We start from the raw sequence: 61383 nt of genomic DNA on the forward strand, positions 1-61383 counted from the left end.
TAGGTAAATTGGACCACACAATTCCTATTTATTGACTACATGATAAGCAACTAGTGGGAGGAAACTAGAATGTATAATAATAGTCTTGTAGAAATGCAAATGTAGGAAACCAGAATTAACTAAATATCTGCCTTTTTTCATAAATACCTTGAACCTTAACACTAATATTATGTCCACTTGCCCAATTAAGCAAGTAAATATAAATATTTTTTTAAAATCATGAATAAATAAAAGCACACTTCAGAATGGAATTTTGAGAGGTCCAGATACTCTCTTAGTCTGGTAGAAAGGCACTCATTTGTAATATTACTGTCTTATTTTAGTCACTAGTTAGAATTTTGGGAACCTTATGTATAAGCAATCAGATTTTCTAATTTATGGGAACCAAATAAATATGTAATAGCTATTAATCTTTATAGGATTCAGAAAGAGAATATTTGTTGAACTTTATCATGAGGGAATCATAAATTCTCCTGTATTTCCAGATACAATTAAGAAAATAATTATCTTAATAGTCTTTTTGATAAACTTTCTATCTAGCAGTTTGTTTTAGTCATTTTTGAAAAAATTGTTACTGCTCCAGAAAGTGTTGTGATTCTCAGTTAAGCCTAGATAAGTACATTTACTTAAGAACACCATAACTTGTTCTAAGCATCCATTTGGAGGTTAACTTTTCTGTTTTGGGATGACGACAGACTGCTTTTTAAAAGTAGTCTAGATTTTTAATGATGACTCCTTTAGATAACACCATGATCAAAAACCAAGTGTAATATAATTTCTTATAGAAAAAGTAAAATCTTATTTATGGAAGAAATAATTCTCTTAGACAAAATCCAGGGTCAAGCTGAGTCATTAGATCCCTCTATACTGCATATCTATTGTGCATTATAAGAGTCACTGTTCCAGAAACTTTCCTATACTAACAAACAATTGAAGACCCTATTTTGGATATAAAACTTTGATATACAATGTTTTTTGGATCTCTTGCTAATTATTGACAATTATTCATTGATGACTTATTAAAATATCTTGACATCCTTCTCTGTAGAATCAGATTAGCTTCCTTCCTAATGCTGAAGCTGTCAAATTTATGATTGATACTAGACTAACAAACATCATGGTTTATTTTCTTTACCCAAAAGAGATAGTAACAGTATGTTATATTAAAGTGACAAAAAATTAAAAACAAAAAATTTGAGAAAAGCCAACCTACAACTAATTCCAATTTTGCCACAATCATGTACTTATATTTATTTATTGCATTTGAAAAAATAAATATGTAAAAATTCATCATTATCTTCCAGTTTTTTCCAAAGATAATACTGCCATTCTACATTCCCAATGAAAAATTATTCACTTTAACCAGCACCAATATATCAGCGCAATCTCAAGGTATAATTAAAGGAAAATACTGAAGACTTTAATGTTTGTTAATACCACAGCTTTATATATAGTATTTCCAGGTCTTTTTTTACATTCCTGAAGTTCAGTTTGATGTATTAGGGGTAATAATGATTAATGCTGTTTTTAATTACAATAGAAAGTAAAGGAAAAAAATAATGTCCTGTGCCATTAAAAGACAAAACCCAAAAAAAAACTCTTTTCAGATATTTTTATTTCCCTTCAATGAAGAGGTTACCAAGAATTTCACAGCAACCCTATCTTAATTTTCATATTTCATATTTTTTTCCACAGATTATTAGTATTCAGACATTGAGTTACTGGTTTGGGGGGTCTTTAGATTTGATAGCTGTATATAGTAGTATTTCCCTGACAGCCTGAACTTGTAGTGACTAAAATTCAGCATCCTCTGAGGGTTGCATCTTAAGAGAAATTAAAAGAATCTGATCACTTTAGTTTGTGACGTATGAAGAATCTATTCTGCATAAAAGAAATTCTTATCATTTGCTGGCAAAAGAGGCAGGGCAGAATGGATACAGGGACTCCCCCAAGTTACTAATGAGTTATTGCTGGTGATAGCACTTGGCTCCTCCCACCTTGTGGTGCAGGTCAGACAGATAGCAGAGCTCTCCTAGGCTTCCTGATATGGTGTTACAAGGATTCTCAATTCACTTTATGGTTTTACCTCTACAGATCCCTTCTGTGTGTGTGTGTGTGTGTGTGTGTGTGTGTGTCTGCTTGTGCATACACACACACCCATACACCTCCTAATCCATCCCCCGTCCCCACCCCCAGAAGTGCTGAAGTCCAAACCGTGCAAAGGTGACCCTTCACCCCCTGCTGCCCTTCCCTGGGGGAGATGAGTGTCCTAAGAGTAAGTCTTCAGTTTACAGCAAGGATTTGGAACATGCCTTGTTTTTCCTATTGCACATTCTGTATCCTTGGCTGTCCGTCCTATATTATGGACAGAATCCTTCCCTTTTAATCTCCATCTGTTCAAATTTTTTAGTATTAAATTAGCTGACAGTAGTTTGGACTTAAAAGCCATAACATGATTTATGCGAATTGTTTGTTTTGGTTCTGAGCATTATGTTTGTGAGTCATGGATCAGAGCTCTGTTCTACCTTGAGTCAGAGGGCCTTGTCATGTAGGCAAGTTTAAGAAGATCTGTACAGAAAGTTGAATATAGACTAGGAAAAGAAAGATAGTTGATCTCATTCAAAAATTACACAAAGCTGTTGTAAAACTGCAGAAGAAAGATTCATGATAAGAGAATTTCCAGAGCAATGCCTACACAGTCGTACTATTAGTAAAATAAATTTCATATTGCCTTTCAAGTGCTTTAACATTTTCCTGTTCCACGTGCCACGTGATTCCAAGGCCACAAAAAGGAAAGTTTATATGCTTTTAATCAGAGTTCTCTGCTAGCCACACAATAATATAATTGCAAATCTGATGTTAAAACTTGTTAGTATCTGATATAATTTAATGAGCCACCTAAGGTATTTGTACAGTTTTTTAGTAGAGAAAAAGTAGTTTAGTCTTTAACAGAGCTAAAAATCTAGAGTCCTGAGATGTGTTTTGGTTCTAAAAGGTAGCCTTTCTACCTTTCTTTGGTCAAACAGATAAACTTCCTGTGCCTCAGTTTTAATCTGTAAATGGAAACAATCTTTGTTTGTCTTTTGGACCTACAAGAAAATGGCACAGTATAAGCACAAGGTATTATTTATAGTAGTTATATGTATTGTACACTTTTAACTGAAGTGCTTTTTAAAAACTGTTTTCCATTCAACCATGTCATTGTGGAGTAAAATTGCTTGCTGAAAGATTTGTTTCCAAATCAGCTTTTTTTTTTGGGGGGGGGGTAGTCATATATGTTGTATTATCTTCTCTTGTTAAAATCTGGCATTTCCCTAAAGTATTTTTCAGAATGTTTTTATACTGTGAAGGGTGCAATGAAAGATTGGGCCTATCAAAATCAGGGGCATTTGGTGGGAATCATTTAGCAACCTATTTTTTATTCAAATCTCTTTCATAGATTTTTTTAAAAAAAATTTAAATTATGTATGCCTACTGTCCAATGGAATAGTCATCAAAATGCAAGTATGTGTATACTAATTTTTGTATAAATGGAAAGACAACCATCTCTCTCCATTTAGAGTCCCTTGGGGATTTGTCTGTATTCTTCAAGTGTTCTCATCATTCATATTTCTGATGATTGGTGTAAAATGTTATTTAATAAAGTATGGTTAAATTCGTGGATGTTTTTTTAAGAGACTGCAGATAGTAAAACAACTTAATGGAATCTGATATTTCTTGCTGAATCTTTTAGTTAATTGGACCAGATAAGTCCTCATTCAATGAATTTCTAAGCAAAAATCCTAGACTAAGCTAAAATTTCATTTTCTTTAGCCCTAATACAGAATCAGAATCATAATTTGATATCCTAATGTGACTCCTGATATTGAAGCTTTTTTAATGTTGAGCATATCTAGAAATACTGGGAAAAAACAAAACTATAAGAAGGAATAGATGTTTAAAATACATTTCTATATCTATAGAGTTAACATATAATGTTTCTTAGCCACAGTAAGAAATACAATAATACTGTTTGTTTAGATAGGAGTTAACAGATTATGTGTTCTTTACCAAAGAAGTAAGTTACTTTCTGTAAGGAGCACAAATAAAAGACATCCTACATCTTTTTTTTTTTTTAATTAGACTATCTGATCAAAACAAAAAACTTCCAAACATTATAGTGACTGCATGATCCAAGATTTTAAAAAAAAGCCACTGGACCACATCCTAGGACAATAGCATTTTTTGTTTAAATCAGAGTATTGATATTCAAACTAATGCATCTTTTAGTTAATATTGATATTACCTTTGATAGGAATTTGAGTTTAACTACATTTTCTCTCAACCTCTTATTTCTAAGTACTCTATGTCCCTTTTCATTATAAGTTAGACTCAGAAACAAAGAAGGTAATAGTACAACATTGTAAATATAGTCAGCTCAGATCTCCTTCCTTTTATCCTGAGATTATCTCATTCTTGACTTATGTAGATGTACAAGGGCTTCATACTCTGCTGCTGTAGGTAAGGAATTAACACACCAGAACAGGAGTAAAAAGTCTGAGTTTTTAAACACTTCATGTATGAAAATACAGTGTCATTTGCAAAAATAATTCAGGAGCATAATTAATATTGAATGTTCTTGTTGAATCTTAATACTGTTTCAATAAATATCTTAGAATTGTTTTAGTTAACAGTAAACTTTATAGTCAATTTTACTTTTAAAATTACTTCCTTTTTGATTAGGGCTGACTTTATCTTAAAATTTGTGGAAAATGTAGTAAATTTTTTGGGGGAATTTGATACTAGTTCATTAGACTTGAGAGGCTATTTCCCCCCTCTTTTAGGTTTAAAAATAAAGCAGAAAATGTATACTTTTTGTTTTTAATACATTTTAAACTACAGAGTTCAAAAAGGCAGTCAGTCTTGGGTCATGGATGGTAAGTAGAGCATTTCTGTCTAAGTAATTCTAATTAATGGAATATATTTTAAGATTGACTGCCATTGAAGTGTGAAGGACACTCCACAATCTAAGTCATAGTTTGGTAGATAAAGTATTGTTCTATGAAGTAACCACTTTGTTATCACGTGTATGACCCAATTTCACAGATTCTAAGGTAGATAATGCAATTGAGGATTCATTCTGCATTTTGTAATTGATGATTCAGCAAGACACTAATATTGACTCTAGAGATCAGACTTACTCTCAAAGGTCTGTCCCCCAAATCTTTGAAATTCAAAAAGAAAAACCGATTTGTTTCAAGTTTTTCTTTCTGCAGAACACTGTAAATATACTGTGGCACACTCTAAGAAGTATAAGATGGAATAGAGTGAAGAATTAGTGAGAGCAAAACAGTGATCATCTTAGGGGAATGGAATGAAAAGGGGACTGGAGTGTGGGTGCTTTTCTTTCTTATCCTAAGCTTGGCTCTTTTAGATCAATGGTTCCCAAACTTTTTTGCCCTACCGCCCCCTTTCCAGAAAAAATATTACTTAGCCCCCTGGAAAATAATTTTTAAAAAAATTTTAATAGCAATGAATAGGAAAGATAAATGCACCTGTGGCCATCACCGCTTCCCTAAGATCGCTGCAGCACCCACCAGGGGGCAGTGGTGCCCATTTTGGGAATCACTGGTTTAGATCAAGAAACTTCCATGATATACCAAGGAGAGAGCGGGACTTTCTGGTACACAAACTGCCACACATTTCTCAAAGATGTTAGAACTTGGAATGTTCTGGCTGAAAAAGCCATTTGTTCATTTCCCAGCTCCCCTCTTAATTTCTCAAGAACTCTGACCCCTAACTTCTAAAACTTATACTTGGAATTTCCATGTACTAGCTGTAATTGCAGTGATTTTTTTTTAAATAGCAGCCCCAAAGATAACCCATAGGAAAGAGCTTTTTCTTAAATTGTCAGACTATCTCTCAAAGTTGAACTTAAGTTCTGACTGTTCTAAATAGTAATTGTGCTAAAAACTGCATCAGACTAAAATGAATTATAGTAAATGTTTTGAGTTTTGCCTTTTGAAGCATATTCCTTTTTTAAAAAGTCATATTGGACATAGATCGGAAAGTATAAAATCATAACTCCTGTGATTGCAAGGATTATTCAGTATTGGAATCTAATTTCATGTTTACTGTTGTAACAAAAATAATGTCATTGTTAGATAAAATGTTGGATTTTTGTAAATATAACTTAAAATTGTAACCAGTGAATAATATCCTTAGTATTTTTTATTATAGATTATATTTTATTTCAATAAACTTTGATATTCAGACCAAACAGCCTTTGTGCTATGTACATAACTTCCTGTTAAGTCCAGGTTAGACTTCTTTGCATTCTGGGTTTTCTCTGGTTTCATGTTGACTGTCATATAAGAACTTGATTCACATTATAGTCATTTGGGAGTAGGCAAAGTCAGGGCATATACACAAGAGGATCACAAGTAAAGGTTGCCTACTTGTGGAAAAGATCATGTGGATCAGGCCAGCCTTTATTTTTTTATCTTAAATTTTAAATTTAATTAATTTGGAATATTTTTTCTTTTTTAAAATTTTTATTTTGAATATTTTCTCCTAGTTACATATTTCATGTTCTTTCCCTCTCCCCCAAACCCTCCTAACCCTCCTTAGCTGATGCACAATTCCACTGGATTGGAATATTTTTCAATAGTTACATGATTCATGTTCTTTCCCTCCCTGTTCCTGAGCTAACAAGAGATTCCCCTGGGTTTTATATGTTATCATTGTTCAAAACCCATTTCCATGTTATTCATATTTGCAATAGAGTGATCAATTAAAGTCAACATCCCCAGTCATATCCCTATAAAACCATGTGATCAATCACATGTTTTTCTTCTGTGTTTCATCTCCCACAGTTCTTCCTCTGGATGTGGATAGCATTCTTTCTCATAAGTCCCTCAGAATTGTCCTGGATCATTGCATTGCTGCTAGTAAAGAAGTCCATTACATTCAATTGTGCCATAATGTATCAGCCTCAGTATACAGTGTTCTCCTGGTTCTGCTCCTTTCACTCTGCATCAATTCCTGGAGGTCTTTCCAGCTCACATCCAGCCCTTTATTTTCCAGAGGCCTTGGCATCAGGATATTCTAGCACCACAGACTTCAGTCATCCTTTTATCAGCCCAGCATCTCTGAAGAATATCAAATCCATTCTCTGCGAAAATTCAACTCTCTACTTCTATTTACAATACTCCTTTTGACTCTCCCCATTTTTAAGCATTTAATTTCAAAGGAAATTATGAAAGTTCTTATTGCAAATCATCCAATTCACTGTGATTCTTTTTTTGGACAGGTTATATTGGTTTATAGAATTTGTTGTACCCAAAGCAATGCATTAACACATCAGTGAATAACCAAATCTGTAATTGTGGTGGATTTGTGATAGGACACACATATATTTGTTTAAGGAGCAGAGAACCCAACAGATTGACCTTGTAATGGGTTTAAGAAGAAATTAGTTTTTCATTAGAATGAATCCTGAAGTAAATTTTAGTACAGAAAGTTAATGCTATAGTCAGCAACTAAAATAACATGAATTTTAATTTATTTAGGAAATCTGGATAATTGATCATTAGTATCATTTTAATTCAAAAATGTCTTCCTGACATTGAACCAGGAGTTAAGATTTTCCTCTTGGTGTTTAAGTTATGTATAGGATGCAAAAACCATATAAGTTAATTATGCACATTTTTTACTTCACCCTAAGCTGTAGCTAATTTGAGCAAAGAGTGTCTTTGGTACTTCCAGCCTCCCCTTCTATGCCCTCATTCCATTTCCCAGCCAGGAGGGCCAAATATCCACTTCCCCCTGTTTTACCTCTCCTTCAACCTTCCTACCCTCATCAAAATTGCCTTCTTAAGTTTTATACTATTTTCCCTTGTCTCCTGTGGAGACAAGCTCCAGGAGGGACATCACGCAGTAGTACAACATCAAAAGTGGAATTTGAACTTACATCAACTCCAGGTCCATACAGCACAACACTCCCTCTTAGCAATTAAATGATATTAGCTGGTTGTTAACGTCACCAAAAATTATGAAGTAAATTTGCTTGTTAACTTTTTGAATAAAAATGCTCTGAACCATGAGTACAACCTGGAGACCCACTAGCTTACAGTGGTCTTAACAGGTGCAAATAAGTAAACTCCATTGATTGATTGAAATGAATCTACCCTAAATATCAGATTCCAGGCTTCTGATATTACACTGCCCCCTAACACAGTTTCACCTCCCTCCTACTACATGTTGACCCTTCATCCCTCTCCTAACATTTTTTTAGTGCTTAATCTTGTGGTATCTGAAATTGATGAACACCAACAAGCTTGAACATTGCCATATGAAAAAAAGAAGAAAAATTGGATTATATATGAAATTTAAAATTTCTATGTACAGCTTTTTTTTCATAGATTATAATCAATTTATCACATTAACAAGCTATGTTGCTTGTCTCCACTACCCTTAGAATTTCCTGATCTTTTTTTTTTTTCACTTTACCTTCTGTCTTAGAATCAATATCAAAAAGAATTTAATTTGGAGTCACTGGACCAATGTACAAATTCCATCATAATTACTTCCTGGAAGACCTCAAGGAAAAGACTTCTATTGACCTTAGTCATATCTAGAGGGTCCTTTTCAGCTTCAATTATATGATAGTAACTTTGAACTTGCCTACTCCTACCTTGTGACTCGGGGACTCATCACAAAATGTGGTTCCTAGGAATTTGTTCTCTTTTGAAAATGGAAATATTTGTTTTGTTTGGTGTTTGTTAAGGTCAAAATGAAGATAAGTAAATAAATTTGCCTACTCATAAAAATAAAAAGAATCAGTGCTAAGCATTGATTCCAAGGCAGAAGAGCAATAAGGATTAGACAATGAGGGTAGTGATTACCCTAAGGTCACACAGATAGAAAATATCTAAGGCAAAATTTGAACCCAGGACTTTCTGTCTCCAAGTGTGGCTTTCAATCCACTGAGCCATTTAGCTGCCTTCCGCCCCACTGCCTTTGTGTTTTTAAAAACTGCTTCATTGATGCTCTTTTTTTCTAACTTAGACTATCACTAACCATTCTTGCCCCTAATTTTCCACCTCCCACCCCTGAAAAATAAACCCTAACTCAGTGATGGGCAGTCTTTTGAGCATGGTGTGTTAAAATTCACCAAAAAACCGTGCATAACTCGGGTGGTGTGTCACTTCGATAAAAAAAATAATTTTACAATATTTATAGTTTAAGTAATAAAAATGTATGGTTGTAATATATAACTAATAAACCAAAATAGGTAAATTAATATAGGTAGAATTGTCATCTATAATGCACAGCAGAGTGTCTATACTATACTACAACAAATGTTTCATCCTCGGCATATGGCCCCATACTTCTCTGTATACAGCCACATGCGACTGAGTGTCATTGAAAATGGCTATGCATGTCAGTGCTGACACATGTGTCATAGGTTTGCCATCACTGCCCTAACTTGTAACAAGTTAACATAGTCAAGGAAAACATTCATACATTAGTCATATCTGAAAATGTGTGTCTCTACCTTGAGATAATCACTTTTTTTGTCAAAAGAATGCTTCATTTCAATACTCGGGAGTCATGGTTGGCCACTTTATTGATCAAGATTTGCCAGGTTCAGGAGCAACTAGGTAGCGCAGTGGATAGAGTGCCAGATCTGGAGTCACGAGGACCTGGGTTCAAACATGACCTCAGACACTTCGATGGTGTGCAACTCTGGGCAGGTCACTTAACCCTCAATTGCCTAACCCTTGTCCATCTTGTTTTAGAATTTATATTGACTTTAAGACTAAGACTAAGAATTTATACTAAGGTAAACGTTAAAAAAAAGTCACTGGGTCCAAAAATTCTAGGTTTTTGCTAGTTGAAATCCAGAAGAAAACTTCTCATCATATTAATATTATCAGTTTCTTTCAACACAAATGCCAAAATACATGTTGGAATTTGGAAGTTCATAGAATCATAGCCATGGGAAACTTTTATTGAATTGTATGGACCCAGCCACGTAGCAACAGAAGCCATCCCTGATTAGATTTGTTTAATGCTTAACTCGGGAACTTGGATATGATGAATAGAAATCCGATTAGACCCAAAGACTGATATAAGGAATTCGAGGAGATATTTTCTCCTGTTACACACCTTGAGCAACTTAGCTGTCTTATCTAGAAATTGCTTCTGAATGTGGATCCTATATAATGGATAACTTGGAGACATTCTGTGCTGAGTGGGAAGTGGGTCTTTTTTTCAGCTCTCCTCTCTGCTGGATGACTTAATAAACTTGTTTCTAAATTATTTATGTTTGAGGTTTTGTTCTCAGCTAATAATAGATTTAGAGTTGGAAAGGGCTTTAAGAGGCCGTCAAATCCAACATTTTATTTTGTAAATAGGGAAACTGAGACCCAGGGAAGTTAAGTGACTTGCCAAAGATAAACAACTAGAGTTTAAGGGAGCATTTGAATTCAGGTCTTCCTGATTCCAAACCCAATACCCTGTCTATTCCAACACCTAGTGGCTACTTCTCACTAACCAGCTCACAAACCACCTTCTAAACCTGTATGTCTTGTGGTGCTCATCTATGTTCAAAAAAGACTTCATCAAATATAGTAGGGAAACTTCCTTGCTACCTGTCAACATCTCAAAGGTACCAGTGAAGGGTACCATTCCACCTCTCCACACTGTTGCCAGGTGACAAATCTATCTCTTCTTGTCATACAATTCTTTGATAATGTTTTTTACTCTTAGCATGATTCAGACTTCTTTGCTGGCTAATGTGTTAAAGCCTATAAATAGCCACTCTGGCTTCTCCATTCCTCTCTGGATGATGCCGATCTTGAGAATGTATCAATAGTGTTCTAGATCTCACTGCCATACAGTAACAGTAATATACTAGTATTGAAAATATGGACTAGTATTGAAAAAATAGACACCTCTCAAGGAAATAAATCCAAGCTACCAAAGCCATATGAAAAACAATTCCAAATCACTAATAAGAGTGCAGATTAAAACAACTGAGGATAGGGGCAGCTGGGTAGCTCAGTGGATTGAGAGCCAGGCCTAGAGACAGGAGGTCTTAGGTTCAAATCCGGCCTCAGACACTTCCCAGCTGTGTGACCCTGGGGGCAAGTCACTTGATCCCCATTGCCTACCCTTACCACTCTTCCACCTATGAGTCAATACACAGAAGTTAAGGGTTTAAAATAAAAAAAAAATTAAAATTAAAAAAAAAAACAACTGAGGATAACCCTTTTATCTACCAGATTGGCAAAGTTGACAAAAAAAGTAAAATGCCTTATGTACAAGAGGCTGTGGTAAAATAACACATTAATGTACTGTTGGTGGAGCTTTGAATCAGTACAGCTTTCTGGAAAGCAATTTGGAATTATGCCCCCAAAATCCCTAAACTGAGCACATCCTTTGACCCAGCAATAACACTGCTAACTCTATATCCTCCACCTAAATAAGTCAAAGCAAAAGGGAAAGGGCAGTAAATATTCAAAGATGTATAGGAGCTCTTTTTGAGATAGCCAAGAAATGGAGATTAAGAACATCAATTTGGGAATGTCTAAATAAATTACAGTAAGTGAACATACTAGAATATAGTCATATCATAAGAAATATTAAAAGAGATATTTTCAAAGAAACCAGGGAAGATTTGTATGAACTGATGGAGTGAACTGAGCCAAAATGGTCTTTACAGCAACAATACTGCAGATGAAAAAACTTTGAAAGATTTAAGAACTTTGACCAATCATAATTTTAGAAGTTCAATAAGGAAGCATGCAACTCATCTCCTGACAAACAGGTAATGGATTTGACACAAAATAAGTTTTTGGACTTGTCCAATTCAGGAATTTGTTTTGTTTGATGTATATTTGTTTCAAGGGGTTTTTAGTTTTTTTCTGTTCTTGTCCAATGGGAGCTTGAGGTGGGAGAGAGAGAAAAGAGATTCTTTAAAAGGAAAAATTTAATTTAATTAAAAAACTAAAGAGTTTGGACAAGGCGTTCTAAAAAAAAAAAAAAAAAAAAAAGGAATGTGGTGGGCCTTTCCTTTCATAGAAAAAGTACTTTAAAATTTCCTAAAAGTAATCCAGTCTGTTCTCCTCCCTTTTTAAAACTCTGGTTCCAGTTTATATTGTCTACTGGTGTATGACCAATGCATACTATTGAACAATCTCAACAGGGGATCCATTCAATGCATGTTGAAATCTGGGCAATAGACATTATTCTACCATTTGGCTTTTCCTTTGTCAATGGAGTGGTTGCAGATCTCTTCCAAAGGACTTTGAAGTTAGATGGGTTGGATATAATTAGCACAGTCATTGACAAACAACATCTGGAGGATATTAGCCATCCTCAATCTGGACACTGTGCACTAACATAGTAAATATTTTTAGCTACCATTCATTTCCCTATTTTGTGTCTTGCATAATGTTTATTAGTAGAAGGTCATTGAAAAGGGCCTTTTCTATTGTTACATCTCCCAACAATTCCCAAATGATCTTAATGTATGAATGAAAGACAATTTTCTGTAAAAGCATTTAAGTGGCTTATCTTTTTGTTTGCAGTGCATCCAGTTTTATCCTTGAATGCTCTCAGAATGACTTTGCCTAGTTGAATATCTTCACACGCTTTCTTTAAATTGTTTTTGTTCACTTCTTCTCTCTGGTTTAAGAAGTTTAAATAACATCTTTCTTCCTAAGATTTTACAAACATTGGAATTCTGGCCTGATATTGCCTTTGACAACTATCTCCATGTCTGACTAGTAAGTTTACTAGATATTTTCTCACTAAGGTAGTTTTACTTTCTTTGTGGCATTTAAATCTCTTTTAACTTCTGAATCAAATTATTATGTCCAGTGTCAGTATCAGTTCTATTGCCAATTACCCACATTTTATTTTCAATAGCTTGTTATTTAAATAATTCAAGGATAAATATTTTTAATTATGCTATATATTTTTCATTATCATTTCTTCTATATAGGTATGGGACTTCTAGGCAATCTTTTTAAAAAATATTTATTTTTCATTCATTTCTTAAAACTTAATTCCAAATTCCCTCTCTACAGTCACTCCCGGACTCATTGAGAAGACAAGCAAAATATTAATTATACATGTAAAATTATGTAAAACATGTTTCTCTATCAGTAATGCAGCAAAAAAGCAACAAAGTAAACATTTTAAAAATTAATTTTGAAATATTTTTCATGGTTACATGATTCACTTTCTCTCCCTCTTTTCCCTCCCCCGTCCCAGAACTGACAAGCAATTCCACCAAGTTATACATGCATTATAAAGTGAAAAAATTGTCAGTCTGCACTCAAAGTTCATCAGTTCTATCTTTGGAAGTCAATAGTATTTTTCATCACAAGTCCTTTGGAATTATCTTTGATAATTGTACTGAGCAGAGGAGCCAAGCCTTTCACAGTTGATCATTGTCACAATATTGCCGTTATTACATACAGTGTTCTCTTGATTCTGCTCACTTCACTTTGCATCAGTTCATATATAGTTATAATTTTACATAATCTTTAAGTCTTTGGCCTTTTGTTTCTCTCTCCTGAATCACATTTTTCCATATATTACTTACCATGCACCCTTTTTCATTTTTATTACATTGGCTTGGCCTACTCATAAGGAAGCAATGTTTTTCCATTTTTCTTTCTACCTCCAGAGATTGAACTGATGTAGTCTGAATGGAGATTGAAGCCAAACAGTCTTCACTTTATTTTCTTGATGAGTTTTCTTTTTATGTGTCTTCTTCTACAACATGACAAATATGGAAATATGCCTTGTATAACTGCACATGAATAACCAATACCAAATTTGTTTACCATCTCGGGAATGAGGGAAGGGAGAGAGGGAGAGAATGTGGAACTCAAAATGTTAGAAAACAAACACCAAAAACTGTTTCTACATGTAAGTGGGGAGACATAAAGCATTATAAAAGGGAAAAATGGGAAGAAAAGAAAAATTATAGATTATCAAGGGAAATAAGAGATAGAGACAAAGAGTTAATAGCGCTTCTAGACCTCAAACTATATTGTAAAGTAAGTCATCAAAACATTCTAGTAATGATTTAAAAAACAAGAAAGATAAATCAGTGGAACAGACTTGTTTTCTCATGTCTAACTCTTTGTGACTTCATCTGGAATTTTCTTGACAGAGATACTAGAGCCGTGTTGGCAAAGCCACCCAATGCGAATGCTTCCTTCCTCCCATCATGGTTAATGCAGGGGACTCACAGGCAGCTTCAAGTTGCTGTTTGGGCACACAATCTCTAAAAGGTTCACCAATGCTGTCATTTCCTTCTCCAGCTTTTATAGATAAAGACATTTGAGGCAAAAAGGGTTGAGTAACTTGTCCAAGGTGTCTGAGGCCAGATTTAATGATTAGTTTTCCTGTTTCTGGGCCAGGCACTCTGGCCACTGCACCACCAAGCAGACTAGACCAAGGTATAATCAGAAAAAATAGAACTCAGTAGCTCAGGGTTTGATAAACTGGAAAGCAGAAATTACTTAGGAAAGAATTTGTTGTTCAATAAAAATGGTTCAAAAACTAGAAATTGGGCTGATTAACACTTTACACTACACACCATGATACATTCCAAATGGAAATGTGACCTTATGCATAATGGTAAAATTAATATTTTACATATAATGCAAATTAACAATTTATATTACATACACACAAATATATAACCAAAAGTCATTTCCCCAATGCAAAGGTGAGGAAATATGAACAGTTCTCAAAATAAAAACTATAAACTATTAATGACTATATTAATGACTATATTAATGACTATATTAAGGAATGAATGCTTCAAATCAATAATAAAAGAAATTCAAATCACAGCTCCAAGGTTTTACCTTAGACCATGTAAACTGGCAAAGATGACAAACATTAAGAATAGTCAAGCTGGGGGGCAGCTGGGTAGCTCAGTGGAATGAGTCAGGCCTAGAGACTGGAGGTCCTGGGTTCAAATCTGGCTTCAGCCACTTCTCAGCTGTGTGACCCTGGGCAAGTCACTTGACCCCCATTACCTACCCTTACCACTCTTCTGCCTTGGAGCCAATACAAAGTATTGACTCCAAGATGGAAGGTAAGGGTTAAAAAAAATAAATAGTCAAGCTGGAGAAACTGTGGGTAGACAAACTAGCACATTATTAGTGTACTTGTAAATCAGGACGACCATTTTATAAAACAATTTGGAATACTGAAATTAAAGTGATTAAAATGTCCATCCTCTGGGGGTAGATTGATGGCTCAGTGAGTAGAGAAAAAGTCTTGGTCTTAAATCTGGCACTTCCTAACTACGTGATCCTGGGCAAGTCACTTAACCCCCATTGCCTAACCTTTACCTCTCTCTTCTGCCTTGGAACTAGTACTCAGTATTGATTCCAAGACAGAAGGTGAGGGTTAAAAAAAAAAAAAAAAAAGAGCTCAGAGATTTAATAGAAGTGGCTCAACATTTCAAGTCAATTTAGGCACTGGTCCCTATATTCAAAGACAATCTTCCCTCAAGAAGTTTGCATTCTCCTAGAACCAGCATGCCCAAAGAAAAATAGACAAACTAGAAGCCCAGTATATAAAAATAAGTTCTCAAAGAGCAGCAATTGTAGAGGGGAAAGTTCCTATAAAAGACAGGACAAGCTGTTTTTTCAAGAAAGCTGGGGATCCTACAAGAAGGTAATGAGGGTTTAAAAGGTGGATCTGTTATGGACATTGGTAATGCTGTAGGCAGTCAGGAAGCAAGTGTGGCTTAATCACAAGCTGCTTACTGATGGTGCTGGGTGTAGGAATGACAAGCACCCAGTGCCTAAACCAGCCAAGGGTTTGATGTAATTTCCCTTGGCAAGGATTGAATCCCCTTTCAGATTATGTTTCAGCCTCTAACCCGGCTGAGGAAGTAACTCCTATTGGATCACAATGAGATTAGACAGGAAGGGAAGTGTGGTGCTTCCTGGCTAACAATATGGAGATACTCTGCTACCCTTCTAGAATCTTGAACACCAGTCTACTTAGATCTGAGTTGAAGGTAGGAGCCACTAGTTCATAAGTTAAACTAAAGTTTATTTGAAAAGTTGATTAGGGAAAAGGGATTGGAGAGTGGGTTAGGAAACCTATTTAGTCTAGTACTGCCTTCTTAAACTAAGTTCAGGTTGTTGAACTCCTTGCTACAATCTTCAGCTGTCCCAAAGGACCAGCCCCGGGACAGAAATAAATGATCTCTTCTTGGTAATATAGAGCAACCTCTTAATAGGTTCTAACTAATTGATTTAAAAATAAAATTCCTATTGGGTCAGCAAAGTTCTCCTAAACCTACCTAGCCTAGGAAACTAAGATCCCATGTTCCTCCTCCCGGCCACCCTGGATCCCCAAAGGGTAGAAGTAAAGGTGAGAAGAGAAGTTGGGAAAGAACAGAACAGAACCCAGCCCTGGGTTTCCAAGGCTTTATATACCTGGGTCCAACTGGCAGTTGGTACTTGCCCTGTGGCTCATGCCACAGTCAACATTCCAACCAGGGCAACTGACAGGTTGCTCCCAAGCAAACATGGCAATATTAATCCTATGTTACAGGAGAAAGGGTGTTCCAGGCATCAGGACAGTAGAGGGAAGTGGAAAGGTACTAAGAGATGGAGTGTTGGCCAAAAAAACCATTTCAGATAGAGCAGAGGACATGAAAGGCAGTAATAAAAAATATGCCCGAAAATGTCTGCTGGAGCCAGTTTCTGAAAGGTTTAAAATATCCAACCAGAAATATTTTAGCTTACAGGCAAAATAGGAAGCTTCTTGAGCTGGAGACATCCAAGCAGACAAGTCCAAAAGGTATTTGGTGATTAAAGGACATGGTTAAAAATGTGTATTTGTGTCATCAGGCTAGGAATGATAAAGCTAAATGAACTTGAGAAATGAGTAAGAGTCAGAAAAGGATCAGAACAGAGACTAAGGTACATTTATGCAAGGGGATAGAGACATGGATAGTAAATAAGTAAAGAACAAAGGAATGATTAAACCATTAACAAAAAGAAAAGTCTCATAAAAACTCAGGAGAAAACATTTGGAAGTGGTCGATAATGTTGAGACTGATAATAAAATTGTATGCTTTAAATTAATATTTAATGAAGTTTTTGATAAATTTGCAATAAAAAAGGCAACAAATCACTGGGATTTGTGAAATACTTTTTCAAAACCACTAACAATGAAATAAACAATATATGCACAAAGTTGATGCTTTATTTTCATATTAGAAATTAATAAAGTAGAAAAGTTTGGGAAGACTTGTATGAAATGATGCAAAGTGAAGTGAGTGAAACCAAAACAATTTATACAATAACAATACTGTAAAGATAATCAACTATGAAAGACTAGGTAACTCGGATCCCACAATAATCAACCAAGCTTCAAAAGGACTCATGTTTGAACATGCTGTTGATCTTCAGATAGAGAATGATGGATTGAGCATAAAACGGAAGCCTATTTTCTTTTTTTTTTTTTTGACACAGCTAATGCAAGTGTTTTGCATCATATATTTGTAATAGCTTTTGAAGAGAGGAATTCAGAAGCAAAAATAAAAATTAAATTTAAAAATTTTATAAAAAGAATTACTAAATAAACATAAAAGGAATGACTAAAATACAACCTTGAAATACATAGGATTTTGCACATCATTTTTTGCTGAGACCAAACCCAAAGCAGCAGTTCCAAATACCACATTAGAGTACTTTACACATATAGTTTCCTTACTAATCATGGGATTTCAGCATGTGAATGTAGTCATTTTGGCCAAGGCCTGAGCAGGAGACAGTGCTCAGCTCTTGACATATCCACAAACCCCGAGGTTGGCACGAGAATGATCAAAAAATCCAATGAAAAATTACTCTTGAAACCCTCAGGCAATAGGAAAAGGGACTTCTCAGCAAAGCCAGTGCCAGGGTTGTCCTCTACACACTACCAATGTGGGAGATCTTTATAGGGAGCAAACTGAGACAGGAAGAGAAGGAAGCCTGGAGCCCAACTCTTCAGCTGAGTGTCATAGGAAACTTGAAAAGGAGGTGGGGGCAGCCAAGTGGCTTGGTGGATTGAGTCAGGTCTAGATAGGTGGTCCTGGGTTCAACTTTGGCCTCAGACAAGTCCTGGCCACTCTTCTGCCTTAGGACTAACACAGTCAGAAGGTGAGGGATTTAAAAAAAAGGGGGGGTGAGGGGGGAAGAAAAAGTTTGGAATACTTTAAGAGTTCATATTTTTAAACACAGCAGCAGGACCCGAGATGAAGGCAAAGAGGAGTGGGACTGGACTAATCTGAAAGATCTTGCTGAGGTCTGGGTTTTATCCGCCAAAATGTACTTTCACTGAGACTGAGAGGCGATCTTGGTCAAGGGAAGAAATGGACATAGATCCAAGAGTCAAGATTTGATACTTTTTCAGCTCTGTCACAGGTTCTGCATGATTTTGTCATTTATTAAGTAAAATACAGGAAATTCTGAATCTAAAAGAAGGTGTTATTATCAATTACATGGTGTTTTTTTCAAACTCTTACCCTCCCTTCCATCTTAGAATCAGTATTATGTATTGGGTTCCAAGGCACAAGATAGCTATGGGTGAGGCAATGGGGGTTAAGTGACTTGCCCAGGGTCACACAGTTAGGAAGTGTCTGAGGTCACATTTGAACCCAGGACCTCCCATCTCTACACCTGGCTCTCAATCCACTGAACCACCCAGCTGCCCCTTTCTTAGTGTTTAAATAAATATCACCTTCTACACTAATGGTGTACACATCTTTTTTAGATATAGAACTTCTCTTCCTTTATCATTGTTTGTATCGCTTTCTGTTGGAAATTAAAGAGGCAGAACTGACAGGACTCTAAATGAATGACTCCTTCCTCTACATCAAAATACAATTCTAAGCATGAGTGAGAATAGTGGTGCTGGAGGAGCAAAATTGTGAAGCTGCTTCACATTCTATTTTGGATGAACTGAATTCTACTACTACCAGAAGCATATATATGTTACTTTCCTGTGACTAAGATTGCTTTCCTCTTGGTAGCTCTTATTCCTAAGAAGATAAACCAGTCTTTTAAGTAATTCTCAGTAATCTACCATAATCTGGGGTTTGACTATCTTAGTGTAGTAGGACATTGTGATGCTGACCTAAAAGTGGAAACACAAAGACTCGTAGAATTCTAAGTGTGAATTTTTATTTTTTTACCAAAGGCAGCAAATTCTTCCTACATATAAAACTCAAGTGGATTCACTGATTTCAAGCATGGATTTCTTCTACATCAACAAAGTTGGGAACATGGGAAACAATTCTGAGAGATGGAATTTACCCATTAGATAACAGTTTCCTGGTTGATTATCCAGACACAAACTTATTGGTACAATTCAGCAAAAATTCCATTCATAGCTCAAGGCCTCATTATACTTACTACTATATATTCCCACACAAACTCAAACAAATACATTCATTGTGTATTTAAAAATGTTCAACACTTAAGCAACTATACAGAATATGAAGGTTTATTTCAAAAAGGAATATTTTTACCGGGATACACAGATGCACTTAATGTAACAGTACCTTCTGCAAAAATAGGTTACATAATACTCAGAAATGCAAGGAACAATTTTATTTTCTACAAATTAGACAGCAGATGTTTTTCTTAGCTTGTATAACCTTCAAAACGGAGGTCATAAATATGTATCTTGTGACAAAGTAGCTAACTCTAAAGCCTGACACCACAGAGCTAATGCTGGTAACTTAAACGACTATTACACAGTTGCAAACTACTCTTCATATTCACACAGTGTTAAAACAAAATGGTTTCCATTCCAATTTTTCTTTGCTTCTTGAATGGGACACTCTAGTGCTGCAAGGAAAAAAATGTTCAAAAGATACACAAAACTATTTAAATTTACAACATAACTATGAAAATACCTTCTCAAATTGAGGAAAGCAATCATGTTTTTAAAAAAGAAAAGGGGGGAAAAAAGGAGTTTGACTAAACTCCTAGGTAAGTCATATGTCCTCTGACTTGTCTGTTAAAAGTTTACAAGAGGTTTTAATAAATTATCTTGAAACAATGTCAAGCAGCTGAATTCAGAATCTTCTCGGAGGTCCACCCTTAAATGGCTTAAATCCGGAGCCACTTCCTCTTTGCATAGAATTGCCTGTTATCTGCACAATTCTATTAATTGGTGATGAGTTACTGGAAACAAATTTTTAAAAGAAGTGTTAAAGATCAGATAGGAGAAAACAACAATAAAAACATGTTTATTTAAGAATGTACTCATGATGCATATATTTAGAAATTAAGCACCTAATACAGGAACCAAAGAATATACAAAACAAATGTGACGTGGACCTTCACTTGGTTTGTAACTTAAAGTACTATTTAAGTAATTGCTAAAATGAATGGTATGGGCAAATGTTAAAACATTTGAAAAAGCTAAAGTGTGAAATATTTGGTTTTTGAGTTAAGATCCCTTATGGAAGAGATTGTCATGAAAGCTAGACCCTAAAAAGATGGGAAAGATTTAGACAGAAGAGAAGAGGTGCAAGCTAAAACCAAGTAAAGTAATTAAGTAATATGAGGCTAGACAGAATGGAGAGTTCCATTGCTTAAGGGGAAACAAGCCTAACAGCTGGATGAATGAAGCAAGTTTATAAAAATACCTTAAAATTTGAAATGCCAGGTTCGAGAGTTTCAATTTGATTTATTGTTAGAGAGGTGTGTGGGGAGGGGGTTGGGGTGGGGGGGGGTAAGACCCCTATAATTTCATTAGTAGGGCACTTCCTTTGAGGAATTCCCTGTACCAAAATCTATCACAGCATCTTATAGCCTTAAAGGCAGCTTATAGCCCTTAAAGAGTTGTCAAAACTATGAGGCTTATTGATTTGCCCAAGGACACAATCAATATGCTTCAAAAGGAGGATTTAACCTCGAGTGCTCCTGATTTGTGCTTAGTTCTCTGTGTCATTATGTTGGCACTTACTAAACTGAGAAATAATTTAAAACAGAGATTATGGTGGGGAAGAAAATGCTAAATTTGGTTTTAAAGACACTGTGACAGTGAGATATTCACAGTTTGGTCTAAGTGAAGTATAACAGTATAAAAACAACACAACTGGAAAATATTTCAACAAGTCATTGTTATCAATAATACTGAGCTAAATCTAATAAGATGAAATTTATTAGAAACATACAAAATTTTAGTTTTGAAAAGACAACTTCACAAATACAAGGTAATTTTTTTAAAATGAGGAGATTAAAGTGTATTAAGTTTCATAAGTCACCAATGTCACAATGACAGTCAAGAAAAAGAAAGCTAATGCAATGTTAGGCTGCCCTGAGAAGTACTGTATCTAGGACTAGGAAGATGGGAGTTCTGCTCACTAAAGAGTGATTTAAAAAAAAAAAAGGGGGGGGATGGGGGGATGTATCTGACAAAGGTGAGATAGCTTTGAGATGTTATAAGGAAGAGTGATTAGACTTTTGGACTGGCCCCAGAAGATAGAACTAGGAACATTAGATAAAAGTTGCAAAGGCACAAATTCAAGTTTGATTTAAGGAAAAACTTCCTAATGGTCAAGATTTGCAAATGGTGTGAAGGCCAACTTGATTCTTCCTATCAGTCTATAAGCTAAGGCTGGATTAGATAATAACTTACTGAATATCAGGGGTTTCTTATCTGAACAAACTTTTGAAGTCCTTTCTGTTTCTAAGATTGTACGAATACAGACAGATGAGACAGTATCGGAGATCAGGACTAGACTTGTACTTTAATTGGTATAGGAGCTCCCAAATGAAGTAACTCCCTCTACCAATGCGGAATGGCATATTTTCAGCAATTTATAATCTTGAAGAACTGCCAAGAGCACTGAAAGCTTCTGTGACTTACATAAGATCATACAGTCACTATCAGTTTTCCTAGATCTGAACTGAGGCCAGTTCTTGATCATCCTGCTGACTTACATACATAGGCTGTAATGATAATCTAGTCAGTAAGTTGTTTTTTTGATGTGCTCTAGGAATTTCCAAAATGGTAAAGCTCCTACTTTTATTTTATTATTTTATTTTTATTTTTGAAACCCTTACCTTCCATCTCAGAATCAGTACTGTGTCTGGGCTATCAATCCACTAAGCCACTCAGCTGCTCCCAAGCTCCTACTTTTAAAAGTAAAGGACTTCTACTTTTTCTCCCCTTTTAAGAAGTGGTAGAAGAATCCTCTTCTATGGATAAACATTTACTCTTTAAAAAAAAACAACTGGGGAGAGCTGGGTAGCTCAATGGATTGAGAGCCAGGCCTAGAGATGGGAGGTCCTAGGTTCAAATCTGGCCTCAGACACTTCCCAGCTGTGTGATCCTAGGCAAGTCAATTGACCCCCATTGCCTAGCCCTTACCATTCTTCTGCCTTGGAACCAATACACAGTATTGACTCCAAGATGGAAGGTAAGAGTTTTTTTTTTAAAAAAAGCAACTAAGGAAAAAAAAAAAACCTTTACTTTCCATCTTAGAATCAATACTGTGTATTGGTTTCAAGGTAGAAGAACAGGAAGTCCAGGATCACACAGCTAGGAAGTGTCAGAGGCTAGATTTGACCAAAGGACATCTGGTCTCTAAGCCTGTCTCTTAATCCACTGAGTCACACAATTCTCCCCCCTAAACTTTCACTCTTAAAGTGAAAGTCAACAAAAACAAGTATTTTTTTAAATAATTAAAATTCATGGGAAGAAATAAACTAATTCCATGAAGGGAAAGATTGCACCATTGTTCCTTTTCTATCTTTCTCCTAAAAAAGAGCTAGCAGAAATGTACTATACTCTACAGTAGCGCTCAACAATACTTGATGAAACACAAAGAAAATCACTAATAAGAGTTATTTTACCTTGTATGCTGGGGTATCATGCCTGCTCCTCCCCGGCCATCACCCATTCTTCTTGTGTCATGATATCCACTGCCTTGAGAACTTGGGCCATGCCATTCTTTTCTTGGTCCACTTGTTTCACGCCCATGACGTTCAACCACATGTCGATCTTCAGAATAATGCTGAAAGTGAGTATATTAAAGAAAACTAAGGTCATGCCAGTACTGCCAGGTTAGTTGCTATGAAGCATTTTTTAAGGCACCAAATATCAAAGAAAAGTTCTAAATGATAAGCAGAAAGTAATATATAATAAAATAGAGCTCCTTTGCTTCACACCTTTCATTTATTGCCCTCTGTTCCTTAACTAAAGCCCTGAATAGTCTTGGTCAAAAAAGTACCAAAGCTACATAAAATGGGGATGGAGTCTAAGAGAGAGATATCATCAGCCTTTCAAACTAGACAAACTCAGAGCATGTGCCCATTCCCAACACAGCTAGGAGGCATTCAAAAATGCCAGTGATTCATAGACGTTGCTCCTTCCCTGTAGATCTCAAAACTCTTAGTAACCATCAAATATTCCAAGGGGAATACACTACAATCAGAGGCTGTAGTCCTAAGAAAAAGTTCTGAGACAAAGCAGGTGTGATTCTTTGTTTAACTTTGGGATGTCTGACATGTAGAAATATAGCATTCGTACTTTCTGGGCTATGGCAGCCTAATAGGCCCCATCACTGAAGCATGATAAATACAGAGAATAAGTTTAACATGAATAATTTATCTAAGTGGGAGAAATAATCAGAGGACTTCCCTAAGTAATAACACCATGCCTAGAAAATTGTAACAAAAAAATTTCTTTCTTTCTTTCTTTTTTTTTTTAATGAAAACCCTTACCTTCTGTCTTGTATTGGCTTCAAGGCAGAAGAGTGGTAAGGACTAGGCAATGGGGGTCAAGTGACTTGCCCAGGATCACACAGCTGGAAAGTGTCTTGAGGCGCCAGATTTGAACCTAGGACCTCCTGTTTCTAGGCCTGACTCTCAATCCACTGAGCTACCCAGCTGCCCCCCCCCCAATTTCTTTGTAGGCAGAAGTTTCTTAAATATAAAACTCAGTATAGGCCATATGACTGCCATTTACTCATTCCACAAAATCATACTGAGAGAGTGTATGAGGGATATTTTATTTTTAGAGAGCATACAAAATAAATGAAATATATTAAAAGCAGGGTTTTGCAGCAGAATTTGATTTGACTTTTACAACTTCAATTAAATAATGCTGGCAAGGGCAAGGTTATGTAGGGTGTCATGCTGTAATTTAACAGCAATCTAAACATAACAAAAAAAAACAACAAAACCCCATTCATATCTAATTTAGAAAGACAACCCCCCCAAATTTTTAGTTTAATTTAAAAATAAATAAAATGATAAAAAAAAAAGGGGGGGGATATGAATAGGCAGCTTTCAGAGGAAAAAAATCAGAACTATCAATAATCATATGAAGAAATGTTCTAAATCCCTCTTGATTACATAAGTACAAATCAAAACAACTCTGTGAGATACCACCTTATACCTATCAGATTAGCCAATATGACAGTAAAGTAATAAATGTTGGAGAGGGATGTGGCAAAATTGGGACACTAATACACTGCTAGTGGAGTTGTAAAACTGACCAACCATTCTGGAAGACAATTCGTAATTATGCCTGAAGGGCTTTAAAAGAATGCATAACCTTTGATCCAGCAATACCATTACTAGGTCTGTATTCCAAAAAAAATTTTTAAAAATGGGGATAGACCTGTTTATACAGAAATATTTATAGCTGCTTTCTGTGGTAGCAAAAAATTGGAAAATGAGGTGTCCCTTGATTGGAGAGTGGCTGAACAAATTGTGGTATATGATAGTGATGGAATACTATTGTGATATGAGGATTGATAAACCAGATGATTTCAGAAAAAGCTGAAAAGACCTCAATGAACTAATGCGAAGTGAAATAAGCAGAACCAGGAGAACATTATACAAAGTTAACTGAAACACCCTGAAATGATCAAATGTTAATAGACTAATAGCAATGCAATGATCCAGGAAAATTCTGAGACTTATATAAGAAAGAATGCTATCTACATCTTAAGGAAGAGCTGTGGGAGGGGAAATACAGAAGAAAACATTTATCACTTATTTATATGGGTATATGATTTGGGGTTTTGGTTTTTAAAAATTACTCTATTATAAAAATGAATAATATGGTAATAGGTTTTGAGTGATAATATATGCATAACCCAGTTGAACTGCTTATCAACTCTGTGAGGGGGAAGGGGAGACAACATGAATCATGTAACCATGGAAAACACACAAACACAATAAACAAATAAATAAATGAATGAATGAATGAATGAATGAATAAATGAACAAACAAACAAACAAACAAATAAATGAGATACTCACTTGTCCCCCACTTCCTCTTTCTCCTAACACTCCTCTTTCTCCCTCTCTGCTTCCATAACCAGAAGCACTGCTTCGGTTCCCTGGGGGAGCACCTCTTACATTGTGTCCAGAAACTTCTCTTCCTGATCTTTCTGGTCTTTCACCCCTTAAAGAAAACTTACAATCAGGATCTTGGTCATCAAGTTGAAAAGCAAGAGCTAAATCTGTTAGAGAAACAAATCTAGCTGAATATTAGAAACTACAGCAGAATACCTTGTGTCCCGTTTTTCGGTGCTCATGCCACCTTCATTCTTCCAACTAGTTTGTCTTGGAGGATTTGGACCACCCTCTCTTGGGTGTCTGCCATGTGCTATATCAGGTCTGTCATGAATAATTACTGTCCTCCTCTCATCTCTATCTCCTCGTACTTCTCGCCTATCCGTGTCTCTAAGTTCATTTCTTGGTGGTGGTGGCTCATTTCTTCTAGAATCACTGAAATTTTTGGGGTACCTTTCAAACCCTGGATCTTCTCTTCGTGCAGTTGGACGTGTTTTTTTCCCTTCACCTTGACTAACAAAGCGTTCCCGCCTGTTGACAGTTTAAAAATAGTCAAATATCTCAATTTTTCTTGCCCAGTAAGAACCAAACACAAAATAATACAACCCTAAAAACATACTCAATTTCTCCCCACCCCCACCAAATTAACTACTGCTTTGTCTCAATTTATCATATAACCTACAATGCCTTCTTTAAAAATCAACTTAGCGCTAAACCCACTAGTGTTAAGAAGTAATATTACCATAATATACATAACTGACCATTTCCACTCAAACTAAGCCAAATATACTTTTTGGTCAATTTGTTCTCAGCAACAAAGAGAAATTGAAAAATACACAGTTGCTGACAAACTTCCCACATCCTTTTTTTTTTGTTTCACTGCCTCACAGGAATGTAAGTCTCAATAGACATATGCCACCTCCTTCCTCCCTCAAAAAAAATCATAAAAGCATAAAAGCCATTCACTTTTCAACTGGATAAAAATGACTATCATGATCCCATTACTTGTTAGTCAATCTGTTTAATTTAGTTCAAATATTATATCATATTCTCATTAGGCAAAAAAGCAATTCCTAAATGCAAAATACTGTCATATCTTTTAATTATACACAAACACACTCAAAGTCAACAACAGTTAAAACAATTAAGCCAAAGAAACCTTAAGTAGTCTTTCTTTGCAAATCTACCTTTCAAAAGATGAAGATTGTACTGCTGTACCCTCAGGAAATCGGGCCCTTTCTCTGTGATCAAAGTCATTAAATCTGTTCTGCTGACGGTTGTATTCAGATCCATGACTAAATCGTGCATCTGTATCTAGAGACAGTTTTTTAGTCTCATTCCAGTAAGGATCATCTCGCCTTGTGGGGAGTAGAGGGAGAAAAATGTTGGGTTAAATATTCATTTTAAAATGAAAAAGCATGAAAAAAAAAAAGGAAAGAAAAAAAAAAAAAGAATTGCATGAGCCCTGACATTTCAGAGGATTTTCCTTGTTTTCTAAATATTAGATTTTCTTTATGTTCTCTACAGATAATCCTTCCACTTAAAATAGTGATGTCTTCAGATATGAATTGTGGGCCCTCTCTAGTCAGTGGTCCTCAAACCTTCCAGTTCTTGGACCACTTTCTTTTTTAGGGTCAGTGTTCTAAGGATTACTTACTCAACTAATTCTCTCCTTCTACCTGTCACCACTACAATAACTTTTATATTTAATATTCATTTTTATTTAGGAGGTTAAAATATGAAATATAATACACAAGCTTGGGAAAAATAAGTATATAAGTATACTTGTAAAATAAAATAAGTTTTCCACAAGATAAGCAAGTAGTGTGCCAGCATGTACTAAACATCATGATAACAGTTGGTCTCAGAACAGCTTAATTATTTTGCTATCTTTTGCTTCAGAAGCATACTGAACCAATGCATTAACATTCTTGTCCACTTCCTATTTGTCTAACTTTTTAATAAAAGGAAAAAAAGTAAATACTAAAAGTGGACAAAAGAAAGTGAGGAACTACCTATGATCTACGTCACGTGGACGTTTCAAAGAATTCCTTTTTTCTTGTTCATAACGAAGTTGCTGTTGTTGCCTTCGCAGTTCTTCTCGTTCCCGAGCAATACGTTCAGCTTCCTTACGACGTTCCTTAAAAAAGGTGACAGAAAAGATGAAATTAAGCAAAATTTAATGGCTATATAAAATAACATTAGAGTATGAGTTTAAGAGATCTGAATTCTAACTTCATGTGTGATTTGGGGCAAATCACTTTAAAGTGAGAGGTTTTTACCTTGTGCCTATGAACTTCATTTGGCTAAAATATTAATAGCTAAATAGAATACAAAATATGACTTAAAAGTATCACATTTGATAGCATTTGTTTATGGAAAGGAACCTTTCTTCTCTTCCAGGCCTCGAGATATTATGATCATTACTACTTAATTTTACTAAGACAAAAATTTAAGAGATCATAAGATGATTGCCAACTGTAGCTTCAGTTCCCCTCAGTCCCATAATCAGATTATCATGTTATCTGGACATGTTGCTACAGAGATCTATCAATTTCAGTTTGCCAAACCACTATGTAAGTATTTTATCTTCATTGAAATGAACCCTAGAACTTAATATTCAGTAGCTCAATTTAAGTCCTAACATTAGACTTACTATAAGCAAAGTAAATTTTACTACCAGTCAAATAGTTATCAAATATGAAAAGCTTTACTGAATGCACCTGTTCAATTCGAATGCGTTCCCTTTCCAAGCGTTCGCGCTCCATTCTCTCTCTCTCTAGTTTTTGCCTTTCAATTTCTAGTCGCTCTCTTTCTCTCTGTAAGCGTTCCCGTTCCTCCCGTTCACGAATCATTCTAATGCGTTCACGCTCTCGACGCTCTCTCTCTGCAATCTCTCTTCGTCTAACAAAAATCAGTATTTAGACATACTTAAGTTTAATTTGTGAAAGAGAACATCTTTTAATTCTGAATTTTCTGAATTTTGAAATTTTCTTTTGGTGTTTGAAATTTAGTGTTAAAATTTTTGTACTTTTACTACAAATGGGAAAAAAAGAACTAAAAAAATAAAGTATTTTGCTAGTAACATCTTTAATATTTATAGTGGTGATATTTTCAGGGAAATGAAAGCCAATTTAGGTAAATTTTCCAGATAATTATTTGTTTTTTAAAGGACCAAAATTTTTCTATTAAAAAATATACTTTTATATAATCCTCAACCTTCTTAAACTTTTCTTGATGATTAAATGGCATTATTATAAATTAGTTATACTATGGTATGTCCTCAGTGGCTAGATGTGTATGGAGGGTTATTTTGTGTGAATTAGTTAAACCCAGATAACTAATTTTTTAAAAAAAAGATTTCCTTTCATCTATCTTACAATCTGACAAACAGGAAGAAACAAGTGATTTTTTTAACTGAGAGCTGGAAAACTAAATGTAGTTCTATAAGCTTAGGAAGAGTATATAGTGGACTGAACAGATCATCTACAAGAATTTTAAAATATTTATTTTTTTAAAAAACCCTTATACTTTCCATCTTAGAATAATAATGTGTATTGGTTCTAAAGGAGAGAAATAATAAGGGCTAGGCAATGGGAGTTAAGTGACTTGTCCAGGGTCAGACAGCGAGGAAGTGTCTGAGGCCACATTTGAACCCCAGGACCTCTCTAAGCCTGGTTCCCAATCTACTAAGCCAGCTAACTGCCTCTATCAATAGAATTTCATAAAACTTGATGCAAGGCCTTTGTAAAATCTACTTTGGTGGTTATAGGGTCTCTTCTTTCTTGGTTTTCAACTATGCTCTGGATAATTTAAATGATCAGATATGAATTGTAGAAAAGTGAAAATCTTATGATAGCAAATTAAAGCTACTTATACCAGTAACACTTTAACGTGTTAAAAAAAAAAAAAGGGAGGCTTTTACAACTAAACAAAGAAACACAAAATTTAAATTATTAACAGCTAAAATGGTGTAGCTGAAAAATTAACTTAGAATCTTAAAAAAGGACTTGAGCTAAAGAAAAAAACAAAATGAATTAACATCCCACCTAAGACACATCACCATTCCCCTTTCTGTAGTTTAGACTACAAAAGATATTCTTGTGACATTTTAAATATTCTAAGTTTTTTCCATTTCTGGACTGAGCCTGTCATCTTAATAACACTTGCCATCTTTAATGTGAAAGTATGATGTTTATTACTGTCTTTAACCTGGCTGTCAATTCTGTAGGAACATACCTCAATTTTATCATTTTGTAATCAATAGTATCAATCAACTGATTTGAGATACATGGTTTATATCACTACAGGGAGCCATAATAAGACAGTGGTGTTACTTGTTAGAAAAAGCACAGATCTTGGAATCCTGCTACCTACTACACTTAAGACAAGCAATTGCAATTCTCTGGATCTCAAAATTTCCTAAAATGTAAAAGGACTGTTTTGGACTAAATAATGGTGAAGGTTTTCTAAATCCTCTCAAACTCTTTAGACCTACAACAAAGTACAGAACATTGTTTTTATTAATTACATTTCCTTACCTTCTAAGTTCCACTGCTCGCCGTATTCTTTCTAGGCGTACTAGATGTTCTCGCATTCTCTGTTCCTTCATTTTTTCAAAAGGCAATATATCTTTTCGACTTCTATAGTCTTTGTCCTTCTTTTTATCTTGACTAGCCCTCTCCCTGTTCCTTGCCACCTACAAGATTAGACAAAATGTGATAAATTACACTATTACATGTTAAGAGGATAGCTAGAAAAAAAGATATTTCCTGTTCTCTTTCACTTTGGCTTACTTTTCTTGGAATCAAAGAACTTTAAAAATACAAAGCTACAGAGAACTGTTTGTAAACTACTAATACCAGAAAAACTGATAAGTAGATTTTGCTTTTATACTTACTTTATCGTATCTCCCCCTTCTTGAGGATCTAGAATGGTCTCCTTTAGTTTGATCTAAAATTACCATATGTCCTGGGCTCTTTGCACCTAATGGGGAAAAAAGTAAGAAAAGCAAGTAAGTATGAATTACCTAAAACAGAACAAATATATTTTGATTTTATTTAGGTAGAACAGAAAAACATTCTCCCCCAATAAGGTACTCTGTAATGTTACTTAGCCAATCTGCATCACACATATGGAATAATCACTAGAATACAAACTAAATCTTATGGTAAACACGTCTTTAAGATAAAGACAAATTTTCTTCCTTAAATTATTCGACCCTGCACAAACATCTTTCTACATCGTAACTGTCACTTCATAAATATGGAATTCTTGGTATTTTAAAGTCTCCATCAATACATATCACAAATCAACTCTAACTTAAGTCTTAAAAAGAGGTGTCTTGGGTTTCAGACCAAGAGACCAAATAATTAGCCCCTGGTGACAAAGCTAGTATATGTCAGAGAAGGCAGGTCCTCAAATCCATGGCTCTATCTCCTATACCAGTGATGGGCAAACTTTTTGAAGAGGGGGCCAAAGGAAAGGAAATGCTCATTTGTCCATCTGTTTCTAAGGCAACTCTTTCAAAGTTTCATTGTATTGTATCCTACTCATTGTATTTGTCAAGATTAGTAATAATGTCATGTGGCCCAGATAGAACATTTCAGGGGGCTGCCTCTGGCCAACAGGCCATAGTTTGCCCATCATTGTCCTATATCAATGGTGTCAGGTCATATATTGACTTGTCCTATATCAATGGTGTCAGGACATATATTGACTTAGAAAAACACAATGTAACACCATCTACGTCATATGGTAATTTTATTTATTTTAATAAACATATCCCAATAACATTTTTATCAGCAGCACTCCAGAGTTTTGAGGAAGTAAAATCAAGCCTTGAGTTTTTTGCTTCTGCACTACACCATTCTGCCCCCTTTCCCCTAATCAAAACAACTCACTGATCATAGCAAAGGTCTAAATATGGAAAGAAAAAACTTTTATGTTTTAGATAAATAATGGTTGGGTAAAAAAAAAACAAATATTTGGTCAGTTTTACCTTGATAACTAGCAACTTTAAAACATTAAATATTAATCTCAACTTCACTGTTATAAAATAAAATTATGCAGAATGATGCATTAGAGATGAACAGATGGGAAAAAAAATAAAGGTATATTGCATACTTATTCGTTTCTTTTCTTCGCTTTTTTTAATTGACTCTGAAGTTGGGCCACTTGATCCATTATCACCTTTCTCATCTTTACCTTCTGCTTTCTTAGTATCCTTACTTTCTTTTTTCTCAGATTTTTCAGATTTTTTTTCTTCTTTTTTGGTAGAGGCTTGAGTCCTAGTCAAACCCCGCCACAAAAGAAAAATCAAATAAGAAGAAATATTTCATTATACACTGCCAGAAATTTTGTGTGGCTCTTATACCAGACAAATAATTCTTACTTGCTAGTTTTATCGCTTGATGCAGATTTCTTATCTCCAGTACTTCTCCCTGAACTTGATTTTTCATCACTTTCTTTCTTTAATTCTTTCTTAGAAGGATCACCTTTTACCTGGAAGGTTAAAAAAAAAAATTCAACCTCATGGCAAATTTCTTTAAATCAAGAAAAATTATCATTCTTGATATTAATTTATTATTCTAATTTGCAGCACCAAGCAAAGCTTACTTTCTCAACAGAAATCTGTTGTCCATGCAGTTCTGTACGATGAAGGTGTGCAATGCACCTAGCTACCTCTGTACTTGACGACATAGTTACAATACCATAACATTTTGCTCCAGGACTTCGGGCATTTGTAACCACTTTTGCACTGAGTACCTAAGAGAATTAGGTTAAATATTTAGAAAGCATTATTAAATCATTTTAAGACAGGTAAAAATGTAGAACATAATCATGTTTCTTTCAACTCTTAAAAAGAATGTTTCATTCTTCATTACTTTAAATGTCGCTCAAAACATTCTATATAAAATTTATGGAACTGATTAAAATTACTTTGCTTAAATTACTTTAATGACAGCTGACACAGACAGCAATTACCAGCATAATTTATGAATTTTATATGTGTATATAGATGTATTTTTAAAAGGAAAGAAAACATGCTTAACCAGCCATCTCCTGGTAACAAAATTGTGAACTGATTACAATAATGAGATTAAATTTTTGATGTTATCTGCTATGAGCTTGTGGAATCCTTCAGTGATTATTTGATTATTAACTCATCCATACCTTCTCATCCTGTCCAACTCTTGCTTATGTACTGTACTCCAATAAATCCTTATCAAGGGGTCCTTGCCAAATTTGCTGGGGGAGTTTTACTCTTGATCTTGGCATTGCACGAGTACCTATTTTTAGCCCAGAGGGGCTGTCCATGGGTAATCTTGCAATCTGGCTACATGATCAGCCATACCTTTTTCTAGATGTATATTTCTCTGACATTTTATGCCATATGTCCTTTGCAATTCTTCGTTGATTAATATGCTGTGGCCTATTTATGCTCACTATGCACCTCTCTCCATTGCCCTTTGGGAGACCTGCAATCTTAATTCTTCAAGAATCATGGTATTCCATCCTTTGCAGTTATATACATCATGGGAGGATAAGGGTGTTAAAAAGATGGACCTTTACTTCAAGAGGAAACTCTAGGTCATTAAAAGCACTTCACAATCTCCCACATGCAATCCAGCCGGCTTTCCTCCTGCTATTCATTCCAGGGCCCAGTTCACTATGCATCTGCGGTGCCTAGCAATTTCTAAGGCTTGTCCTGTTAAATTTTATGTCAGGATCTGGACAACAGGTATTCTTCATCCACTTGGTTTCTTCTGTTTGAATAGTTAAGAATGAATTCTGTTGAATGATTATAAATCTCATTTAGAAGATTCTGCAGTGTTCCAGGACTTGAGGTAATCAGCATGTCATCCACAAACAAAATGCATCCAGAGGACCTTCCTCATCTATAGGGAATTCCTCTTCATTTTAGACATCATCCGTGACAGTGGCAAACATCTCTGGTAAACATACACCTCCCTATTTTGATTTTTAACTCAGGGAGCCAGGGGGAGAAGAGACTTTTTTCAATAAAATTAACTTTGTTGTTACAGAGTTCAAAAACCTAGCATGATTTTAAACATATTCAGGGGAGATAAGCTTGTTGAAAGAGAGCCTGAAGGGTGACATTTTGCTATAATCAAATAAAATTTATTTTTAATAATCAACAAACAATAAGCACAGTGAGATCTTATATTGTCTGTGCTGTTCTGAAGCTATATGAGCATGCCTATAAAGATGTGGTCTAGTTTCGTTTATCATTTGCATAAAAGTATGGTTGTCCTTTTTCTATACCTTCATCAAGGATGCCCTTTAAATGTATATAAATTCTCAAAGACTTCTATAGGGATTGGAGAATGGACTTATAAGGTCTCTAGTTGTTATTTTCTTGCTTTTGTGGGTTTTTTTTATATAAAAATGTTCATGATTTTTTCCAACTGTTTGTTGTCGTCCTTTCTTTTAGTAGATTGAAAATAAAATCCCTGAATATCCTCGGAATTCTTTCCTCCTGAACAAGGATCTCCTTTGCATCATATGATCTTTCTCTGGTTCAGACAAGGTTCCCATCTTTTTTCTAAATGTATTCCAGCCTAAATTTAGTGGCTCATTTGTCATCAATGAAGAGAATTAAGTTTTAGTTTACCAAAGTAATCTTATCATGAACTTTCTAAAATTGTCCTTTTACTTTGAAGCTTAAGTATTATTGGAATGAATTGATTTAATAGGGTTTTAAGGTTTATAAAAACTAATTTTTCTCTATTTCTTTTCACTGTTATCAAATAATAATTTTCAACTATTAGCTTTACAAATGAGTTTATAAACTAAAATAGTATGGTTCCAAAACGCCTTATTTCTTGGTTTGAAAAAGAGATGAAATGTTTGCTATCTAACTGAGTTTCTAAGGTTCTTTTTTTCTTTTTGTAACAACTTATTTACATGTTAGACTTCATTGGGAAACGGTGTTAGAAGAATGCGTCAATGTTTGCTTTTCTACCCATTTCTTCTTTTTGGTATCATGCTTTTACAAATAGACTGGGTTGAATTTGGTTAAATTTCTTCTTCTAATTTGGTACCGATTTTGACCTTAATTCTAACAATCTGGTGGTTCAACTATACATATAGCTGATATCATCAAAAAACAATCATTTCTAGATCTGTTAAGACATAATCCATTTTATTTTTGGCATGTGATTAGGTGTTTGCTATGGTCAGTGCCACCTGATTCATTCATGATATAGAATGGCATCATACAGCACTTTAATTCTGCCATAATGATCAATGCTCACTTATGTACACCATTAAGGAATTGGTACCCTTGAAACAGATAAACAGGGCACTTAAGGAGGAGGCCTCTACCTGGATAAGCAGTGGGAAATAAAATTTCTTACCACTCCTCCTAGTGACTATATTTGTAAGGGTCTCCAAAAAAAAAAATCCACTAAGAAATTTTTAAATAGGCTTGTGTGGCTTGAGGATAGAAGCTTTTGTCTACATATTTCAATTAATGTCAGTATATCATGTAACAAGATAGCTTCAATTTAAGCAACCTCTGCACTCTTTGGAAAAAATATAATTCTCTAGGCTTTGTTTTTAAAAGCAAAAGATGGCTAGTTATAAAACATGTTTTAAACATTAGTGTTCTTGCAATCTTCTCATTTTCAACTAATTAAATCCCAAGATTCCTGCTATGAAAAGATTTGTACATTACACATGTCGCTTAGCACAAAAAAGGGTCACCCCTATCTTGTAGAGTTTAAGGAAATGGAAGTTTTTTGAGAAATTATATACCAGAGCTTCATAACTCCTGTCATAAATGCAGGTATGAAATGAATGAACGTGGTTCTGAGACCACATTAAGTTTCTCAATTTCAGTTTCTAAGGGGTTGATGTCAATCCCAAAAGATCACCAGGAGGGAATCACTTAAAACTAAACCACATCATTATTCCTTTTAGCTATTCTAATTTACCGAAGGGACTAAAATTTAGTTCTGACTGGACAATTATTCTCCTCCACCAAATTACTATAAAATTAAAAATAATTTTTGAGCTTACTTAATCACTAAAACATTGCACTAAACACCAATATAAAATAGCTCAATAATTATGTCCAATGATGGTTACTTGGGACCTAATAGTTTAGTAATTTGAAAATATACTGCCCTGAAATATTTAAGTGGCATCCTAATTGATCACTACTGTGTGCAAATATATATGTATATATTACACTGTACTAAAAGTAAATATACACTAGAAATTATGTGCTTAAATTGGTGAAAGAATACCTTTCCATATTTGCCAAAGAGATTCTTCAAATCAGCTGCTTTGGTATTGGAAGAAAGTCCACTAACCCAGAGATTTCTAGTTGAGCTTCCACTGCTGCCACTAGTGCTACTTGTACTTCCTGAAATAGATTTCATATCAAATGCTGAAGTTTGGTAATGAAAATTGTGTATGTATGCATGAGTTATGTACTGTTTTAATTTACAAAAAGCAATATATGGACACGTCTTCAAAACCACAATTTGTAAACATAACAACTCCATTGGGGGGAGAGGCACAGGCAAGCTAAAATATATAAAAATCCTGGGAATTTAAGTGATATATTTTGCTATTTTCTGAAAGAAGGGCAAAGAAAAACCTAGATAATCTTATTAGTCCAGAAAATATGAATGTAAAATATTACCTACTTCCTATTCCAACAAACATGTAAGTAAAAGTGGAATAGGAGGGGAGAGAAAAGTAATTATTGACTGCATCTCTTCTGTGAAGATTAAGTAAATGGAATGGGACAACTGATTTAAGAGATGTTTGTTACCAAGTAACCAAATCTGGTGATCAGTTAATTTAAATTACTACTTTGGACAAGGAAAAATGGGCATTAACAGAAGAAAGATGACTAAAGTTTAAGAGAAAGTATCTTTTGAAATATTTTCTAAGATAACATAATACTATATAATCTTGTGGACAAGTGAGAAAGCTAGCTAGGTGGCATGATAGAAAAGAGCATTAGGCTGAAGTAGGATAAACCTGAATTCGAATCTAGTCTCTGACAATTACTAGCTTTTCTGAACCTGGGAAAGTCACTTAACCATTCTGGGCCTTAGCTTCCTTATTTGTAAAATGGGATGAAAATAACAGCACCTACTTCACAGGATTACCATGAGGATTAAAGAAGATGATGTTTGTTAAACACGTTGTAGAACTTATAGCACTGTATAAGTGCTAGCTATTAAACTGCAAATAAATACAGTAATGTATAGATAGAGATATTTTAGTGGCACTCCTGCATTCAAATGATCATTTATCAGATTTGAATGCAATGTCCAGGTAAAAAGAAATTTTATCACTCTTCTCTTCCTCTTCAAATATAGAACAAAGGCAACACAACTATCATGAGTGGAGGGATAGTAGTGGAGAATTATGGTTAATCAATTATTGTCAATAACGTAATTACTGTGTAGATATATAAGCAAAAATCACTAATTTTCATATTATTAATTTTTGGTATTGTGAGCTTGGCAAAATCTTGCAAACAAAGTGATTTTTAGTAATTATTTAAAAGATGATGTTTAAATTTTCAGACGTTTCAGGGCCATCATTATGAACTATCTTAAAGTTCAGGACTGGCCTCCTTAAATCCTTCTCAAACAGAAAGTGCTTTATAGAAAAGATGTAACTCTTGAGCAACAGATAGCATACGATCTAACAAAATAAAACCAAATCTCTTTCTTTGACAAAAATACATTTACTTCATTTCTACTTTTTTTTGGGTATCAAACACTTCCACCAAGGAAAAAATAAAATTTAGAAGATTCAGACCTAACATTCCATATAAGTGTATTATACTTTTAAGAAAGGTCAAAGTTTACAAAAAATGGTAGAGTTCTAATGTACTTTGGTGTTTATTTTGTAACTAACATAAGAATAAAATAATGGGAAAAAAAGGGGGCAGAAATAATGTTTTATTTAAATGCTACAAAGCAAGAACTGAAGAGACTTAACTTACATTATTATCACCTCTGAAGTGGTAATGTATCTAAGCCTTTCCTAATGAGTATGCATTTAGATTATTGAATTATATATGTAATGACACCCACTTCCCAAATATCCTAAAGTTAATGTGTACTGCTTCTGACAATCAAGAGCTTTACACTTACCTACTATGTTTCTAATACTGTGTTTTTAAATGGGTAAAACAATTAAAAGATGGAACTATTACAAAGGCCCATCTACTGATGAAAGGTCCCAGGCCTTGCAAATCTAGTAACAGATTTCAGTTATGGTAGGAATTGCCAAGGAATTGTTAACTCTGGAAAATTGCTGTATTGCCAATAAAATGATAAAAGTCATTACCTTTGTCATCCTTAGATGATGTCTTGCTTTCTTTAGATTCCTTTGAAGAGCTAAAGAAGCAAATCACCAGAAAAAAGTTGAAAAAACTGAACTATTTGCTAGCTACTGCATTTTAAACTACTGCTATTGATACAAATTAACAATTCCAAAGGGCTGGATTGGGTTATTTGAACAAATGACTCCCTTGGGATTCTTGCACTGATTTTCCCCAAGATGCCTGAAGATCTAGATTTTCTGACAATTCTATTCAGTGGATATATGGCCATCTTCTCCAGATTTCAGGAATGGGACTTGACTTCATTTTGTGTTCTTAGAACTGATAGCTGTTCATTACCATCATCACAAGGATTTTAAAAATAAAACACAAAAAACTTGTCAATTTGAAAAAAAAACACAAATAAATGCTGACAATTCGACAATGCAATCAGTAGGACAAACTGTATAAACGAAGATCTTGAATTTTTTTTTTAAAAAGTAACTTATGACGTTCAAAAAATTATAGGCAGGATCATAAGATACTAATTACTGTACAAGGTTCTTGATGCTACCCCCTTAATGTAGAGTGATCTTATTGAATGCTGGAACTCAGTATCGTAAAGAACTGACATAGAAAAACAAACCTCTTTGCTTGACCAGAGGCCCCTGTAGACGAGGGCCCTTTCTTCAAAGTATCCTTTTCTTTGTCTCCAGATTCTGCTTTCTTAGAACTTTCTCTGGCTTCCTTCTCGACAGCATCACCCTTCACGCCGTCTTCCTTCTTACCATCTTTATGGCTCTCGTTCATCTCATAATCTTTGCTTTCCTTCTCCAGGCTCTGTGCAATGGCATCCTGCCCATCTTTTGGCTTACTTGCTTCAGAATCTGTAATTTTCACATTTTTACCTGTTTCTAGGAGGTCATCACCATCAAAATCCAGAGTGATGGCATCTTCAGCCTGGATTGTGACCGAAATGTTGTCATCCTCAGCTTCTTTCACAGACGTGTTACCTTCCATCTCTTCATGAGCTGTCTGATCAGCCTCAGCTAGGTTCTCTTCTGAAGGAAGAGGTTTAGATACTTCTTGTGTACCATCACCAGAACCTGCTATATCTAAGAGGATTTAACAGGAATAAATATGGCAAAACAAGAAGTTTAAACAATTTCATATTCATAAGCTAGATTAGGACCTAGAAAATACAAATTATTAGCACTGATGGAAGGTAAGAAAAAACACAAGGGTATTAACACAAACAATCCTTTACCCAGGATCACTCATTCTTCATGAGAAAAAATAAAATTTTCTACATACAAATACCATCAAACAACTATAGTGAGAAAATGGTTCCATCCAGGAGATACCAGTTCTTCACATCTGCTTCTAAGTGAATGCCATATGGAATGTATTTCCTCCAATAGAATTTTAAATGTATAGACTGCCCATTCAATGTTCGAGACATCAGAGTTTAAGACTTGTGACCTTCAGGACTATTCAGCATCATGACTCCTTGAAAAAGTTTACAGTCTAAGATAAGGGTCAAAATTGGCCAAAGTATTTCAGGGTCCTATCTTTTCAGTCTTCTAATTCAGCTGTTGACTGGTGCAGTCCAGAATCATACACAAAGATGCTGTAGAAGGCTCCCAAGATGAACTTCTCCAAATGTTCAGAGTAAAAGGGCTATTTTCAGTCTTCCTCCACACTTCACAGATATTCAACAATGTTCAGTCAGTCCCACAATTATCATTTTCAAAGATTTCTTTCTTGCACTCCCCAAAACAGAAAGACTTCATTCAGGTAAATGTTCCCTGGTAAACATTTCCAGTCTGCAGCTTTACTCGATAGCTTCAGTATTTATCAGGCTGCCTTGCTCAAAACACTGTTCCATGTCCTTTCTAGTCCAAAGAATGTAGAATCCTTTGATTTCTATCCAAGAAGTCTTCTAAAACCTCTTGTTGACCAGATGTGTAGCATCCTGTTGTGGCCGTACTTGTGGTTTCATCAGATGGTTCTTTTAAGCCACTGAAACTCTCAGAAGATTCTGCATGGAAGTTTCTGAAAAGCTGCTCTTTAAGCAAAGTATATTGCTATTTCCAAGCAGCAGCAAATGAAAGTCAAGTTTTGATAGTGATCCACCTTTCAGGACTAGTTGTAAAACTCAAATACAGTCACATACTAGGGATCCGGGAGCACGTATGAATTACTGCAGTATAGCTTATGTGCATCAACTTACCGTCTGCTAGAAATGATTTTAGGATTTTTTAAAAATAGGATTAAAATTAGTTTAATGAAATGCACATTTAGTGACATATCTGCCACAGTAACTGATATGTACTATTTATAGCTAGAAGAAATCTTAACTTTTTTTAAAAAAAACATGGAAAAATTCATTACTATATTGTACTTAATTCACCTAACTAATTACCATGAGACAAACCCATTTTTAAAAAGGTTCAAGTCAAGAATTCTTTAATCACTTCCTCATAATTTTCCTTTCTCAGAATGTCTGCAACCCTTTAACCCTATTTAACTTCAAACATACCTTTTTCCTTTTCTTCTTCTTCACCATCCTAAAATTTAAAAAAAAAAAAATCAAATGTAAATATGAATACTACGTCAAATTTATAAACTATAAATAAGAATTGCTAATTTTTATGAAGTACTTTTTGACCTATGCTCCATTAAAATAAAAGAAGATTGTTGCAAGTATACCTTATTTGGAAGAGAAAGGTACTTATACACTCAAGGACATTTCAACAATTCAAAGAACATTCCAAATTAGCTTATAAAGGAATAATCACTTTGAGAATAAATTATGAGTGCTGTGAAATATTTTCCTCTTGCAACTCAACAGTGCAAATGTTACTTTAAGGTTATAATGTTCAGAATAGTATCAGAGAGCTTATCCCAAAGGCCTGTCTGGTTTCATGGGCCTGAAAGGTCTCTGGAAAGGACAAAATAAAAATCAGACAGATACCTGCCATTTAAAAACCTCAAATATTAGATATAATAAAAACATTGAACTCATACCCATACAAAAGAAAAGATAGAAGGGAATTAAAAAGCCAAATAGTTTTTATTTAAAGTGCATCATATATGTGAAGCACATCTTACTTCAATCTATTTATGAAAATTCATTTTTATTACAAACATATTGAACAGGTGCTATAGGAAGCCACCCTACAAGGAAGAATTCTGCTCTCTCTATATAATGCAATTTGGGAAATCCATATACAGATTCAAATACTAATGGGTACAAATATTAATTTAATGTATGTTCAACTACTAAATTTTTTTAAAAATGCCAAGATTTCATCAGAGTCCAAAATTACACCTAGCTGAGTCACATTTGTTATCTCAAAAATAAATTAGCTAAAAAATGCAAAAAACAAATTATCCAGTTAAAGCTTGATCAGGAATCACTAAAATTAATGTAATTAATGCGAAACCAAAGGAAATGGAGCTTAAAGAAATATGCTAAGAGATTCAAAGTGACAGTCAATGCAAATTATTTAATCAATATTATATGAAGAAATTCCACTATGATGAACTTCACGGAATCTTGTAGTAATTTCATTGTTACGCTTTGGTTATAAAAACGTATTTTTATAAATTATTATAAAGATTTGAAATTACCAGATTTTGGGTGGGGGGAACCTATTTAAACCTATTGGGGAGAAAAGGAAGTTATCATTAAGTACATGGTATTTCCAACCCTTTTTCCCCCCTTTGGTGTTGCTATTTTACTTAGCTAGGTGGTTGAGAGCTGGTGAAAAAGAATGAAGAAAACTGTGAGGTGATTGCTATTTGAGAACGTAAAGCAATTGAACAAAGTCTAGCTCTAAAATTTAAAAAATATATATCACTGGTTCCCCAAATTCCTAATTTCCAAAAAAGAAACTCGCTTTTTGCATCGCACTGAAAAGAGTATTAGATTTGGAGGCAGAAGAGTCTGATTTCAAATTAATTGTGCTATCCATTACTACCTTCTTTGAGATCTGAGGTAAATAATAAAGCTAAAAAAGAAGAGGTTAGACTAGATGACATTTAAACCTCCTTCTAGTTCTATATCAAGGATTCTAAACAAACAAGCTATTTCCTACAACTTCAAAAAAACAATTTATTCGCCCAGGATCACAAACCCTCTACATGTAGAAAGTGGGACCTAAAAATCCAAAATCTTCCTGAAATGAGGATGGCTCAAAACAAAGCCACTATTTAAAGTTACAAAGGTCCTAAATACATGAAACAAATAATTAACAAAGACAACAAAAAGCATGACTGTTTTAGTTACAGACATACATATGACAAGTATCATTGTTTATAAGAACTGTACCTGTAATAATGATTTAGTAACAGAATATTAAGTTACCCCTTTTAAATACATCTTAAAACAATATGAAATTTAATATATGAAGACAGCACACAGATTTCTTCACATACTTAAACAGCATTTAATCCACTCTAAGCAAGTCAGATAGCCACTTTAACAGTTTTTCAATTAACAATGTACTTATGCATTCTCATTTGTCTTTTAGAAACCAATGCATCTGCAAAATGATTAATCAGTCTGACTTAGGTTCCTGTGGCCAATGGAAGACATGAATCCAAGCTCTCCTTTTTCCATCCATACCCACCTACCAAGTAACTCAGAGAACATTCATTAGTTATGCCAAACTCAAGTTGGTGCAAATTAGAAGTGCTGATAAAAAATTTAAAAAATTAAAAACTACAGACACTTTATCATATCAATTTTGTCCTGTATTATTATGAAATTGACTTTATAATATCTAGCCACAGACCTGAAGATCATACACAAAGCCTCTCCACCTGGCATGTTATCTTTTACCCTGGGTTCTGAGGACTGTGGTGGATACAATTGGTCTATCAGCACAATGAAGCCAAAAATTATTTTCTGATAGTCCATTAAAAAGAACTTCTTAAACACCTCCTGAAAAACTGTCCTACAGGTTGATTATGTATGTGAAAGGGATTGTACCCTCACCAAAGGAAAGAGAGATCTTCCCTCAGAGTAAAGTGAAAGGTAGGTTTTCTAGAAAGCATGGAATCTATGATCCAACATATTACAAATTACAGATGGAAGGCTGGGTTTAAAAACAGAAAAATAAAATTATTTTTAGCTGTCTATTTAAATATCTAGCACTACTGTACTTTCTTGCCCCAGAGGAACTTGCATTTTGATTTAGAAAATAAAACAAATGCTTTGCAACTACTGCAGTTGTATGGTACTAACTCTAAGAGCTAGAGTGAATTCAAAGAAATTACTGTGAGGAAGACTAGTCCAAGAAAGACTTATGAATAAAAATGTAAATGGAATAGTGAACAGAACTATATAACAAAGTTTGCTTGCTTTTATTGGGGATAGAGTAAAAAGTTTTTAAATTTGAATTGGTACTGATTTTACTAGAGGGAACTTTTCTAGGCAGTACTACTATCATAGAGGAAAAATATGAGTGATTTATTTGTAGAATGATAAACTTAACTGTAGAATATCACTTTAAATTTTTTTTTAATGATTAGTTAAAAATAACCAGTTTCTATTTAAAATGCAGTTCGAGAGTTGTATTGCTCAAAACTGATTTGGAAAGCCTTTTCTGGAATTGTTTTTTGAGTCATTTAGAATCCAGGAAAATATGGCTACTTAAAAAATCCAAATCTCTTCAAGACTGAAGGTTTGGTTGATAGGGATTATTTGAAAGACACAAACTACAAAAGAAATAAGACACTAGATAATCAAATAACCTTTTAAGGGGGTTTTACAAAAGGCTTGTTCACAGAGCTAAGATTATCAGATTAGGGATATAATCTTATGAATTATAGGATATAAAATGCTAATTATTTAGAAGATTTCCTACCCCAAGAAAAGCACATCTTTTAACAGTCTGTTTTGGTAAGCTCACCATATCACCTTGTGATAGAACTGGAACTTTCTGCTGACCTGTCAGAGACAACTCTCCTATTGTTAGGGGAAACCAGAACACTAACCAGAACAAACTTTATATATAGAAAAACAAGCAAACAAAATTCATGATATTTTATAGGATCAAGAAATCATCTCATACAATACTCTCATTCACAGATGAGGAAGTACAGGCTTGGGTAGTAAGAAATAGAACTGGGAAAACTCTTTTTACTCCAAATTTAGCTCAAGTTTCTGGACATCTAATAGAAATAAAATTTATTTTAAAAATGATTTCCCCTAGAATATGAATCATGTAACCATGGAAAAATAATCTAGATTAATTAATTGAAAATGTTTCCCTTAGTGTTAAAATTCCCATAACTGAATTTCTAAAAGTACAAATCAAATGTATAGTACCTTTTAAGGATAATTTTCAAAATTTAAGAAGCAGAAATACTAAACAATAAAATAGTACTTTCAGAAAGCCAAAAAAAAAAAAATCACTAACTAAAGGGACATTCAGTATAAAAACTATGATCTCATTTATACAACATTATGAGAAATGGAACAAATCTTTCTATGGGACTCAGTAATTCAGTCATTTATTCAGCAAATCAGGAAATTTCATTCTTTTCAAGGGTGAAATGTTAATACATAAATCCAAATCAACATGGAAGTTTTATAAATAACAGAATTTTAAGGCCACTTCAATAAGCCTGTACTCTCATAAAAATAAAATAAATAACTTACTGGGACTGTAAGAAAGGTATCATCTTCACCTTCTTGACCTTCATTTTCCTAAGTTGAAAGAGAACACAATAAAGTTGGCTAAAATATTTGGGTGCTATGAAAATGATTTTAGCAATTTGAAATAACATATACATGTATCATATGCTCCCAATAGCACCTATGACACAGAAGGTGCTAAATCAACATTGAATAATAATTCCAACTCCTTTCATTACAAAATTCACAATTTACTTAATTATGCTAAGGAAATCAGATGTTTCCTTTAAGCTTTTTTAAGGATATAGAGAAGGGATGATTTTTAATAGTGTCAACAGATTTCAGAGTTGGTTCCGGGTTCAACCAGCTTCAAAAACAATTTGAAATACATGTAATATAATAGTTAAGATTGAATAATAAATTAATTAAATGTTAAGTGTTTGATTAAATATTTGAGGGCTATAAATGATTATACATAATTGACAAGAAAAATAAAGTCTTTTAACTTAAAAGAAAAGGGATGGAGAGTGGTTTGAGTAATAGTTAACAAAAGTGGTAAAATACCTGATTTTCAAGGTCTTTTTCTTTTCCTTGTCCTGCTTCTGCTTGTTTTAATTCATGATCTTTTTTATGTTGTTCAACAGTAGACAAGTCCTTAGAATTATTATTTTCTTCATCATTTTCAGCAAATTCTTCAGAGTCCTTCAGTTCATCATTTCCATCTGGATCACTGGTCTCTTGATTCTCTGATTCACTTTCCTTTTAATGTCAAGAACATTTGGCACAACCACAGCCATTAGCTTGAATACCATGGACTATTTTACTTAAGAAAAAAGATAGGACAATCTTCTCACCTATTCTTTTAATGGAATTTTCCCTCCCCACTAATTTGAACTGATATAATTCTTTTATTCCAGAAACAAGGTTCAAATATTTTAAATTTCCAAATCAACTACAGCATTAAAATGACAGGTATTATTAATCAAGGTAAATGAAGCTATGTGTTTTGAGTACCAAGTCTCTCATTTCTGTGGAAAAACAAAACTTAAACTTCTTTTAAAGATACTCTGATATTCCAAAAAATTATTATACAATTCCCAAGCCACATTTTTGGTGCTGTGGAAAAAAAGATATGTTTCCACAGAAAATAAATCTCATTGTTCCTACATGCCATACTTCAAGATTCTATCTCATAAACCATGTGCAAATCTCAGTTGTGAGAAAATGTAAATGGTTACAAAAGTTTGTTGTATGGCACATTATATCAATTAATCTTAACCACTTTGGTTTGGGACATGGTTACCTCTTTCAATACATGTTCACAAACAACGTTCCCTCTTCTTAATGTTGTAAGTGGATGGCCATGCTATTGAACAAACTATGAAGACTGAGCATATATGAAACAGTTTAGTGTTGGAAGTAAAACAGTTAATCTGACATAATTAATGATATGTATAATTAATATACATAGCAATTAAGCAGAAATACTAAATACTAAGCAGTTCCTATAAGTAAGTGCAATTAATACTACTTTGATTATGTTAAAGGGGGAAAAGTAGAAGAGGACACCTTCAACAAATCAGAAAGCTAGCCTATCTAGTTCTAGAAAAGCCCCCAACTAATCCAGAAAAGAGTGCTATGGCTAGGTCTTCAGTAAAGGAAAGTGGAACAGTGGATGGGGCACCATTCTTGCAGAAAGGAGCCAGTATTTCTAGCACAATTTTTATCTGTGGTATGTGAGGGAGTTTTTTGGAGAAAGGTGGGGTGGGGTGGGGTAGGTGTAAGAAGTGTTTCTGAGCCCCAGATACAGACAACCTGGGCCACTGACTTAGAGGCCTTGTTCGTCTTTAAAAATAGGGGTCAGGGAGAAAAAAAGCACAGAATTTTTTTCCTCTCCTAAAATTTAAGACATAATGCTGCTTTGATTTAAGAGAAAATCATCCCTGCAAAGGAGAAAGAAACTCCATCACATTCATTTGCAGAAAGAGAAATATAATTCACTCTTTACCTTCCTAGTTGAAATGCTTAAAATAGGATACTTCCACAGAGGGCCAAGTTAGGGGAAGGGCCCTGGTTAACTCAAGGGCAATGAGCCCTTCAAAGAAAATTGGCCTCAGGGTTGGAAGCATGAAGGGAAATGAAAGGCCAGCAAAGAAATTTCACCTTTTAAAATGTCCTAAGGACTATCAGCTCCACATATGCCCCTCTCTGTATATGGGTGCCTCATAAAATGGGTCCAACAGGTAAGGGTACTCTCTACAGGCCAAACCAATGTGAATAGTTTCCTGGCTTATTACAGTTTTGAAGTCCATCTTTATTCTCTCCAGCTTTAGCTCAACTCAAAGAGAAGGAGCTCTTTATCGTAGAAACATTCAATTTATAGACATAAGATGCTCACTCTCCATTTACTAGCTACCTATACTTAATCTAAGTTTAAATTCGTTTTAAAATGAAGGAAAATGTTTGCTCATTCTAACTCACAGTACTGCTCTGAGAATCAAATAATTTATACTATCTATGACAGTATTGTTGTGAAGATCAAAGGAGATACTTTATGTAAAATGTTTTGGAAGCTACAAAATATATTCAATACTGTAGCACTGTATCAGCAACTTTGTCTCTATTGGGCTTAAGAAAAAAACGAGTAGCCTAACTATTGTATCTGACAATAAACACAGTAACAGCCCTTCTTTCCTTAAAATGACACTCAACTGCCTTCAGCCTTTGGTCTTTGTCATGGGGAGAAATTAACTACCCAAACTGAGTATTTAAAACTTTACCTTGACAAATGTATCATCTTCCACTGAAGCATCTCCACTTAGTTCATCTGTTTCTTGTTTCTTACCTAAGGGAAAAATCAAATTGGGTTAGTAACTAGTGTTTTCTCATTTTAAGAGCAGAAAATAGGGAATAGGATACAGAATTAATGGATGCTGAATATAAAAGCATGGGAATATGTAAAAAAAAAGAGCCGGGAAAACAGTGACTTCGACAACTCAAATGGAATGAACAAAACAAATTTAAAAAATGTTGTAAAAAGTATGACAAAAGATGTGGCTCTAGAGAAAAAACAAAAGGCTGCACCTTTCCCTGCTTTCCTCTCTACCTTTGTTGAGATAGTATAGTTGTGGAAGTATGGGTATAGAATACTATAACACAGACTTTTTCTGATGTTGGTTAGTTTTGCTGAAAAACTTTTCGTCCTTATTATTCTTTGTTATAGGAGAAGATTCTGGGAGGCAGTGAAAAGATACATTGGGAAATATAGGCGACTTAAAAATTAAAAAAAAAAAAAAAAAAAAATTTGTTTAACCCCTACCAATACTGCATATTGGTTCCAAGGCAGAAGAGCGATAAGGGTTAGGCAGTGGGGGTTAAGTGACTTGCTCAGAGTCACACAGCTAAGAAGTGTCTGAGGCCAAATTTGAACCTAGGACCCCCCTCTTCCTTAGGTCTGGCTCTCAATCCACTGAATTTAAAACTAACCATATGCCTCTAACCCTAAGTGGGCCATTTAACATCTTTTTTGGGCCTAAATTTTCCTATTTGTGAGCTCAGAGCTGATAAGCTAAGATTTCTTGTAGTTCTAGATTCTATAACTCTTAGTACTAACTGGTGTTTTTATTAGTATAGGGAAGTCCCAGTGGAAAAAAAATCACCTCTACCCCTTTTCCAATGCGGATCAGCAATTGTGCTACAAACAGAAAGTCTTAAGAATTACTTGAGGTCCTTAGCAATTAAAGTAACTTGCTCAGGATAGTCAGAGGCAGGACTCAAAATATCTTCCTAGTTCAAATCTGACTCTTTATCCACACTACATAACAATGCCTCTATAATGGATTCACTAATCACTACCAATTGATCCAAGAGTACCAGTTTTAATTATTACAAAACTTCTACCAGATCCATTCCACAATCCAAGATACACTGTGAATGCCATGCAATTTCATTAAAATAAAACTGGACATACTAATCATTTATGTCAACCAATTTGCTACATATACAGACACCTTCATATTATTCTAGAACCAATTCTTTGGTCTTATAGAGTCACTGCCTTATTGGGAAACTACTATATTATATAAAGAAAACAATGCCCAAATTTAAGACAATTACTTCATGATAGCCTTCCCTAACCTAAGCAATCACTTGCTTTATTTTCTAGGCCATCTCATTTATACCATATAATTCTTCATTTCATTACATACTACTTTGTATTCAAGAATATGTAAATAATGTAAGTAATTCATGGAAGTAATTCTCCAAGTAGATTTTAAGTTCACAGAGGGCAATCAATAACTATCACGTACTTTTATTCTTCTAAATAGTTACAATTATGCTGTGCACACAATAAGCACTTAATTGCATGTCAAAGCAACTGATCAAACACATCTAATAGATGTAGAAATTGATTCACAATGACAAAACTGTCATTCAATGGACCACGTTTGTATGGTCTTATGAAATTACTGTAGAGTACCAAATAGCCCGCAATTTACCAATAGATTATATTATTTATAACTTATAATGTATGGCCTCATAGAAACAATGTGATAAATGTTTAGATTCCTAAAAACTTGCTCAAAATCTCATAATACAATTACAACTAAACATTTATAATAGGTTTTAAAAGTACAGTAGCAAAGGGTCAAGGAATGATCTAGAAAGAAAGTAAAGGCAGGAACTACTCTCTGGGAGAAGAGAGGCAAAGGGATATGGAAGATATAAAACTATTAATTAAAAATTATTTTGAAAGTGAAAAGGCAGGGAAGTACACTACTATAAGTTTGGAAGCAAATCTCAGGAGTTTGGCTGTTTGTTTTTAAAACAAGGGGTTTTAAAGCACATTTGCAAGATATGGAGAATCAATAGAGTGAATACAGTCTTTCAAGAGAGAACAGTAGGTAAGTTAGGTAAGGGAGGAATGAGGAATGATTAAGCTTTGGCAAGGGCAGATGGCGTCTCATTCTCTGAAACCAAAAGAAAGAAGAGTATAGATGAAAATTGAGTGGGAAAAGAAAAGAAGGAAAATGCTGAAGAAATTTTTAAATAGTCTGAATTTTTTCATTCATGTAGCAGAGTGTGGATTAGTGAAGAGTGCTGAATTTGGAAGTCAGTCAAGGTCTAAATTCAAAGTACACCTCTAAAACTAGCTGTATGACCATGGACAAATCACATGAATTAAGCCTTAGTTTTCTCATCTGTAAAATAGTGTTATCTATAACTACTTTCACAGACCAGGCTGTGAGACATATATAATGTATATGTATAGGGCTCTGCAATTACTAGAGTCAACAAATATTGTTATCATGCTACAAAAAGCACAGGAAAAGGGGGTAGCTGGGTAGCTCAATGGATTGAGAGCCAGGCCTAGAGATGGGAGGTCCTAGGTTCAAATCTGGCCTCAGACACTTCCCAGCTGTGTGACCCTGGGCAAGTCACTTGACCCCCATTGCCTACCCTTACCACTCTTCTGCCTTGGAGTCAATGCACAGTATTGACTCCAAGATGAAAGGTAAGGGTTAAAAAAAAAAAAAGAAAGGCACAGGAAAAGTGAGACAAAGATTGGAATAACCATTATGAAGAACATAATAGTAATCAAAAAATGAACTATTAGTGCAGCATTAAGAATATGTATTCTCAGGGCCTATTCAGCAAGTTTTGTCCTATTATCTGGTAGTATTCTGGATGTTCAAAAGTAGAAACATGAATAGAACAATGTATAATCCTGTACTGAAGAGTAGAAATAAAGATAAAAAAGTGATGGGATTCAGGAATGTAAAACAGTACATATATATTTCCCAAAAAGCTGATAAAACACTGGAGAGGGAGGGAAGGAAGCGAAGTAAGAACAGGAGAGCCTCATTTGGAAAATATCAAAATATTAAGGGAGAGGTTCATTTCACTGGCACTAACGAGCTTCAAATAAAATAATGCCAAAATTAAGGATAATTTAGGAAGATTTTTCTTTTCTAAAGGCTTTTTTATTTCAGATGACCTATAATCACCAGTTTAACAATTTAAAATATTCTTAATCTAATGTGACCTCTGGTTTTAGTTTTAAGTCCCACTCCTTTCTCCCATTCTCCTCTTTGAGTTGTATGATCTGTGTGACTTTGTACAAGTCACTTAACCATCCTGGGCTTCAGCTTCCCAGGTACAGAATGAGGACAGCTGGATTAGATAGAACTTTTCCAGCTCTATATCTATGAGCCTATAAATTACAACCTTGTGGTATGGAGACAAATAGTAGATGGGAAAGAAGTGGGCCCTAACAAAAATCTTCTCTTGAGATCAAAAGAGAGGAATGGATGAAGATATATGTAAGAGAAGAAATGGAAAAGAAGATATTCTCAAGAAAGCCAGAATCTCCTCCATCAACCAGTACAGCAGCAACGAGGATTAGTAGAAACACTGAAACCTGCATTCAAATCTCATCTCTATGCAGGCTGGCCGCAGAAAAAAGGAGAAGCAAGGGTTCAAGTAAGAGGGAAGAATCAAATAGGATTCCAAAGTATAAAGTTTGTCTTATAAGGAAAAAACATCATCAAACAAACCCCAGAATATGCTGAACAAGTATGGGAACCAAGTACTTCATGAATCATGGAGTAAGAATCATCAAGGGCACTCACCAGTTTCCTTTCTTCTCAAGCTACAGAAAAACTAAATTCTAGATCCTGAATACATGATCTATTTTCTTAACTCCAACTGCCACACAATTAGCAACTTAATACAGACAAGTAAATAAACAAGGCATTATATGGCACATGGAGGGAAAGAACGGAAACTCAACAGATTATAGGTCTCTAGAATATGTGGAGGATATGTGGGTGAAATGAAAGAACTGATTTTGTGGATTCAAGGTAAAATTCAGTGCTATGTTCTTTTTAATTCCAATCCCTGGCCATATATTAAGGGCCTACTTAGTCATAAGACACATTACACATTGCTGATGAAACTTTAATTGAAATGATCTTTTATGATGGTAACTTAAAAGATTCACAAAAAGTTTATCACAAAATTCTTTGGGAAGATCAGTATTTAAGGGGGAATTGGGAAATGCTTCTTGTAAAACCCTTACTCAGACAGGAGGAGTTAAAGAGAAGGAGAACAACAGCCTGTAAAAATGAACTAGGTCAGAGGATTTTATATTGATCTTGCAGGAAACTTTTACTAAATGGTATATGCATGTGCATGAACATACACATAACACTTGTAAGACAAACACACATACCCAGAGTCAAGGTCAGACAGAGAGCTAAGTAGAAGATGAACTGGAGTGGAGAAAGGTAAGTAGGGAAACTAGTTAGAAGACTACTGCAATAGTAGAGGTGTGGAAGTGACTGGGTTCTCAAAGGATAGATCTTATCTAGACAATTTTCAAGCTGAAAACCTTTCATATGTAGGAAAGGCAACATGTAGTAAGCAACTATGAACAATTACGATTATATGGGATAAATTAGAGATAATTAATAGAGGCAAGTTTCTATCACTGAAGGGGAATCAGATTCTCACAAAAGACTGTCTGCCAAAATACAGAAAAGCTATCACAAGTACACTGGCCACTATAATCGATTCTTTGGCCATGTTGACCCAAGAAAAAAGATAAATACACAAAAAACACTTGGACCTTTATATAGTCTCCTTCAGTTTCAATAGTCAGTAACAAAATAATGGAAAAGAGGCAGAAAGTGCTATGTACAAAACAGCTTTCAGATTATATGCATGCATCAAATTAACTCTTGGCACAATAAATATAAGCCACTTGCTCAACAACCAAGGAGATAATATACTTCTAGAGAAAACTGACCACATTCATGTGGATATTCTTGCAAAACTAGAAAATTTTTTAAAAATTTGGTAGATTAAATTTTATAGCCAACAATCACCTTTTAATGTTGTTATATATGGTTCCCTCATAACTGGAACTCATGATAAGCATAGACTAAGGGATCATGAAGAAGATAGCCATAATTAAAATGGTCTACTAATTCTGGACATCAATTTGAAATTACTAAACTCTTACTATCCTTTATTCCAACAATGCTACTACTAAGCACATACAACTCAGTAAGATCAATGACAAAAATCATGGTGGCACAGTCTGTTGTACCAAAAAACTGAAAACAAATGTTCATTATCTAAGGAATGGGTAAATAAATGGTGGTATGTGAATATAATAGAACATTCCAACCATAAGAGAAAAATATCATTCAAAAACACATAGAAATACATGAAGTAGTATAGATCAAAAAGAGAAGAACTAATTGCATATTAGAGGATCACAAAAATACAAATAAAACACTTAAAGGTAGCTAAACTCAAATTGTAATGACTAGTTTTGGTTCTAGGAAACTGATGATATACCTCAAAGATGGGGGATTTAAAGATATGGGTTGAAATATACATTGTAAGATGCAATTGCTGTTAGTTGGTTTTGTTGAAACATTTTTACCCCATGGTATAAACAAAAAGGCAACTGGAAAATTTTAAATGCAAAAACTAGGGCTTATTTTCCAATATCTATAACAGAAAATCAGGAATGTGAAGTTTGATGGCACTTGATAAAGCACCAAAAAAAACTACAAATTGCATCTTAATAGTCAAATTTGTTTTTCCCTTTTTTAAAAAAAAAAAAAGGTTACTGAGGGGGCACTTGGGTAGCTCAGTGGATTTGAGACCCAGGCCTAGGGACAGGAGGTCCTAGGTTCAAATCTGGCCTCGGACACTTCCCAGCTGTGTGATTTTGGGAAAGTCACTTGACCCCCATTGCCTACCCATACCACTCTTCTGCCTTGGAGCCAATACACAATATTGACTCCAAGATAGAAGGTAAGGGTTAAAAAAAAAAAAAAAAAAAGTTACTTCCTTTCACATCCCAACCTCTAACAATCTTGCTTCCCCCCTTCATTCACTAAAACTACTCTCTCCAAAGTTACCATTAAGCTCTTAATAGCCAAATCCAATTGCTTTTGCTCAATTCTTATCCTTCCTAATGCTCTTCACTCCACTGAGCACTGGTCTTGATACACTCTTTCCTAGTTTTTTTGGACTGCTTGCTACCTCTTGGTACCTACCTCCTGCTGTTCTAGACACTGCTGACCACCATTCCCAATACTCTTTCATCCCTGGGTTTCTGTGACCACCTCTTAGTTTCTCCTATTTGTTTGACCTCTCTGTCTCCTTTGCTTGATCATCTTCCATGCCAGGCTTTAAAATCGATGTGCAATCTGAGGCTCTAACCTGTCCTTCTCCTTCTATGATCTATTTGGATCCAATGGGTTCAGTTATCACTATGCATACAGCTCCCACAATCTGGTTCCCTAAAACAGACTACATTCCTGTACTATTCAACTGCCTATCAGACATCTTCAATTGTATACTTGGTGGGTATCTCGAACTCAACACATCCAGAACAAAATTCCTTATTTCCCCCCACAAAACTCCACACTTCTTTTTGTCCTACACATCATGACCCTCCTAGTCACCCCAAGTTATTAATGACCTTGGAATCAGTTTTTACTCCTTCTTCTACCTCCCTCCTCATATCCAGTAAGTTGCCACATCTTGAACATCTTACATGTTCCTCTTCTTTCCAATAATCCTAGTTCTAACATTCTTGCTTTTTAAAAACTATTCTTGTCAACATTAGAGTTTCTCAATATAGTCTCCTTTAATCCTACATGACATTTGGCTACTCTCTCCCTTTGTTACTATCTCCTTGATTCACAACATATCTCCTGGACTCAAAGCAGCCTTAAGTCTCCCCAAGTCCAGCCTTTCCTTTCTCCAAATGCATCCTCCACAGTGATTATGTGACATTCCTAAAGCACAAACCTGACCACATCAGTTTGCTGCTTCCCAAGGCTCCCATGCTTCGGTGATAAAATACACACCTGTCTTCTGAACTTCTGAAAGCCCTTCACAATCTGACTCCATCTTACTCTACAGTATACCACACAATACACCTCTCTTCTTACACTCCACATTTCAGTCAAACTCACCTATTTGCCATTGCCTATACATGATATTCCATCTCCACAAAAACCTTTCATGCCTTTGTAATGGCCATTTGCAGGAGTAAAATGCATTTCCTACTGATTGCTGCTCTCTATCACCAAGGGACAGTTCTCTTGAAGCCTTGTGGCCAAATCATAGAACAAAAGTTTCATAAAAATCAAGACCAGGGGTAATCCAAAGGAAAATGGAGATATATATATAAAATGGATATATAGCATGTCTTACACACAGGAAATTGCATAAAGAAAACCTAAAACTGAGCTGTCACATGGGTTGCTAACAAGCACAAAAAATAAAAAATGGGCAGCTTTTCAGTCAAATAATTCAAACTCATTAAGATGTGGAAAGGAGGACTTATAGAATTCTAGGAAACAATGTTTTAAGAGATGAAGAGATGACTTATTCAGCACAAATGAGTGAGAATTAGCTCATGTATTTTAAAGTAAAGTAGGTACTGGGGTACAAGATATCATGGTGGTATTTCAAGAATGCACAGATCCTTCCATCAAAAAAGACAGTAGAATAATCAACAACTTGATTCTCGATACCTATTTTTAAAAAAAATTTATAATCAGGCAAACAGGACAAAAATTCCTAGATTAATGTTTTCAATCAGACCAAAATACCTGTGAAATCTTCCCCCCAAAAAAATTTTCCTAGAATTTTACAATGTGGAATAAGATACAAGAATTTTGTATATCATATTATGATACTGTATCATATTAAATATAATTGTGACAGGTTACTATTGCCCTAATAAACGGATCAACTTTAGAAAATCTTATTCCACAAAGACATTATCATTTGTATTTAATTAAATGTGAGGTTTATAGTCATTTCCTTAAAAAATAGAATAGCTTATCTTTGGTCAAGAATGAATTCCCACCATCGCTCTGTACACTGTTTCTTAACAGAAATTGATTTGCATAATTTTGAGTTATAGAACTTTTCCTAAGAACTTGCAATCAAAGATGAGAAGTGTTAAATTATTGTAATAGGTAGATAGTGATACTACTCTAAATGTTACTTAAACTAATTAAATTAATTTGTGGTACTTGAGAGCAAGGACTGCCTATGCTTTTCTATTTGTATTCCTAATGTTTAGCACAGCATTTTGTATAGTAATCCCTTAAGTAAATGCTCCTTAATTCATTAAATATTTTTTAAAATCTAGCAGTTGCTTTCCTTATGCCTTGAGTTTAACAAGTTTAAGAAGCCAAAAGAAGGGGTAAACTATAGCTTTGTGTACTCAAACAATTTTAATATCAGAATATCAGGGGAAAAAAAAGCTTCTGAATAGGGTGTGATTAGCATTATATTAAAGAAGCAACAAATAAAATTACAGTAAAACCACACGACTTATAAGTTCTCCTTTAACCTATCTTTGGAGTAAAAAGAAGTTAACAGTGAAGAGAAATAATCTATAGTCTCCTAGTTCACTAACTACATGTAAATGGAAGGTATTAATGTGCTGATTAAAAATAAAATTTCACCTCTACATTGAAGAGAGAATGGTTAAACAGGTCTCAAAATGGCAACTAAGTATATATGTTATCACATAAAACACAACTTAGTACATTATTACATTTTTTAAAAAACAAATTTACTTTATATAAGGCCTTTCCTTCATTTAGTTTAATTACATGAAGTTTTGCCACAGTATTTTAAAATAAAGGGACACAGGGCAGGCTGGATAGCTCAGTGGATAGAAAGTCTGGGTTCAAATTTAGTCTCAGACACCTTCCTAGCTGGATGAATCTAAGCAATTCATTTAACTCCAATTGTCCAACCCTTACCACTCTTCTCCCTTGGAATCAATACTTCATATCTCAATATATTTAGTAGTATTGATTCTAAGATAAATAAAAGGCATCATTTAACCGGCATCCTGAAGAAAATAACTTTTCAAAATAAGTAATTTCTCAGATAACAAAAGATTGTGATGTCTCTTTAATTACTAATCTTTATGCCTAAACTAAAATATATTACACATTCCCTTACCTATTTAGACAAAAGGCTAATTCAGTTTTTTTTAAAAGAAAAATTGCACATGCTTGTTAACTCAGTTGCTCTCAGGGACTATTAAGGTGTTTTAACAGTTTTCCTCAATACTAAATGACTTATTATGATGTAAGCTGCCATCTTTTGGGAGTTTCTATCTTTTCCCTAGCTCTTTGCTACCACTTTCTGCTGCTTTCAAACAGCCCTTCCTCTAGCAATTCTATTTTCACCTCTTTACACCTGCTGTGGGTTGGAGGAAGATAAAGATTACCCAATTAGTAAAACTACCTAAAGTAGGATTAACTAGTCCTCTAAGGGTAAAAAGGAGTTTCTTGTAAGTAAATAACCTCGGCTTTGGTATATTTTCCTCACACATCTTAGAAAGCCAGTGAGGAAATGTAGATGAAACGCAGCCTTTGGGCTTCCCAAGGCAACTAATCAGATGACAATGTTTAAAATCTTATTTCAGATAATTTATTAGCCATGTGACTGGGTCAAATCACTTTTTAATCATCCTGTATGTTTTTTCATCAATTAAATGAGAATAGTAGCCATACCCATCTCATAGTATTTTAGTTATCAAGTGAAATAATGGAAAGCATTTATATAAATGGAAATTCTACTATTACTTTGCAGATTCAGATTTTTTAGTTTTCTTATCTGTATTCTGAAGTTAAAGTAATCAAATAAGTGATCCCTGGCTAAGTGAGATGCTTTTGTATATTAATCTTCACAAGCATATACAATAAAATTGCTTTTGTATATTAATCTTCACAAGCATATACAATAAAATTGATAACATTAGGGTTTTAATTTTTTTCTTGCATTGGACCCCCTTCATCTTAAAATGTCTAAAAATGAATAAGAATACAATGAAAATCAATTATATGGGAAATATTGTTAACAGAACATTTTTATGAGAAATTAAGAATCTCTAAGCCAGACAAAATGGCACACACCTATATTCCTAACTATTAGGGAGGCTGAGGATGGTGGATGGCTTAATTAAGCTCAGTTTAGCTACAGTAAGGTTAAAACCAATTTTGGGGGTCCACTCCAAGTCTAGTACCAATATGGTAAGTTCTCAATAGCAAAGAGTCACTAAGTTGCTTAAGAATAGTAGAACTAGCCTGGGTCAGAAAGCATTAAGTAAAAGCTTCCAAGGTAAGAAATTGTAAGATCAGGCCTAGGAGTGGTAGCTACACTTCCAGCCAGGGAAATTGAGTCTAAAGAGATTGGGGAGTATGGAGGGAAGGTAGAAGGGGAAGGTGGGGAGAAGGGGAGAATGAATCAACTATCAAGAAACATGAGTCTTGACAAGAAATCAAGTACTTTACATGGGAATTAACTGTCAGGTCCAAAAGCTGAAATTATGTTTGAGGAATTCTTAATTTCAGTGCCTTAATTCAGGCACTGATTTTTGCCCAAGTTCCCCTTCTCATGAGAAACAGAAAAACCAAACTAAAAAATTAAAATGTTTTACTTCATAATAACAAAAAGAGTACCTGAAGTATCTGAAATTCCAATTATCATTTTACTATTTGGGGGGAGGGTAATTTACAGGATTTTCAAAATAGCACTAGAAGGAATTAAAGGAAAGTTTCAAGGATTCACTTCGAGTCCTGAAATAAACCTTACTAAGCACTAGCTGACAATCAAAAAATAAATTTTTGGAACATAGACTTGAAGAGGACAATCCAGCTTAACATGAGAAACTGCTAAAGAAAAACAAAAATTTTACTCAAGTCTGTAAGAGTAAAGTTAAGAGATGTCTTCCCAAATCCACTTTAAAAGTCTCACATTAATGAAATGTTTTGATATAATTACAAAAAAATCAAGTTCTGATTACAAACAAGAAAAATAAAGGGGACCTCAAACAGTTCCAAATTGTTAATTACAGTGACAATGCACTAATTTGAATTCCATTACTATGAAATATTATAACTGTACTAGTAAAAGCTTATCTAGTGAAAATGAATTTGCCTAGAAAAAATTAAATTAAAAAAAGCAATTTGCAGAAATGCAAGTTAGTTAATTGCCCTTTTCCCCCTCTTCCCTTTTTTCCTCTCATCCATTTTTCTTTTATTAGGAAGGAACAAATACCATATGAAGCTTAATTTGTAACATAATAATAAAGATTCAGGTTTTAGGTCAAGGTTGTGTCACATAAATCTTATATGCAGACTGAAAGTCACCGTCACTTTGGCAATCATTACTATGAAGTCTTGATTTGAGAAGACTGAATGCCAATGGCAAGTAGCAAAGTATAGCACTATATAAACAGGGCAAATAGCACAAGAGCACAGACAGTTATATAACATACACATTTTTTAAAGCTTTTAACAACCTTTGTTTTTGGCTGCTGCTTTCTTGTTCGAAGTATCACCAGAAGAAGATAGGTCAATATTATCAGGATCACCTCCTTCCTCTTCAATTGCCTGTGTTAGAAAGGGGGGTTAATATACAAATTATGTTTAAGTTGATATTTCAGTAAAAAAAAATTTCAAATCTCTTGAAAATATATTATTTAACTATGCTTATAAGGTAGCTAGGTGGGGCAGTGGCTAGAGCCCAGGGCTTTAAGTCAGAAAGGCTGAGTTTAGAGCTAGCCTCAGGTTCCCTAGCTAGGTGACCCTGGACAAGTCACTTAACCCCACTCCTGAATCTTTGCCAAAACCCAAACTTCAGATCCGACTAAAAAATAAAAACATCCATACTTGCTGAAAAAAAACTCCAATACACATGATTAACAAAATCATACCAAAATATATTGATGGCAAAGAGCCACGAGAAAGGGGAGGCAGAAAATAAATATGAATTGGACCCAAAAAAAGGAGGAAGAAGATGAATATCAACTGGACAATTACTAAATTCTACATAAGTACAGTATATCATGAGCCATTTAAAATTAATAACAAGTGTAGCCTTTATATTTGCGATGCAATATTTTTCCCTCCCCCACAATCCCGACATATCCAGAAATAAATCTGAGGCTCAACCGTTGAAAGCTCAACCGTTATTACGGGATGTGAGAATTTAAAATATAGTTACCTATAGATAGACTTATGTGGATTTATTTATATATACATATATATACACACACACACACAAAACAAAACGATGTATTCGACCTTTCTATATACACAGATTTTATGCAGATCTACCTATATGTGTCTCTCTATATAAATCTATATCATTTATGTAGACCCCTCTCTAGACAAAAATCTATGCATATAAAACTATGTATGTAATAATTTAAAATGTATTGTTAATTTATATTAGGAATACACATAACACTAAACATTAACACATGCATTTTATAGAATATGTATCCATATGAGTATACGTGTACACATATGTATCGAAGAACGATGTCTATTTCATAATATGTACCTATGTAATAAAGTCTATATTACATAGTAAATGTAGATCTCTAATATCTGTATGGCCCCAGATAGAGTCTAGCTATCCCCCACCCCGCCCCGCCCTCCTCGAAACTATCAATTTCATTAAGATAGAGACATTTGAGCCAAACACGGTAACTTTACTGAAAGCCCCAAAAGTGCCCGTCCCCTTTCAGGCCTGGAGAATGCCATGCGCTCGCCTCTAGCACAAGACTCTTCGCAGCTTCTTAAATTCCCACCGTTCCCGGGAAGAGCCAGATCGGCCAATCCAGCGCGGATGCAGCGAGGCCCCGGGCCGTGGATCCTAGAACCCGCCCGCGAGCATCATGGCCGGGCCAGTGAACCCGAGGCAGGGTGGGGGGAGGGGAGCAGGACGCCCGATGGCCCCAGGTGGAGGGTGGGGGTAGGGATAAGCACAGAGATTGGAGGAGGGGAGCGCAACAACCCCCGAGGCCCCCACCCCACCACCAGATCCATTAGGGCTCGGGGAGCTCCCAGCAAGCCCAACGGCAGCGTCGAAAGGGAAAAGGGGAGCAGATGGGTGGCGCGGCCTAAGACCGCGCAGGACGCCGCCCCCTCTCCTTTAGCGTACCCGGTTGGGCCTCACCTGCTTAAGCCGGGAAACGAGCACGTTTTTCACTCCGTTAATATCCAGGTTCCGCCGCTTCAACTCCGATTTGAGATCTATCACCCGCAGGTCGCTAATCTTCTTACTCTCCGACTGCCCCGAGGTTGCAGAGGCGGCAGCGGAGGAACCAGAGGCGGTGGCGGCCATTTTAGAGAGGGAGAACGCAGGGGAGGCAGCTCCTGAGCTGCAGGGCGAGGAGGGCGGCGGCGGCGGCGGCGACGGAGGGAGCGGCGGCGGCTGCGACGGCGGCGGCTTCACCAACTTAGAGTCGGCCCGAGATCCTAGCCAGTCCCTCTCCGCTGCGCACAATGAACCACTGGCCCCGCCCCTCGTCCCACCCCGCCGCAACCAGCCACGGCCAGCACCCGGATGGAAGGGAACGCCTGCGCACTGGCGGGCAATTCCCGCTGTCCCTGAGGAGTACCTGCGCACTGAAGCCTCTGGACTGGGGAGCCCAACCCCCTCCAACCCCGCTACCTGAAGAGTGCTGCCCTCCTACGCCCTTACGCGAGGTGTGAGGTCAGACAAGTTTTAACTGCAGTAACGTTCACTGAGCCACCGTTCCATTGATTCTGTGGTTTTCTCTTCCTTTTCCTTTTTTTTTTTTTTAAAGCAAGGAAGGCATTGAGTGCCAACAAAATGCCGTACACCATAAAACATAAGTAAATACTTGGCACTTAATAAATGCTTGTTGAATGACTGAGTTGGCTGTGACCTGATCCCAACTGTTCCTCACTCTTAAACAATATGCTTTAGTAATCTTTTCTAGGTCTTCCGCTGTTCACTTGTGGGACAGATTGAAAGTTTAGTTAGGAGTCACTGCTATCTTTGCCAACCCATCTTAAAGTTTGTGTATATATATATATATAAATATATATATATACACATACATATATGTGTGTGTATGTGTGTGTATATATAAATATATATACATATACATATGTATATATATTTTTATATATATGTGTATATATATATATATATATATATATATATATATATATATA

At 35.0% G+C, this 61383-nt stretch overlaps 2 protein-coding genes across 4 annotated transcripts in view; one reads left to right on the top strand and one right to left on the bottom strand.

Annotated features, from left to right (window-relative positions):
* Positions 1-288, top strand: part of MINDY2 (MINDY lysine 48 deubiquitinase 2) — a 131197-nt gene extending 130909 nt beyond the window's left edge. For both annotated transcript variants that reach the window (XM_044665306.1, XM_044665305.1), the window contains exon 9: positions 1-288. This exon is cut by the window's left edge and continues 928 nt beyond it. The gene's annotated coding sequence lies outside the window, so the exon portion shown is untranslated.
* Positions 289-19191: 18903 nt separating this feature from the next.
* Positions 19192-60697, bottom strand: SLTM (SAFB like transcription modulator). Of its 2 annotated transcripts, none has more exons than XM_044665308.1 (21): positions 60356-60697; positions 58692-58782; positions 47104-47168; positions 44888-45082; positions 44348-44395; positions 40217-40244; positions 38321-38735; positions 37701-37750; positions 35630-35748; positions 31971-32120; positions 31747-31856; positions 31479-31642; positions 30224-30338; positions 29894-30037; positions 28076-28256; positions 27368-27492; positions 26540-26710; positions 25569-25883; positions 25317-25461; positions 22899-23059; positions 19192-20216 (listed from the first exon to the last, which is right to left on the bottom strand). In XM_044665308.1, exons 1-21 carry the CDS (start codon positions 60521-60523, stop codon positions 20108-20110), a joined length of 3069 nt encoding a protein of 1022 aa, XP_044521243.1. In that variant the 5' UTR covers positions 60524-60697; the 3' UTR covers positions 19192-20107. The 2 variants fall into 2 exon arrangements, with proteins under 2 accessions (XP_044521243.1, XP_044521242.1); XM_044665307.1 differs by having other exon boundaries at positions 38321-38789.
* Between the last annotated feature and the right edge of the window lie 686 nt (positions 60698-61383).

Source organism: Gracilinanus agilis, chromosome 2 (assembly GCF_016433145.1).
Source record: "Gracilinanus agilis isolate LMUSP501 chromosome 2, AgileGrace, whole genome shotgun sequence".
In the NCBI taxonomy this organism is placed as follows: Eukaryota; Metazoa; Chordata; class Mammalia; order Didelphimorphia; family Didelphidae; genus Gracilinanus; species Gracilinanus agilis.

Excerpts from the sequence above, each read along its gene's own strand:
- SLTM (XM_044665307.1), bottom strand. The coding sequence starts at position 60,523 with ATGGCCGCCACCGCCTCTGGTTCCTCCGCTGCCGCCTCTGCAACCTCG. Across the intron at positions 31,643-31,746 it reads TCAAGCGATAAAACTAGCAA|GACTCAAGCCTCTACCAAAA; the intron begins GTAAGAATTATT and ends GGGTTTGACTAG. Across the intron at positions 30,038-30,223 it reads AAAGCAAAATCTACTTATCA|GGAGAGGGCTAGTCAAGATA; the intron begins GTTTTTCTGGTA and ends GGCAAGGAACAG.